The following is a 71,821-nucleotide window of genomic DNA, read 5'->3' on the forward strand; positions in this document are numbered from 1 at the left end:
AAGTGCAGGTTCCTCGAGTCTGAACATGTTCCCAGGTGTGGGGTGGGAAGACCAGTTGAGAAAACCACCTGCTACCCTTCATCAAGCGACTGCCTATCCTTTTCTCTCATGCTGTGCACCCATGGGGACCAGGGACGGGATATGGGACTGGAGAGCCGTCACAGGGCTGGCTTCTCCGCCTTCCCACACAGGTGTCGACAAAACCACGCACACGTTTTCAAATCACATATGGCTTCTTTGACCCCATCAAATAACTTTATTCACACAAACGTCCCTTAATTTACAAAGCCTCAGTCATTCATACACATTGGGGCTCCACAGTGTTCAAGGAACTTAAATATCATGTATCATACCAACCCAAGTAAACCAAGTACAAAAAATACTCATATAAAGTTGTTCACACGTAGGTCCTAGATTACCAGCTTCTGTGCAAAAAAAGAAAATAAGGAAAATAGGCTTATTAACTAGTATTTGAAACAAACTTTGAGCCTGGGTTAAATCTTCCCTCACTGAAATGGCCCCACACAACTGTTAAATCATCGCAACATACTCCCCTGCTCTGATGGAGAGGCCCTGGGGCATGAACGCGGCCTTTAAAATGTCCCTAAATAAACTCCCTTCCTCCTGTGGCCTCCCTCCGGTGACCCCTGCAATCCTAGGGGCGCTCCGGGCAGCCAGTGACAGTCCACACCTCCTGCTTCCCCTCCCGAGGCACCTCTCCATGCTCAGGTGGACAGGATCAGAGACGGGCCTGTGTTATCCCGAAGGCTGTGGCTCAGCCCAGTGTGGGACGACGGCCGAGGCAGTGTCTCTGGGCCTCAGCCCCAAGCCCGGCGGCCAGAACTGAATAGTTCAAGTTTGGCTATTGTCCTCCTAGGAGACTCAGCAGCTGCCTATCTGGGGGCCACCAGACAGACCTAGAAGGGGAAAGGGCCATGGGAGGCAATAAGCCAAGAGCCCCCTTAGAGTGAGGCCACCAGTGCCCCAGATGTGTGTGGGGCACCAGCAGGATCAAGGGCGGGAGGCGCCCTGGGAGGGAGGGGCTGGAAGCCCAGGTGGCGTGGAGCGTGGTGAGGGCAGAGTCAGGATCCCCTTCTTAGGGGCAAAAGCCTGACTTCCTTTTCCAGGCTTCCAAGGTACCCCAAAGTCAGAACCCAGATGTCCATCCGTCTTCTAAGAAGGCAAACAGTCAACAGCAAAAAGAGGAGAGTCCCACAATGTCAACTCTTTTCCTTTTCTTATAAAAAGACTCAAGCAAAAAAAAAAAAAAAAAATCTTATTGCTCCACACTGGTTCTCTAGGAGGCAACTGGTATGTTAGGGAGCTGAGGACCTTGGAGGAAGGAATGCAGGTGGGGAAGGTCTGGGGCCAGGAGGCTGAGGAAGGTGGCCAGTGGTTGTAGCACCGCAGGGTCGGGGAGTAGAGGGAGTGCAGGGAGCGCCCCAGCCCCTGGCACCTCTGCCTTCGTTCACGCTGGGGCCACCGCCCGCAGTGCCATAGAGGCCAGGCTGTCCCGAGTCCCTCTCCACCTAGTGTTGGGCACCGTTCTCCTCTGGCTGTAAACAGGGTATTTCTCAAGTAAACATATACACGCCCTCAGAGAGGCAGCCATGAGGGGCAGCCACATCCGGGCGGGAGGAGAGGTCCCGTCCTCCCAGTGCCTCCGGAGGAGATGAGGCCGAGGCCTGCGGCTTAGTCCCCAGGGCCCAGAGGGGGTCAGATGGAGCCGGTCTTGTTTGAACAATCGTGGCATCCTCCTGGCTAGAGGTAAGAGGCAGGCACTGCTGGGTAGTAAGAGGCAGAGCGCACCTGCCTAAAGCATTTTCCATCCTCAGCTAAAGCTGCTAGAGATCGCCCTGGTGTGGGCGGGAGGTGTGTACCTGGCTGCAGCCCCCAGGAAGGGATGGGGGACGGAGGGGGGGAAGAGGGCAGAGGGGAACCCCATGCGGCTGTGGGTGAATGGGAGGGAGAGTGTAAGAGACAGATGGACACAAACGAGCAGGAAGAAGACACAGACTCCAGGGGAGCGGGGTCTGGCCAGGGAAGACAATGGAATAAGGCACTATGCATGATCTGTCTGCTGACTCCTCTCATTTAGGGGGCACCAGGCCCAGACTCTCCCTCCAACAGGCTCTCCTTTCAGACTGGAGAAGCGAGTAACGGACTGCTATTTTAAGGTTTGGAAACTTCTGGAACTTGGACAAACTTAAACTTGGTGGCACTGAGGTGATGCACCACAGAGCTGCTGCCAGGCCTGAGACGGGTGGAGAGGGTGAAAAGGCAGGAAGAGGCGAGGAAGCCGGCCACGGTGGGAACAGGTGGCAAGTGGCTGAGAAGGAGGACAGGGGCCACCCACCTCACCCCAGGCTAGTCCACAGACTGGACTGACTTAGGGCCAACGCCCAGCTTCAGGTGGACAAAGTGGAGAGAGCAGGGGAAGGAGAGAGGGGAGACAGGCACTTGGGCTAACGAGCTGGCCCTCAAGAGCTAGGGAAGGAGGTCCCACCACCAAGCCAGGAGGGCTGGGAGCCCTACAAGGAAGGGTACATGGAAGCTGGCTACCCAGGCTGCCCACCTTACCCAAAAGTTATGGACATCCCATTGTCTATAGGGGATACCCTGGCGCCAGGAAAAATAACAAAGGGGGGTGCATTGCAGCTCCAGGACCTACTCAGAGCTAAGAGGCTGGGGAGGGCAGAAGAAAAAGACACGCAAAAGGCAAATAACTTGTTGGGCTTGAGCCCTCACTGGGGACTTCAGAACCCCAGCTGCAGCAGGGAGAGGGGGCTGCTGAGTTTGGGGACTGTTGTTCTCATTCGCTCATGAGCAGAGACAGCTGGCTGCAGGGAAGGCAGGGGGTGGGGCAGGAGTGTGCACTGCAATAGGGGATGCTGGGCTCCCAACCTTCCAGGTGCAGCCTAGAGCACACACAGGGCACCAGAGAAGTGATGAGACAGGCGATCACAAAGGATTTCAGCCAAGGAATGGAAGGGCCTGGTTACCACCTGCAGCCCTGCTGGTCCTGCTAACCACAGCCAGCTGTCTGCCCAGGAGGAAGGAGCCTTGGTATCCGAGGAGCTTGAGAAAAGGCAGAAAGAATGTGAGCAAACATATTGTCAAGCTTGGGCTGACACCGCACTAGCCTCTCCCAAACGCCCAGAGCTGCAGGACCAGGGCTGCTGTGGGGAAGGCCCCCTGGGTCACACAGAACTGAAAGGCCCTCCAGTGATCTCCCCTCCTGATCCTATGCTGGCTGAGAGAAGACAAAAACCAAAAATAAACACAAAAGAGGAATTCCTTCCCCCTCCCCAAAGGCCCTTTCCTGCTTGGCTGTCACAGGGTGAAGAGCTTCTGGAGTAGCTAAAGCAGCGCCCAGGTGACACAGGGGGCCAGCACAGGAGGGTTCCTCTGTCCTGCCAGGAGCTGGGGAGGGAAAGGGGGATGCGGGGACAATGCCAGGTTCAGAAGCCTGTGGAGAGGGGCTGTGAGTGCTGTGGAGAGCGGAAGAGCAGCTACACTGACCCTGCTGGTGGGCTCCACAGCCGGGGAATCTCTAAGTGGCAAACCCACAATCAGGCACCTAAAGGCTGCAGGGGTCTGCCAGTCACCTGCCTCCTCTGCCTGCTCCAACCTTTTCCAGTCAGACACATTTACAAGTAACAGTGTGCCCCTGGGGTGAGGGAGATGGCACGACACTGTTACCATAAGTGATACCAGGGGTCCCGGCACACAGGGCACACCCTTCAGTGCAGCGACAGCCAGTCCAGGGCACCCTGTTCTATGGCAATGCTCACGGCAGGATCGCAGGGACTCAGGCGGTCTCCGTGACAACCTGGGCAGAGGTTTGGCATGACCGTTTCTTCCTGGGGATCTTCTGCTGGGAGGAAGAACACTAACAGAAACATAGGCGTGTAGAGTTGGGGTGGGCTGACCGCACAGCCGCCAGGAAGTGGGAGATGATCACTTCTGTCCCGTCCCCGCCGCTTCAGAGATCTCGGTCACCGAGGGCAGTGGGGGGAATGGAGTCCCACCACCGTCAGTCCTGGTGTGGCCGGGGCTTCCACAGCTTAAAGAGCACACACCCCCGGGTGGGAGCTGCTTTCGTGAGTTCTCCCGGGCAAACGCTGGTCTTCCTCCTCCAGGCGGATCTTTACCCAAGGCCAAGAGCTGGCCGGGAGCAGCTCGGGGTCGGCAGTTCCGGCGCCGGGTGGGAAGGTGGCCCAGGGCCTCCTCCTGTCTCCATTCTGTTCCAGGAGAAATGCCCCCATCGCCACGGAGAGGGGCCTCCTCTGGGGGAAGTGAGGTGTTATAAGCAGAACTGAGAAATGGGTAAAAGAAAGACAGGGAAAAGCAAGAACAAAAATGAAATAGTGCCCTAACCCCTTATAAAAATTAAAGATGAAATTTACACAAATGCTTTGTCCATTTTAAATTTCTTTAAAGAAACTGGTGCCTGTCCACAGCAGAGCTTCTGCTCTTTTGAAGTCTTAAATCGTTTAAATTAAAAAAAAAAAAAAAATTTAAACAAACTGAAGGGAGAAAATGCAAACAAAGCTTCACATTGCTGGAGCTCCAGCTGTCGGGAGATGGCCGCTGGCCGGGCACCTGTACCCTCTGCCGTCCTCTGTGAGACTTGACGAGACTGTGGGTCCCGGGGATCAACCTGGAAGACAGAAGGCAGGGCGCGAGTGGACACTGGTCAGTGGGCTTGGGGTGCCTCCAAGCTCCAGATCTCCCACTAGGTGCCAGCACCCAACCGATGACCTCAGGAGCTGTGCTGTGCTGGGGCCAGGGAGGTTTCTAAATAATTTATCTGACGTGAATGCAGCTTCATTATTGCCACCCTGCCCCAGACACACATTCTTACTATTCAGCCCGAGCTCACATGGCCTGAGGGGCAGACCCTGGCTGGGAGCCCAGGCACACAAATCCGGTCGATTGTGAATCCTGTGCCATATAACGGCTTTCTTCAGTGTTTACAAAAACGCCGGTGGACCCTAGGTACCCGTCCCTGCAGGTCTTGGCAGCCCTGGTTCCCCTCATATTTCCTTCCTCACTTCTCTAATCGTGCTGCCCTGAAATGTCAAAGCAACTCTCGAGTTTACTGATTCCATTTTAAGAGAATGAAAGAGACTCAGGCCTCTGAGAACAGAAACTAACTACTAGGTCAGTGATGGCGAACCTATGACACGCGTGTCAGAGGTGACACGTGAACTCATTTTTTTGGTTGATTTTTCTTTGTTAAATGGCATTTAAATATATAAAATAAATATCAACAATATAAGTCTTTGTTTTACTATGGTTGCAAATATCAAAAAATTTCTATATGTGACACGGCACCAGAGTTAAGTTAGGGTTTTTCAAAATGCTGACACGCCGAGCTCAAAAGGTCCGCCATCACTGTGCTAGGTAGCCAAGGTTGTCCTGTCTTAGGAGAGGCCAGAATCCCACAGCCGGGCCGTGGGGCCCCCGAGCCAGGTGCTGGGTCCTGCGCAGTTGTGCACTGCAGGGGTCAGGAACCAAGTTCTGGAGCCAGAGCCTGTGGCAGACTCAACAGGCCCTACCACTTCCCTGTGGACAAATTTAACCCTTTGCGGTCGTATTAAATTTGGACATGGGTGTCGTACTGGTCGGAATTAATTTCCATTGAAAGAGCAGTGATACATAACATGCAAGATTATGAAGGATAAACAAGATTTACTAATTCTTTTTTGGAACTACGTCACTACTAGTAGAATCACTACAAACGTTATCACTTTCTAGGTCAGAGTCAGTATTCAAGGTGCCAAAATAAACTCTTCATCATTACTTTCAGATTCGCAGTACTCTTCTTTCGGTAACTTTCTTTTTGCCATTTTGGAGTATTATTTTGAAATATCTTAACAAGCGAGAATGCCTAATTACAGTTAAACGTAATTTGTAAAGCTTTATTTGAAATTCTGCGAAGTATCTCCGAAGCTTGTCGATTTCTTCACTCTCTGCATGGCGAGTGCGGAACGACCGCGTTTGTTTATATTGAGTTTCGGTATCTCCGATTTGTCGGGGCAATGTTTTGGTTCGTGACAAGGTCGCTTAGACACTTAAGAGCTTTCAGAGAAATTTTGAACTGATACATGAATGAACAGAGTTAAGATTCATACGGTTCCTTGCTGTGGTGGCTGAGAGCAAACATACAACCGGAACAGTAAAAAAGCTTTGGTGGCTGAGAGTAGACAAACGACCGCAAAGGGTTAAGTCCTTGGTTCCTTGGTCTCGTCACCTGTACCTAAATCACAGGTTATTCTGAGGACCAAATGAACTAACACACTTAAAACTTACAACATTGCCTAGCCCCACTATTAGCTATTATCTGAGAATCAGTCGCCTTAGGGCTGGGCCTCAGGAACAAGACAAGCCACCTGCCCTCCAGGGACGTGTTCTAGTGGAGCCTCCAATACAAGCACCTACAGAGGTCAGTCAGCCTTGGGCCCGCCCTCACCCAGCCCAGCTCTCCCAGCTCGAGCCTGATCAGAGTTAAGTGCAGCCCTAATCTAGGCAGGGCGGCATCCAGGGCAGCAACGCTGCAGCCTGAACCGCTGAATCAGACAAATGTTTCACCGTGTGCTTGAAATCCCCCCACTGGCTTCAGTACTCTGCAAGCTCCGTGTGGCCTGAGAGCTGCCTTCCCACATTACTTGCCCTGAGCAGTCTGACAACACTGGCCGTCGTCCTCAGGTCACGGGGAGATGCCTGGCTAGTCCTCAAGAGAGGCAGTGGGGTGCAGTGATAAGGAATGGTTTACTTCCTGTCAGCCTCAGTGTCCTCCTCTGAGAAATGGGGAGGGCTCTATTTTGAGGTCTGAGGGGAATAACCATTAAGTACCTGGCCACAGCAGGCACTGGCATACTCGATGAGCCCATTCTCTCCCAGCCATCTGTCCCCACCAGAAATGACGAATGTATGAGATTTAAACACCGTGGTCCTCAGCCACTGAGCCAGAACCCTGCTCGGAGCTGGCCGAGGGTGCCACGAGAAGGACACACACCGTGGGAGGAGGGAGCACAGCCTTGCGGAGAGCAACATGGCACTGTGTTTTCAGAGCTTCCGCCGTGGCTGGACCTGTAGATCCTATAGTTCCACTGCTGCAAATGTATCTTAACTGATAACCCTAAACATGAAAAGGGCTTGATGAATAAAGATGTTCACTGAAGTATATTTAATTTATGAGGCAACAATCCACAACAGAAGAGATTTAAGCAAATGATGCATCCACGCAATGGTATCTGCAGAGGAAATGAGGAGGCTGTGTGGCATTTCGAACAATATCACAGCAGAAGCACTGCCCTGGGTTACGTGGGGAGAAGCAGGCTACAAGTTCTGCAGCAGAGACTTCCAAACGTAGGAAAATCTGCAAAAAATACGCCACAATGTTGTACTTGTCACGGGTGTGCCTTCTTCCACTTTTCCTGTATTTTTAGTACTGAGTGCCATCACCCTGTCACGCTCTGCGCTGTAATGGAAATAGTGGACTCTAATCAACAGGAAAAGCTGGCAGCTCCGACGCGGAGGTCCATGGAGCAGCGAGCAGCCCAAGAAACCAGACCCGCGCCTTTCTGGACTCTTCCGCATACAGTGGACATGGAGAATTCCCCACACCTGTCAGACCTGAGAGGTGAGACGGATTCCCTTCTCTGCCTCCCAGGTGAGGGGACCCAAGCGTCTGCAGGTGGAGTACAATAGGAATGGATGATGAAGGCACTGGAAAGCTATCTGATGCGGAAAGAAAATACTGGATTCCCAGGCCCAACCCTTTCCTCTGCTGCTTCTGTCTCCCTGCCTGTTAAGTCCTTTCAACAAAAACCCAGTGATGGGCCTTGCATCTCAGTCTTTGGTTTGTAAAAATAAAACCATCATACGCATGCCCTGTGATGATCCAGCAGCCCCTCATATCCAGCATTAGTCAGCATGCCTACTGCCTTCAGCAGACAAAGCAGAGCAATCAGGAGACGGGGAGAGGGAGAGCTTGGGGAGGACGTCATCAACAGAGACACGCTAAATCCTCGTGAAGTAGGACAAGAAAAGCCTGATAAATTGTATGGTCATGTGTCATCTGCTAAAACAATCTCTGGGACCAGTTATGACCTTTTCAACACCGCTTTCCTTCCTCCCTGGCAGGGCCCAAGCGAAGACAACTTCCTCAAAAGGATGATCATCAGCAGCAGCTGGCCCCCAGCAGCTGAAAATCAGTGTGGTCGAGGAGGCAGAGGTTCTGGAGCCAGAGTCCCTTTTCCATAACTGGTGGAACAGACTGTGGCTGCAGAAGGTCGAACCACTTGTCCGGTGCTCTGCAAGAGCTCCTGCGACACCAGCACGCAATGACCGCTGGAATCACTGGGTCCCTTGCCAGGAACCAAGGCTGGCATTTCCCACAGGCTCCTCCGCCCTCCCTCCCTTGGACTGGCTTTGGCCCTCCTGGTAGGTCTGCTGGCTTCACCCTGTGGCAGGACAGGAAAATGAGAAGGTACTCTCTTCTGTGGAGAGGACCTGGACTTTGAGTCTCTCTCCCCTTAGAGAAGGTAAAGCTTTCCAGGGAGCCAATGGCAGAAACTGCACTGGAAGACAGTCCTTTCTTGAGGACTGGAAGGAGTCCTTTCTTGAGCCATGGACAGGGAGGCTCAGGTTGATGCCCAGCCACACAGTTCCGGGCGGAAACAGCAGCAGACCCTCCCAGGCACTTCATCCAGAGGCGCCAGGCCTCAGCTCCCCGACTACCCAGGCTGGGCTTAACTGCTCAGTTACCAGCTTCAATCAGAGCGCGCCTTGTCCCTTTCAGTGGAACCCCTACCTCTGATCAGAGCCCTCCCTAGAGGGCAAAGCCACACCCACTGAGCAAACATGGTGTGATAAACCAGTAGATGACACCTGCTGCACACTCCGGCTTTCACTGTCCCCATCTTGTGAGGATGGATTGGCCCATTTTAAGAAAGGGGTAGGCCCAGAGAGATGGAGCACGTTGGCCCCTATCACAGGGCTGCTGAGCAGTAGAACCAGCACTCAATCCCAATTTTGCAGCCCCTTCCCCGCCCAGTCTCTCCACTATGACAGTCCTCAAGTGTTTTACACCTACCGCCTGCCTCACTGCACTCCACAACCAAGGTAGGAGCTGTGGTCACTCCAGGTTTAGAGATGAGGAAACGGGAACTCAGAGAGATATGCTCCTACTTTTAGCCTAGAAATTTATGATGTCAAGTCCCCGCCTACAGAGACGGGCTTAAGAGCTTAAGCAGAGTTTCAAACCCATTTAAGCCTTTCATTTGGAAACAGATTCAGGCAGAAAAAGGAGCATGGAAGGCTTGGCTTAGGTATCTCTGCACAGGTCTGATGTCCAGAGCACAAACGGGGATGTGATGCCAACCAGGCAGTGAGAAGCTTCCGGCAAGTGCCTCCGCCAGCCAAGCACTGGTCTCTGCAAGGACACCAGAGAACCAAACTGTTCCCACAAGGCCACTGGTAGTGTGGAGACTTTCACAAGTTGGGAGAGCTGCAGTGGGAGCAAGCGATGATGGGGCTGGGACTAGGGATGGAATGGGCTCACACACCGAAAAGAAAGCCATCTGGTTGGCGTGCTCATAGACCACAGCACAGTATAAACTCAAATTGCGGTGCTACTGGGTGGTGGCCAAGAACTCACTCTTACCTAAGTTCTCCCTGTAGTCCTGTGTGGTGATATCACTGTAGCTAATGACACGTTTGATATGCTAGATACCATGCAAGATTAAGATGCAATGCTTCCTTTGTCCAAACAAAGGCCCACGTAGGAATTCTCCCATTTCACAGATGAGCAAACTGAGGCTCGGGTGTTAATTTTCAGCACATCATGCTGTGGAGGCACAGAGGCAAGGTAATCTCTGGGTCACAGAGGGCAGGCCTCTCCTTCTAAATAGGATTAGCTTCAAAATGAGTCATTCTTCACCTATTTAATACACCAAACAAAGCAGCTGGCTTTCATACTCAGTTTCATGCCAGCCCTTGGGGGTTCAGTGGCCCCAGACACCACTGTCAATTCTAACCTGTTAAAGCCAAGCTTTCCGATGCATCATTACCCTAAGGCTTGGCTAGCAACAGTGGTGCTAGAAGTAGGGCAAAAAACAGAGATGCCTGTGCCGTGGGCAGCCCCTGGCACAGTACATGGGGGTCCTGTTGTCAGGGTAAGAAAAATGGGGGTGAGATGACAAAAGTGGTAACAGTGTTTTCTGTCTTCAGGTCTACAGAAGGGAATAGGGAACAAAAGCTTAGAGATTATCAAAGCATACCCACCAGGAGCTTCATGGTCTCTGAGCCCTGACCAAGAGACCAAAACCAGGTAGAAATCTAGGAGCAGGTCCCAAAGGGAGAGCATCTTTCAGAGAGCATGTTAAAATGGCAAAGAATGATTGGTGCTCTGCCAAGCGCATGAACTTTGGAGTAGGAAGACCTAAAATTCCTATCTCAGCCCCACCAATCACTAGCGTGGACCTTTACCAAGTCAAGGCCCCCCCAAGTCTATTTTCTCAACTACAAATATGGAAATGTTGACTTTGCAGGGTGTGAAGTCCAGTGACAGCATTTGTAATAGGCACCCAGAAGGTACTTAATAGTTGTGATGGCAGCACAAAATCACACCCAAAAACACCAAAACAAAACCTCACAGTCGTCACCGGCTCACGCAAAAATTCCAGACAAGACGACTCAGCCCAAGTCGGTCTTCTCTCGAGGTGACAACCTTTCTGCTTTTGGCCTCAGGCTGAATGAATGATTCTGTGCAGTCTGTAAATTAATTTTTTATTGCCAGGTACCCACACCCAGTTCCTGTCCATCATCCAGTATTTGAGTTCCTGTGCTTGGCAACCTGAAGCCTCCTGAGAGAAGCAAGAGACTGTCCCTGCTGGTCTGGTTGCACACCCCAAGCGTCCCAGGCCCTAAACCTGTCCCTTCATATCCACTCAGGTGGCACCCACCCTTTGAGACACCCTCACACCTCCTCCCAGGAAGCAGTCCCAGAGGAGCCAGTCTCCAGTGAGCAGGCACAGAATGACCACAGACCCCACCCCCACCCCACCCAACCATGCTGTGGGTGCCACTCTTACCAGCCTAACTACAAGCCTCCTTAAGCACAGGGACAGTCTCCTGCTTCTCTCAGGCTCCAGGTTGCAAAGCACAGGAGCCTAAATACTGGGTAATCGATAGAAACTGTGTGCGCGTACACGGCAATAAAAAATTAATTTACAGACTATACAGAATCATTCATTAAGCGTGACAGGATTTTAATATAAAACTATGGTGACGAAAATCCCTGCTTTTGCTCGAGTTCCCAAGGAACTTCCCAACCAGCTGGGGCAGAGAGGGCTGGGCCTTTCTCAGGCTCAGCAGCTGGGAGGGAGGAGCTGGAATTTTGCCTGTGCTACTCTTCTCCTGCCCAACAGCATGCCACTCCCCTCCAACACCTTCAGAGCTGGGTGGGAGAAATGAGGCACACAAGGGTGACAAAGCCCACCAGTTAGAGAACCAGGAAGCTCCTGTCTCCATTCCGGCTCTCTCCGCTACTCCTTTCCTCGCAGAGCTGTCTGCCTAATCTAGAGACGGAGCCTGAAATACTGGTGTGGCTAGTTGAAGCTGGCCTGGCTTCAGAGTATGACCCTGAGTCTGTCAGTCAGGGTAAGAGGTTCAAGGAAAGGGCAGTTAGGACTGGAAGACATGGGTTTGGCCTCAACCCTGTGGACTTGCCCAGATCTTAAAGACCCACCATGGTTGCCCTAGCTGGTTTGGCTCAGTGGATAGAGCATCGGCTTGCGGACTGAAGGGTTCCGGGTTCGATTCCAGTCAGGGGCACATACCAGGGTTTCGGGCTCAATCCCTAGTATGGGGTGTGCAGGAGGCGGCCAATCAATGATTCTCTCTCATCATTGATGTTTCTCTCTCTCTCCTCCTTCTTTCCTCTCTGAAATCAATAAAAATATATTAAAAAAAAAAAGACCCACCATGGTGGCCTGCCAGGCCCAACCACCTCCCAATGACTCTCCTTAGCTCAGCAGGCTGGGGTGGAGACCTGGCTGGGGTGCTGTCAGGTATGGCGGACTCCCCTACTCCATATTCAAAACACAAAGGTTGTGGAAATAGGCACTGGGGGCAGGGCAGGCCTATGCAGCCAGAGGTCCACCCTTTGCCTAAGAAGCCACCCCTCCCACCTTCCACACCCTCTTCACCTACTTAGGTGTATGCAGAGGAAGCAGCCCTGTGGGTTCTCAGAAAGGTGGACTGTCACCCAGGGTGTGATAGAACAAATACAGGGGTAGAAATGTTCTCCTCGGTGTCAACCTACAGGAGACACTGAAGTAAAATGCAGGTAAATGATAAAGGATCTTGCCTGGTGGTAACAGCAGGAGTGGGAAACCAGGCTTCTGGTCTCATCGTCTGAACTTCTCTATGGGACATCATTTCTCCATGTGCCAATAAGAGGCTTAGGACCAGGGCAGAGGTTCTCAACCTGGGGTCCTACTGACTTCAAGGATGCACAGGTCTGCAAACCCCCTAAAGGCACATGAAGTACCAGAGTGTATGTCACGTGCATTTTGCTGAGAGAATATCCCCAACATTCAGATTCTGAGAAGGGTTCATGACATAAGGAATACTAAGAACTAAGGATCTTTGTCGGCTCCTTATCTAAGGCAAGAACTCCAACCAGAAACAGCACAGGAAGGCAACATGGGCTTCCCACAGCAAAGGCGGTGGTGCTACCTGTGTGCCGGGCCAGGGTGCGAGGGGAGTGCTGTGGGGAGGGGAGGCGGACTTCAGCTCATTGCACCAGAGCCCTTCCTAACAGCGGGAGGGTGACATTCCTCTCCCTGAGGCTCCCTTACAGCAGACAAATGCCACTGAGAGGAGATGGCTCTGTGCCGTGTGTCAGCTGAGCTTGATCCACTTACCACAATGAGGACACACACTCTTGTAGAAACAACTGGCAGGCCCAGTGGACAGCAATGACTAGCTTACTGAGAGAAAGGGAATGAGCAGAGCTCAAAGCCACGCAAACAGATGTCAGCTTTATCTCAAGTGTGCCAGAAAGTTCGGCCAGGGCAGTGAATGGTTCTGCTTGAACTGTAGCAAGCAGTTACTGTGGAAGCTTAGACACGGAGACTTGGTCATGTTAGGGCAGTGATCATGTTGTCACCACTGTTGACTTGCTTAATATTGTTTTCAACTTTTTGATTCCTTGGAGTGTGCTGCTGCCCAAATGCTAGTATTTAAAAGTTTGCCAAACGCACAAAAATAAGAATCACTGGGCAAGACCTAAGACTCTGAGATCTGCAGGTCTCTCTGGTGACCAGCAATAAGCAGGATGCACACGGAGTCCTCATACTTATCAGAGACAGTTTAAATCTGGGAAGTCACACATGGAAGCCCTTAGGGCCCTGGGGTTGGTGAGCTCCCCTAGCACCTAGGCTGGTAAACAGGTCCTGGGTGGAACTCACTCAAAACAAACTAAGGGGGAACTTTTTGTCTCCAGAAACAGCACTAGTAATTAGCAGTAGGTTACGGGGATACCTTACCTAATTCCCTTCCTCAACTTATTAAGTGTGGGGATGAAATGAAAGCTAAAAACTGCCTCAATTGGTCCCCAAAGAGGTTGAGGTTCAGCTGTGGCTGCTGTGATTAGCAGAGAAAGGGCTCAAGGGAGAGAGGCTGGGCTGCTGAGAGAGTTCTCCTGTGCGCCCTTTGCCAGGAGCAAAATGTCTAAGGTGCAGTAACAGCTAAAGGAGAGCGGTCACTTCCATATGGGGCAGGACAATTTGTGGTTACAAAAGGAAAAACTCAAACAAGGTCATGCCCAGAGTGGTCTGGGTGAAAGGAGACCATATGGACTTCTGGTGACAACACCAGCCCAAGCCCCCTGTGCCACGGGGAACTCACTGGGGGCACTTGCTAAGGGGTTTGGAGCTCTCTTAGAGAAAACAAGGGCACAGCACTTTGTTCATGAGAACTGAAGTGAAAACGATGATTAGCCTACGAGGATTTGGCAGACAAACAGCATGAGGGCCGCACACAGAGCCGCCACCACTGAACTCGCTGTCTGGAGGAACTGCAGTGGAGCTTTGCATTTCTTGTATACTCCGTCTTTTACAACAGGTACAGCGAGCACCAGCATTAAATGAGTATCATTTAACGGACAAGGAAATGGGGCCCCAGAAGTCAGGGGACTTGTCCAAAGTTACCAGCTAGTAAGTGGGAGAGCTGTGATTTAAACCTAGGTTTACCAGCAAATGAGGCTCAAAAGCACCGTATGGAAGCATAGGGCTTCTCACTGCCCTGGTCAGTCGTTGCCCTTTCTCCCTCACGTGCTCGGAAAGGCGGCTCTGCGGCCTCACACCTACTAAAGGCTGGTACTGTCAGGTGCAGCATCTCAGCCGCCCAGCGGGCTGACAGTTCTCCCCTCACAGTGACTGACTCATCTGCCAAAACTCCGGCTTTACACACCACCCCCACCTTTTTTACAGAATGAAGTTCTCCCCCTTAGGTTCTTGGCAACCTTGCTATGTCGCACTCCCTCTTTCGAACCAACCCAAAGATGGGCTCTTTCCACAAATTCCCAGTGTCTGCCTTTGCTCACACTGTGTCCCCTGCTGAGATTCTCCTCATTTGCCCTCCTTTCTTCAGGGCCATCGCAAACCACACATCCTACATGCTTCCACCACTTATTTCTTCAACAAAAAGCCTGCACTCCCTCCTCTGAGCTCCCAGAGCGCTGAGACAGTCCTGTGGCACCACAGACTTGCTACTGTGACCTAGCCTCAGAAGCTCATGGAAAAGGCCACGGCGCCAGAGAGCTCCAGCCACGTGACCAGTGGGGCAAACCACTTCCTCTCTGGGGTGGGGAGGACACCGTACCCAGGACACACGTGAGGATTTCACAATAAACACGGGAGAGTATGAAGTCTGAAAAACAGCATGAACTCAGTAACTTCAGGTGAGAGAGAGGTGTCCGTCCCTCCCCACCCAACATGCCTTATGATAAAACTCCAGGCTGCACAAGCTTATTCCTGTCCTGAAGCAAACAGAATGAATACAGGACTACCAGCAAGCCACAGAAACTCGCAGTAAGCATCTGCTACCCCAGGGCAAAAAGACCTGGACTCTCCTGGGTCCAGGGAAGATGTGGTGAACAGTCAGGGATGCCAGCCTCCACCCTATTCCCCACATATAATGCAACCTAAGGGTGCAGGGTTAGCTGAAGGACTGACTTTGAAATCCCTACTCAACTAGCTGGATGTCAAGCTATGGCTATAGGGCCACCCTTGGTACTTGCACTTAGAAATCTGAAGGTAAATGAAACCAGGTCTGCTCCCTCACCCCCTTTCCTTAATCCAAAATAGAAAGTATTTCTCAATTTACAAGTTAAAGTGGCTCTCAAAATTAATATTATAATCAGCAATTATGGTTCTGTTACAGAACTATTAAAAAACAACAACAGTGAGATGCGGGTGCTAGAAAGCTGCTCTGTGGCAGAACTCCAGCCTATCCACGTGTTGGACACTGCAGACTTTCAGCTCTAAAAAGCAAGAGTAAATACCCAAACAACAAAATGCTATGTTCTTGGACGTAATTATAGCACATGCAAATGAAGACACAGAGGAGCTAGACACATCAGAGTCACCTAATGAGAAGCTGATTACAAGGGGAAGCACAGAACAGAAAGATTCAGCATCAAATGAAGGCTGTGAAGGCAGCCCTGGGTCTCAAGGTCACCCTGTGCCCGTGAAGATACCCTACGTTTGGCAACAAATCTCAGACTCAACAGCCTTCCAAGAAGACACAGACAAACACAGCTCACCAACTCACAACTCACCAACTACCCACTGGAGGAGAGCAGATGAGTTGATATCCATAGATCCAAGACATTTGTGTATCCCTTACCCCCTTCAAGACCCTCTCCTGCAGCGTTCACGGTCTCTTAAATGGCTCTGCCCCCTACTTGGTGACCCACGGATAATGGATTTACCCCTTCCTTAACCTTAATACAATCTACTTGTGAGCCCTTTAGAAACCTCCAAAACATACCCTGAATTCTCCTTGCCCTTCTCCATAAGCTGTACCCGTCACCCAACCTGGAAAACTGCAGCTTGCTAACTGGGCCCCAGCTTCCATGCTTGCCTCTCTAATCCTGCTGGCCACAGAGCTGGAGTGATCTTGTAAACATGGAGAGCAGATGGAGAAAGCCACCGTTCAATGACTTCCCATAATCTACAAAGCTTGGCACTGTCGGCTCCTGTGCTCCTGCCAGTTCCTAGTCCCTCTACCTGGCAGAGGCCTCATCCTTCAGGTCTTAGCTTCTAGGTCACCTCCTCAGAAAGACTTACTCTGTCTTGGGCAGGTCCCTACTTCCTATTTCCTTCATCCATATACACACCTGCAACTGTCCCTGTAGTGTCCCTCTATGATGTGAACAAAGGTACAAATGCCTCAAGGACAGGGACCATGCCTGCTGTGTCACCGAAGCACTGCTTCGCACCTACCACAGGGCCTGTAACACACACAGTCAATCAGTAACTTACAGGCCCCTCTAGGGGGGGTGTTTTCTTTTTATCGGTGGGGGCTGGGGTAGGAAGCACATGAACCTGCGCCCACTCTGAGGTGCTCCTTCTAGCTCTGTTAACAGCATGGCCAAGACCTGGTATAAAAGGACAGTGGACTCAACAGCTGTGGAGAGCCTACTGCATGCCCTAGCTAGCTTTACATTCATTCTCCACTGAACCTTCATGAAAATCCTATTGGTAAGTGTCAGCAACCCATCTGAGAAATGAGGACTCCAAGGCGCAGAGAGATGCCTAAGGTTTAAATGGAGTGAGGTCATAATCTCATCTCATGGCCTATGCCAGGCACACAGCGGGTGTTCAATACATGCCATTGGAACGAACAAGTGAAGTTCTCTAGTCTGGCTCAAAGCCATGTCTAAGTCTCCGCGTGGAGATCTAAGTCCTCTCTGCATCTCACAAACTTCCATTTCTCTACGGGTGATCTCCTGTCCTACTGTAAAGACCTCACAGGGACCTGTTATTTCCGATGGCATTCGCCTGAGAGCACACCAAGTTGCTCGCCGTTACTATGGCTCAGAAGTCCACTGCCCCAGGACCAGGGAAGTCCAGGAGAAGTTCAATGGTTTTCCTCCTCCTTTTTTCAGGAGCTGGCGGCCGCAGGGCCTCACCTCATCCTCACTAAGGAAGAAACTAGGTAAGAGCCCAGAGTCCGTGGTCCTAGAACCACATCCACTGTGGAACTGTGATTGTGCCAGGGCTAAGGGAGTAGGGAAGAGGGCCAAGAGTGGTCCTTTGGGTAGTCTGGTTTCCTGGATGAGGAAGCTACGGCCATTAGGAGTGACTTGCCCAAAGTCCCAGTGCAAGGTAATTAGAGAAGACAGAGCCAGGGTTAGACCCTGGCAGGCCCTCCCAGCTCTTAGGCCTAGATCCAAGCTTTTTGAGGGCAAAGGGGTAAGAGGCAGGCAGTTGGCTCCGTGTTTAACAGATAAGATGGTGGATGATGGCTTTACCTTCTCTGCCAGTTTCAGACCAAGTGTGCAGCAGCAATCCTGGAGTCTGCAGGTCTGAGGTGAGGCGGGAAATAAGCCTTTCTAACAAGTTCCCCTGGCATGCTGCCAGTCCGGGACCACCATTTGAGAACCACTGTGCTAAGGTTTGTCACTGGCACTGTGTGTTGAGGGGTCGGAGAAAGCGGGGAGTGTGGCAATAGCTTGTCGGTATCTTCAAGTTCACAGGATAGAATCTCGATCTATTAAGTAGAACACCTCTTACCCATAACACCCTCAGTTCCTTCCACTGATAAAAGGGCAACAGTCTTTCTAACCATGGTTAAGCCCATGTAATTAGGCTGCAGATCCTGAAGAGTCACCTCTGGGTCTGCCTATGGCATCACTATGTTATGCCCAACTCAATAAAATCCTAAGAGTAGGTGGGAAACTGGAGTGCTAGGGACAGCGGTGCCCCTGCCATAGGACTCCCAAAACACTGGCTGGAGGGACTGCTCTCAGTGCTATACCTGCCTGATGCCCAGGCCCTGAGGTGTTCAAGGCAGGCGAGGGAGGAAGATCTCCGGATAGTGTCAGTGACGACATCTGGATTTCAGTTTAGGCAACTGGCCTAAACTCCCAAATAATTTTTTTTAAAGGTAAAAGTCACCCTGTTGTTTGTCTGGGGTGTGGTATAGTCACACCCATTTCTGCTGCTCTATGCAGTTCCTTCCAAACATTCATCAAACCCAAGCCGGCAAATCTGGTTACTAACAACAAATGAGTTTTTACTGTGACTTCCAGCTCTCCCATGTCTGGTACAAGGCTGGGCGGTGCTCAAAAGGCCCGTGCACTCTGCCAAGATCTGCCAGCACTACTTCCCAGTCCCTGCCTTAGATTTGCCCCACACTGGAGCTTTCTGGGAAGACATGTCTTAGGCATGTCTAAACAAGCAGAAAGGAAAAAATAAGAGGGTGCTGTATGTGACATTTCCGGGGTTCCTTTTTCCAAAGGGATGGATGTAAATACAGAATGAATCCACTGGCTCACATCATGTGACTTTCCCACTGGAACAGATGATCAATACTGAAACCCAATATGATACACCCAAGCCAGCCTGCCTTCCATTCCTGCTACAGCGCATGCCTCGTAATTATGAAAAATCAAGATCACCATTTACATTACCTGCCCAGGCCCACATTAGCGCCTCTGTGCAGCCAGGGGACACAGAGGCATTTTCAGCTTCCTCACAATGCACTATGATGTGTTTAGGTGGCTCTAATCCATTCCTCCTGAGTCCCTAGATATCACTTTCTTTTACAAAGAAACAAAATACTGAATTCTGACCTGTGTACAATGCAGGCTGAGTTATAGCTTCCCCCTGGCACCTCTAACAGAAAGTGAAATCCCTTTACATTGGGAAATTCATTGCAGTACTTTATGGTATTGATTTATTTGAAACTTGGCTGGCAGTTTCAAGGCCTGAATCCTAGAAATGCTGCAGGAGGTCTCCATTTCCTCTGATTCTGTAATACCACCGAGGACTCACTAGGGGAAATGAAACGAGGGGCTGGGAGCTTATCGACTGCTGCCCTCATTTATCAAGACAGAACCTTGGGGAGTCTCCCCAGGTTCTGGGTCTAGAATGCATCTCTGGTTAGGACTTTCACTAGAACAGTACCCTTTCCCCCTGCCAGCTCAGTCCTGCACCCAGCAAAGCCTCACTATGCCAAGGAGAGTTTCTGACAAACCCTGAGATGTGACCTCTTCTCCTATCATCTGGCTGACAAGGTGCCCCTAAACCTACCTTCCAGAACCAGCCCAGGGCACCACCTCCTCCCGAAAGCTTTCCCTCCACTCTCTCCAAGCTTCCTGTAGGTTTCCCAAGTCACGCCTACTACAAACAAGTGTCCATATGGTATCCCCACTGCTAACCCGAGCTCCAAGAGGGCAACACTGCGGTCAACACCTCCACTGGGCAAGTGCCTGTCAGAGCCAGGAGGGCTCTTGCTCATTAAATCTTCCTTGGCCACAATCTTTCAACACAGGGCTGCAGGCAGCAACACCAATGACAGGCACACATGACAAAATCCCTTGCTTTAGTCAAGATTCAATGAGCTAAGTGTGTCAGGAGAACCCAGCAACCCTGCCATTTTGCTTTGAGTCCTCATCAACCTCCAATGCCCAGGCTAAGTTCACTCGGAAAGGACTTTGGCGAGGGCACTAGGGAACAGAGACAACGGGTCCTTGTACAAACGCCACACTGTCCTGCCAGCGCTCCCTCAGTGTGTGCTCTCCCTCAGTGTGGCTGCCATCGCGTGGGTGTGCTTTGGGTCTCCCACTTCCCAATCTTTTTGGTAATTTTGATGTCTCCTTTCTTACGTGACTTCTGCCTACTGTTGCCGGACCCTTGGTTATCCCAGCCATCCTCACCTAACCATGTTTGAGGCTGTATCAGTGTGACATAAGAGGAACCCACACACAGGTGACCTCGCCTGAAGGATGAGATGGTGGCCCTGTTGCAGTGTGCTCAGATACTTGTCAGACTCTGAAGGATGCACGAGGCGGCACTGCCCACTAACACCTAAAGGACCCCTGTGATGCTGTTTAAAGGGGAAATCGTACTCTGCCTCAAAATATAAACCCATCAAAAGCTACTTTTAAAGAGGCTGTAAGAGACAGAATAAAACAGTGGAATTTCCAGTCAGGTACCTTGTTTCAAATCCTGACTCCCAAAACCATAGGACAGTGATTCTCAGCCTGCTCATCAGCAGAAAGATGGCAGAAAACAGAACACTTATGTAGATGCTGTATGATAATACATGTAAAGTACTTAATTGAGGGTCAGACATAAAAGGGCAGTAAAGTCAGGTGGCCCCTCAAAGCAGGTTTTTATACCCAGAGCTGTTATTGTTTGTAGAGTTTCTGTGTGTCCCTGGGGTAAGAGAAAATGGGAGTTGGAAGGACCCCAATGATCAAGGCAGCTTTACTCACAGATGGATGATTATAAGAGCAATTCTGATTTGCCCAGAGGGACGCTGTCTAGGAGGAGCCAAGGATGCCAGGGAGGAGGAGAATGTGAGCAGCAACAGCCTGGGCAGGGCTGTCCCTTTCACAGATTCTCTGATGTCCTGCTGAGCTTCAAGGGACAGATTATCCCTGGGGGCCACCAGCCACATTACATAACCAACAGCTCAGCTTCCTCCTGTTCATAGGCAGGAGCAGGCAAGGGATGGCAACAGCAGGCACAAAAGCTGCTCAGGGGAGCTGACTGACCTTGCAAACACCAGCCTTCCCCATGTGGGGGAACACTCAGAAAACACCAGTAGACAGACCAGGCCCCAGATGTCTCGGATACTAGTTCCTAGGAATGTCAGGTCTTCACAGTGAAGGTTCAGCTTTCAAACCCTCTGGATCTTCACTCACAACCCCTCCACTCATGCACAGCATCATGAAGTCTAGTGAGAAAGGCAGGGCTGGGACTTCCACTTAACAGACGGGGGCTCAAGAAGGTCAGAGGTTTCAGGTCTGCTTGGATAAAAGAATTTGTAATCACTGGTTAAATACACCCCCCACCCCAATGTGCTCTCTACTTTAACTAAAACCCCCATTGTTTAATGACCTAATCACCCATTCTAGGGTGAGGGTGGCGTTTCCCTCCTCTTACCCTCCCTTTGTTCAAGGCTCCACCAGCGACTAAGTGGGCGAGCCTCTGGAGTATAAGAATCAAACCTCTAATTTTGGCCCCTTGGGCAGTTTCGCCTTTCCCATAAAGCCGTCCTGGCTTACATTCTCCTTTGGTCTACCTACCTCGTTGTTCACCAGCACAACTGAGCTTCTTCAGAGAAGAGATGACCTCCCAACTGGAAACCTACTCAGTGCCAGACACCTCCCACCCACTTTAGTCCTCTTAAAATGAGCAGGTGCTAGGAGGGCTTTACTCATCTCAGAATGAGCGGGCACTTGGTGCTCAGTTGTTAGTTGAAGTCGGTTATAAAAACATGAGTTTTAAAGATGGTTCAATGAGGTAACATACCATATTGGGTAAAGTCACCCATGGCTTTACTCCTTATTAGCTCTGTGACCTTCGGGAAGTTAATGAAATAATGGGCATAAAGCACTTAGCCCAGGGATGACCAATAATTACCATCATCTCTGGTCATCTTCAGCACTGTCGCCTTCTCCTTCGGAGCCTAACCCCTCAACCCTCCACACTCACTCCTTCCCTGGGGGCCTGACCCCTCAGCCGCCACCTCCCCAGGGAGGGCAGTCCTGAGGGAAGTGGGCATGTCTTAGGTGCTCCTGGGTTAGTTCATGGCTGTCCTGATGGCTGGGCCAGGAAGTCACAGTCAACACAGAAGGGACCTGGAGGCCTATCTAGTCCTGGGTTCCCAATTTCTCACCTAAAACTCCCTTTTAAAATTTATCCCCCAGCGATTCTGTTTTGAAGACTATGCTGTTTAAAACAAAATACATCAGTTGTTACAGAATGATTAGAAACCCTAAAAAAAAAAACCCCGCAGAAACCACATCAGTTAAGCATTTCTTGTCCGTTTTTAGTGTCACTTCTGATTAACTTGATACCTATAACGTGACACGGTTTGGGGTATAATTCCAGACAAAAGGAAGTAGATCTGACTGGCTTCCACAGCTTCAATGTGAGCAAACTTGCTTTGCCTGTTCTCAGATGAGCTGAAAAGGTTGGGAATGCCCCAGAAAGACCATTAGGGGCCCAAGTAGAGGTTTGGGGACCTCACGTTAAAAGCACCTCAACTCTTGTAATACAGGGGCAAAATGTGAAGCCAGGTCAAGGGGCCAACCTAGGTCACCAGCTTGTTAGCCCCAGAACCATATCTTTGAGCCCAGGCCAAGGATTAATATATCACTTATCACTTCAATAAGAAATTGGGCCGAAACCGGTTTGGCTCAGTGGATAGAGCGTCGGCCTGCGGACTGAAGGGTCCCAGGTTCGATTCCGGTCAAGGGCATGTGCCTGGGTTGCGGGCATATCCTCAGTGGGAGATGTGCAGGAGGCAGCTGATCGATGTTTCTCTCTCATCGATGTTTCTAACTCTCTGTCTCTCTCCCTTCCTCTCTGTAAAAAATCAATAAAATATATTAAAAAAAAAAAAAAAGAAATTGGGCCTGATTTCTTTCTCTGATGGTAGCTGCTTAACATCAGAGAAAGAAATCAGGCCCAATTTCTTGCTGAAGTGATAGCAGCTACCAAAATCACATGCAGCAAAGAATATTTTCTATGATCCCTCAGGTCACACCAACATCTGATTTCCTTCAGCAGGCTTGAGCTGCCTGCTCCAAATAAACAGCATTCAAAGGCCCTGGCTTTGAAAGGCCCTAGTAACCAAGATTTGTATATTAGACAGCAAACTTGGCCATGAATGCAGATTCCCTCATCCATAACTTCCCTGGTAACAAGTGGGTGGTGGCACCTCGAACATGAATTTGGCTGGCTCTCACTTTGGATAAGGCTTGTGGCTGGCTGGTAGGAACCATTAGGAATTATTAAGCATTGTCAAAAAATGACAAATAAAAGAAAGATATAATCCATCATTAAGCAATCTTTAAAAATAGGTAATTTTTCTGAAACAAGTCATTGAACAGTTGCTGAGAACAGCTTTGTTTAGGAAAAAAATCTATTTGGTAATCATCAGAGGCAAGGCAACCACTCAAGACCACTGCCTTAAAAAAATAAAATAAAATAAAATAAAAATAAAAAAAAGAACACTTCTACCTCAAGTTGAAGTGTACATATCTAAAATTCTACCATTTAACATTTCATTTAGGCAGTTTTTATAAGGCACTTTCACAACTTCTTGTGATTCCCAACAACCTCAATAAGATAAATATGATCCACTCTATTTTATGGATAATAAAACCCAGAGAGATAAAATAACTTGCCTCAGGTCACATAGCCAGTAAACCACAGAAATGGGACTCAATCCTAGATAACCCACTAGGCAACATACCTTTCAGAGGAAACCTTTGTTTCCAACTCAAAGTACATTTCCATTCATTGTTGCAAAACACTAAAATCATGTAACCCTGATTTAAATATTACTCTGAAATCTACAATCCTAGATTGGTGCGGGTACTGGGGATAAGTATGTGTCCTATATGCAGTAGAGTCAGAGCCACAACAACAGGTCTAATAGAAAAACAGGCCAGGAATCCAGACACAAACTCCGTGCCTTCATTGGTCTCCAGCTGCCCCCTACTTCTCAGCTCCCCTTCCAGTAAAATTCCTCAGGAACGACTGAGGAATACCACCATTGGTTCTCAAAGTGTGGTGTGCAGTTTGGGAATCCATGAAACTAATAAACTTTTTCATAACATTCAGACTTTATTTCCCTTTTCCCTTTCATTCTCTCCTAAGTGGATAGTGGAGTTTTCTAGAAGTTTCATGATGAGAGACATGGCACCAGGTATAATACAGAAGCATATATGAGAATCCAGCTGACTATTAAGGCAGATACTAAAGAGATTTGCAAAACTATAAAACAGTGCCATTCTACTGTTTCACTGAAAATAGTTTTTTTCAAAAATTATAGTACTTATGTTAACATGTAGTCAATCTAGCTAGTATTTATATTCACTTGAAAGGAACATTTAAAACATCTGTTTTAATTTCTAATATCACAAATATCCATAGATAAAACCTAAAACAAAAGCTCTCTGGCGTCCTCGGTATCAAGTGTAACAGACCAAAAACTCAGAGACATTGCTCTATTCTCTCACTGTCTCCAATTATTCTTTCATTCCCTCTCAAACCTATTCTAGTTAATGGTTTTCCCCATTATGTGCCACCAAAATTGTTCATGAACACTACGGCCTTCCCAGGTGTTAAGTCCAATGGTCCATCCGCAGTCCTCATCTCACTCAATCGACCAGCATGTATGCCATGGCTGATTACTTCTTCCTCCTGAGGTATTTTCCTCACCTGGCTTCCAAGAGACCATATCCAGGTCTCCAATCCGTGGTTTCTTTTCTCCCCAATCTCAACGTTGGATGGCCCAGACTCAGTTGAATCTTCTCTATATTCACTGTAGTACCTTGGCCATCTCTAAATTTTATCTCTAGACCAGACCTCCTCTCTGAACTCCACATTCATCCAACTGTCCATTCTACCTCTGTAGTTGGCTTCAAAATAGGAATTCCAAACTTTCAGGTGACTAAAACCTAACTCTCCAGCCAGACCTGTTCCTCCTAATGTCTTCCCAATTTCATCTGATGGTAACTTTATCCTTCCAATGGCTTCCAAGGCCAAAACCTTGAAGTCATCCTTAATTCCTTTCTTATATTCAATCCAGCAGGAAATCCTGTTGGCTGACTTCAAAAACTCAAATCCAATCACCACCTCCCCCGCTCCCTTTCACCTGGGTTATTCCAGTAGCCTCCCATCTCATCCCCTCACTTGCTCAACCCTATAGCTTACTTATAGCACAGAAGTCGTAGTGACCCTTTTAAAAGATTACATAGCAGGTACCTGAATACACACCAATGTGTTTCTATCTTATCCAAGAATAAGAGCCAAAATCCTTACTAACTGACTATTAAGCAATGTCAAAAAACGACAAATAAAAGAAAGATATAATCCATCATTATAAGGCCTATTCTAATTGACTCCTAGTTGCCTCTCTAGGCTTTCTTCTTACACTCCTCTCGGTTTACTGTATCACCCTTAAGCCTTTATGCTGGCTGTTTCCTCTGGAATGCTCTTTTGCCAGAAATCCTCATGACTCACTCCCTAAACTCCTAGCCTTTAATGCTCAAATGTCACCGTCTCAAGGAGACCCACCCCATCTCCTCTACTTCAAAACACACCTCCAGCCCCACCTGTCCTCCCAGCATTCTGATCTCCCTTATCCTGTCTACACCCCTCCCCCGCAGCACTTAGTACTTTCTAACAGATCACCTATGTTATCTGTCTCCCTACGAGAATGTCTCCACAATTGCAAGAATTTGTTTTGTTCACTAATGTATCTTCTGTGCCTAAAATCATCCCTGCCAAATAGTTTCCCAATAAGTCAATATATGGAATCAGCTTCTCCATCTATAAAGCCTAGTGGGAGAAAAAGGTATTTGGACTCAATAGACCTTCCCAATTTTAGCCAGACAGATAGAGCTCAAGTCATAATTGATTTGAACCTTTTGGTTAATCCTCACCTGAGGATATTTTCCCCCCACTGATTTTTCGAGATTGGAAGGGAGAGCGGGTAAGAAAGAGAAACATCAATGCAAGAGACACATTGATGGGTTTCCTCTTGCACACACACCCCCTCCCCGATCCAGGTCAATATCAGGCCTGCAACCAGGTACATGCCCTTGACTGGGAATCAAACCCAGACCACCCTTCATTCTGTGGGCCAACGTTCTAACCACTGAGCCAAACCGGCCAGGGCATAACTGACCTGAAACTTTTAACACAAGGCTCAGCACCTGGTCACACAGACGTGGGCCCAGGCCCATAATTCTAAGTGCCCAGCTAGGGCAGGATAGGCTACACTCAAACAGGAACCAAAAGATCAAGTACTGTGCTGTCTTTATTAGCTGTCAGCCTGGGACACCATGTACCTAACTTTTTCTCCTCTCAAGGTCACCTATTTCTCTTACTTGCAGGCATCACTCCTATTTAGCTACACTTTGCCCTGTGAAACAGCACAGATCTCAAGTGTGGATGTCCAAATGGAAGTCATGATCTCAATTAGTTGTGACAACCCCATAATCCTAACCCAAATTCAGGTCCCTCTTCCAATGACAACTTTCTTCCTATTCCAGGGCAAACTTGAATTCTAAGGGGTTTTTTAAAGTGGAAAAAGATGAGATGGAAATGGGAAGTGACAGCATGAAATACAATTAAAACACTCTCTAGCCAACCCTTTTGGGGGTTTTAACGTGGTATTAGGCCAAATCTAGCTTTAGGGAACATGCTTCTCTTCCTCATTGGGCAGGACTGGCCTGGCATCTGGAAGGTACTCATAAATGTTCATGGAATGGAACAATTAAAGCAAGTGACTCACTCTAGAAATAAATTTAGTGAGAGCACTACAGATGCAATCAGCTCAACACAGTATTCACCAAGTCCAACTAGAAATCTGAGGGTGAGGAAAAGAAAGGAGGGTGACTAAAAACCCACCCAGATGATGGAAAGCTCTGTGTCTCATGTGCTAAGGCCCCCCCCCTCCTTCTGACCAACCACCAGGTTCAGCCCCATCTCCATCACCTCATCTCAAGGCTTCAGCAAAATGTAAGAGTAGCTTACTTCCAGCTTGCCATATTAATATTAAGAAAAAGGGCGAAAGAAAGGAGTGGCATGAGTAAGATATACTGCCTTTAATTTAGAGGGATATAGAGTTGCAAAGGAGAAACAAAATGGTACATGTGAAAATACCTAGCAAATATGGGTCAGTGTTCTTTTATTCCCTTCCCACAAAGAGATTTCTGTTAAGGAAAAGAATTCAAATCTGACCAGAACACTAGCTAGCATTTGTATATTCTGCCGTTAATCTCCCACATCTAGTACTTTCTTCTGCTTCCACATCTGGCCAGTTGTCTAGCTAATTCTCTGCCCTGAAGATCAAGGCACTCCTTTATCCACAGTGCCACGCAAATGCAGGTTCAACAACATTCCTTACTAGTGTGAATAAAGCTGACCCAATGGTCTCCACTCACCCAAATTGGTGGAGTCTCTCAAATGTGCTAAGGTCCCTCTGGCCTCAGGTCCTTTGCAGAGGCTAGATCGTCTACCTGGAATGCTCCTCCTTGCCTCCAATTTCCTACTCTTGCCTCTGGCCACCATCCCCCAAAAGGTCAGTTTTCCTTAACTCTTCTCATTTGTTGCAAAGAGACTCTAATAAATATTGAGTAATGTTTGTCTCCCCAACTAGGCTGCAAATTTCATGAGGATGGGGTAAATTTCTGGTGTTGCTTACCACTGTTGCCCCAGAGCCTAGCACAGTACTTGACAAGGGAGAGCTCATAATAAATGTGGGCAATAATGTACATAAGCAAAGCCTTCCAGGTAAGAATCCTCACTCACAGGCTTTATAGTGTATAAGAATGGAGAAACCCTCTGGTATCTAGAGTAGGAAAATGGCTATATTATGGTACATATAATGAAAGCCATACTTTCAAAGTATGACATGGGGAAATGCTCAGATTAGCATGGAGTGAAAGAGCAGGAAACAAAGCTGTAACTCACCACAGCATGATCTGAACTGTGTAGAACTGGATGTGCAAGTACAAGGGATACAATCAGGGATGGCATTTATCCTCTGAAAAAAAACTGCCCGTACCCTTTTGTACATTTTCTACAGTAAGCCTTTATTAATTAATGAGAAAACATGGAAATGTAAGAACTCAACTCCAATGCAACTCCACTCAGAAAACTTCTAGACATTCCAACTCATACTCAAATAATCCCATATATCTCCTCATCAAGACTTGGGGGATCTTTGATAACAAGCACTTACTAGTAGATCTCTTCAATCCTGCGTTTCCCAATTCCCTAAGGGCCCGCCCCAGAGCCCAGGGTGACCAATCCAGTCCAGGAAGACTGCATGCACAACAAAAAGAGTACACTCACCTAGTTTAAAAACAACCAAGATGCTTTGCCCTGAATTTTAAGCAGCACATGTGACCTGGTCCATTCTGGTTTCAAGTTCAAAGGCATCAGGCCGGTCCTGTGGGTTAGCAGCTAACATATCTTTCAAGAGCTGCTTGATCCCCTCAGACATGGAAGTCCTGCGTTTCTGGGGGATGTGCAACTCCATCTTTGGATTTTCTAGCAGCGCCTCACCAACAGGGACGATCTCGGTCCCCTGTTTGATATAGGTCCCCAGGAGCTCCTTCTTGGTCTCAGAGTCAATGAAAGTGATTCTTTCTATCATTGCCCAGATGATAATGCCCAGGGCAAAGATGTCAGCCTTGGCTGTGTAGTGTCCCTCCCAGACTTCAGGGGCCATGTAGAAGTCTGAGCCGCAGGCTGAGGACAGCCAGTACTTATTCACATTCACATTTTTGTTGTTCTGATTACCCTCTTTGCCTCGGGGGGCTAGCCCAGCACAGACCTTGCTTAGTCCAAAGTCTGCCACCTTGAGGATGGGGGTGCCAGACCTCTCCGTGATAAGGATGTTGTCTGGCTTTAGGTCCCTGTGCACGATGTGGTTTTTGTGCAGGAAGGCAATGGCGCTTGTGAGCTGTAGCATGAAGCTTTTGTTGGTGGCTGGGTCCGGCCTCCGGGACAGGACGTACTGATTCAGGTCTCCACCTTCACAGAACTCCATGACAAACCAGAGATAACAGGGCTCCTCAGCATAACCCAGGATCCTTTCTCCTAAATCAAAGGAAGACCGGAAAGAGCTTGAGTGAGATGGGCACATTCACACCACCTTGAGGCTATAGGAATGCAGTCTATTAAAGTTAAAAGTGACAGTGGTGACAACTGCTCCAATCCAGGAGGACCAGTAAAATTGGCATGAGCCAACTCTACACAGCCAGCCCATCTCTACTCACACAGGATGAGTGAAGGGACAAAACATGGTATGACACAGGCTGCAGGGACTGGCATCAAGCACCTGGATTTGGAGTTAAGGGTGCCTGGGCTGTAACTCTGGTTTACTGCTGACTGGGTGAACAGCCAGGAGGCAATGCAGTTTACCTTTCCAAGTTTCTACTCCTGCTTCTTCACCTGTAAATGGCCACATGTAACCACTTACAGAGGCCTGCACTGGCATTTGACATTCAACTTAATGTTTACCACTACCTAAGGAGGTAGAAGGAGACAGCTCCATCTTATAAAATGAAGAACCTGTGGCTCATAGAGACTCAGAATTCACAGACTCAAATCCATTTGACTGCGAAACCACTGCATTTCTTTTCTTTTTTTTAAATATATTTTATTGATTTTTTACAGAGAGGAAGGGAGAGGGATAGAGAGCTAGAAACATTGATCAGAGAGAAACATTGATCAGCTGCCTCCTGCACACCACCAACTGGGGATGTGCCCACAACCAAGGTACATGCCCTTGGCCGGAGTCGAACCTGGGACCCTTGAGTCCGCAGGCTGACGCTCTATCCACTGAGCCAAACTGGTCAGGGCAACCATTGCATTTCTTTATACTGTTTCCAAAGAGGCAGCATCATATCACCCATACCTCCCAGGGCTGCTGATGAGACAAGGCAAAGCATGTGAGAAGACTGTTAAATGTTTGTTATTCCAGGCCAAGCAAATGACCTTCCCTCCCTTCTTTGTAACTTGTATATTGATTCTTGTCAATACATCTACAACTGAACTACAATTTTGTTTATTCCAGAGGCACACTCCAATTCATCCGTTTTCTGCTAGCCCACCATATGCCTATCACAGTGAGTACACAACACCCCCATCTCTAATGAAGCTTGAATTAAAGGAGGTTACCACTATTTCAAAGGTAGGTAGGAGTTGCCAGATCTAAAGAAATGAGAAGGGACAAGACTTAAGTTACCCCTAAAGGACAGGCTGTACATCAGCAGGGAGAAGAAAGAAGGGAATTCTAGGCTGAGAGATGGAATGGATTAACAGAACAAAGAACAAATGGACTAGAGGTATAAATAGAAGTCTGGTGGGAACAGTGGAGTCTGAAGTAGATGTATAGGTGGAATCACATTGTATTGGCTTGAAACTCTAGCTCTTATCTTTCTGTCTTTCCTTTTGAACCATAGAAGCTCCAGAAAAGCTGGTGACTGGCATCTCCACACAAATCCCAATATTCTTTTTTTTTTAGTTATTATTATTTTATTTTTTCCACCACCATTTACCCTCTCTATGCCATCTTCCACCTCCACCACGGTGCCCTTATGTGAAGTTATTTGATAACGACCAGTGCCCCAGAAGCTAAGCCTAAAGTAGACAGATGTCTTAACTAGCTGATGAGGCTGGGCCTGCCCAAGATTGTCACATGGATCATTCATGACTATGCCAGGGCCTAAAGACAAGTCCTATGATCCCCAGTATGGTGTCTCCATTCTACTAAAAAGGAGGGCTATATACAGCCTCTCCTGGAAGGTTTCTTTTTACTAGTTATTTACTCTACTTCATTATAAAGAGAAATAGTGATCCAGGATATCCCGCCCCTTTCCAACCCAAATGGCCCCCAAATTACCAGAGCACAGTCTACCAAAGCCAGTGGTTTAGGAGTTCTAGGTTAAAGCAATAAAATTGACAAGGCAAAACCCTTAGGTTTCTAACCATGATCTGACAGGCCTTATTTCCCTTGTAATTATATAATTTGTTTGTTTAATCACTCACAATCAAAGTAATACAGGAAGAACCAGTTTAGGGCAGATGGGTTTCTTTCTTTCTTTTAAAATCAATTGTTTCCCATCTCATAATCCTCTTTCTAGGTCATCGGCTCTAGTGGGCTGAGGTTCTTTATCTAAAAACACTATAAAATGAAGTGGTGATCTGAATCCTGAATCAATCTAGACTCTAGAATAAAAACTCATAAACAGGAGCAAGACATGTCTGCTGGCGGTAGAGCCAGAAAGGAAAAGATTAAAAAAACATCAAATCCCTTCTGCAAAGGCCACATCAGAAAACAGGGCAACTTTTTCAATGAAACAGTGGGGAAAGAAAGGGTGGGGAGTGGTGATTATTTTATATACAAAGTTGGGAACTATGGCAACTAAAGTAAAAAGAAAACAAGTCTGCAAAACAGACTACTATGTAAGTCCAGGTTATGAGAATCCAGGGAAAGAAAAAAATACCCTAAGTGAGTGAGTGGGTGGGGCAGATGGGACCCAGGACTGAAGAGCCTGGGAAGTGAGCGAAGCTTAGGAGATGGTTCGGGGGTGGGGGTAGGGAGCTGTTTATTGAGAGGAAAGCACTGGAGAGGAAACATTCTTAGAATCAGACACAGCATCCATGAGCGTGACAGAATGGAAAACTGGGGAAAGCAGCTACTTGTCCTAGCGACAAAAGGTACTTCTTTGCACAGGCTCATTTCACCAGAAGCTGACGCATGTTTTCACGTGGAGTCCCCACGAGCCCACTAAAACAAAAAAACAAAAAAACACACAAAAAAAACCACAAAGAGGCTGGTCAGACTCCCAGTCCTTTCCTTCAGGCAGACTGCCTACCTGGGCCTCTCAGCTACCTCACAGCAAGGTGGAGGGAGGGGAGGTGGCGCTCCATGCATTTCTCTCAAGAAGCAGGCCGAACTGAAGTAACAGGAGAGCACCGACCAGAAGGCAAGGAGTCCCACGGGTTTACCAGTGGTTTCTTCGTTCAAAGGAAAACATGGAGAGACTGAGGCATGATGACTAGAACTCTGGGCAAGACCCTGAACCTCTCTGAGCCTCAGCCTTGTAATCTACCAAATGGGAACGACACCTACTCCACAGATTACTGTGAGTTAAGTCACAGGCACAAAATACATTTTACCAAGTGTCAGATACTTTGGAGCATCACATCCTGCCTACCACTAACATCACTATTCCTACCAGATCTCAGCCTAGTCCTAGGAAGTCACTGATTTCAACAATCCTGGTGCTGCAGGCCATGTGTTGTTAGGCAAGAGATGAAACAGATCAGAAAATGAAAGTCCATGATTCCATATCACATTTCACAGGCCGTTAGCCAAAACCCATAGCTAGACCAGACCACATTTTTTTTAGGTGACCTCTATCTAAAAAGCATCCTCTCCCTCAATCTGTGTGTACCCTATGGAACCAGCTTGAATGCCAACCTACTAACACTTGCCTGATCCCCCAGTGAACTTGCCTCTTCTGAGCAGCCAAGGCCCTAGTCTTATAATTTACCAACGTGACTGAATTGGAGAAGGGAAACTGGTCAAACTTCTGTGGAATTACCAAACACGTGTCCTGAAACGACACTAATTCCTGGGCCCCAAAATGTCACTGGGGTTCGCCAGTCGGAGTAGGGGCTTACAGAGGTCAGGTGATCCATGGAGCTTTAGCACAGGTCCATCTCACAGTGGTCCAGGTGGGTCCCCGAGCCAGCCTGTGATGACTTCCCCAGTTTCAGAATGTATAACTGGAATAGACTCATGCAGCAACTAGCAGAATCCCCAAACGAAATTTATAGGTTTTATTTTTAACAGATAGAAAAAAAATGAACTTTACTTAAGTTTATAATTCCCTATTTTGGTATAATCGGACAGTTTCTATAAGATTAATGAGAGTTAAAAATTTAGCTTCCCAGAAGGGAAGAAAATAGCAAGACTGTTATTTGGAGGTTGTAAGGATTTGAGGTAAATTAACCTGGGAGAGTCCACTGGGTTCCAGGCACAATTTTAAAGGCTCATTATGTAAGCTGTCTCATCTCACTGGACACTGTTTTAGAGGTGGTAAACCTGAGAACAAGAAATAGGGTGTCATTCTGCCTGAGGAGCAGGGAAAGGTGGAGAGGAGAGAGGCAGGCTGAGAATCATTGCAAGCAGGGTCCTTGAGCTGTGTCTCCTAGGATGAAGGGAGGAGCAGAGCACAGTGGGGTGCGAGTTTGCAGCGAAGGACCCCAGTAATCTGGGGTAATCAGAAGAGAGCTGCAGTAGGAGATAGTCACAAATGAGGCTGGAGATGGAGCTGGAGTCGGGTCATGAGAAATGGTATCTGGCAGACAAAAGGATTTGAAGTTCAACTGGAAGACATGGGAAATAACTAAAAGTTCTTGATCTATTTTAGAAAAGATACTGCTTATTGAATCTAAGAAATCATTGATTTTAAGACATACCATTTAAGTAAGATCGACAGGCTGCTGACAACACCATGCTAGGCTATTGACTAAGCCGAGTTCTGACTTCAGAGATGTTAACATGTGAAAGAGCATGTCTGAGAATTGATGAAACAGTTCCCTCTGGAAGCATAAGGAGTTAGAGATGGAATACTCATCAGGAGGTTTTGAAAGCCCAAGAAGTGATGGCTGGCAAGGGAGGGGTGAAAAGAGGATGGGAGAAAGAGGTCTTGGAGGTTTAGAATCAATAGAACTTAGTGACTTATCACATGTTACGAGATGGACAGGAAGAATTCAGAGAGGACTCTAGCCAATTCTCTTCTTACTCCAAACCCCTACCTACTTAGATGATAATTATATCCCCTGTCACAGGTGAGGAAATTAAGCCTCAAAAGATTAAATAACTTGCCTACGGTCTCAAAGCCAGTGAGCTTGGATTCTAATTGTGAGCTCCACTATTGCCTCTTAGTGCCAGCAGCAGAATTTAACACCTACATGTTTTATTTCCACTTCGACCCAAGCTCCTTGTTAAGTAGACTCTTATGTATAGGATGTTGCCAAGGAGTTTAATGTTCATCCAGTCTGATTCAGGTTCATTTTTCAATATAGAACTAATTATGATTTGGACTTAAATATGCTGAGATGCTAGATCAGCATATGTGTCACAGATCTTAAAAATGCTCAATCCATTTGACATAATAATCCCATTCAAGCAATTTATTCTAAGTGAAGAGTACCAAAAAGACAAAAAACAAAAACAAATCCCCTACCACCACTAGCAACAAAAAAGATACACCAACACCAAAAACAACCGGAACTGGTATTCCATACAGCACAGTAAAAGGGAAGCGTTGGAGACAACTATCCAAGAGTAGTTGACAGTTAATTTATGATTACCACTTAGTTTAAAGGCCAGTTATGCTTCAACAAAATTTACTTAAATAAAAAAACATGTCATAAGCAAGTTTAATGACAAGTTAAAAAAAAATATAAAATTGTAATATTGGAGAAAAAGGATTAGAAAGGAAACTAGAAAAATGAAGTTTGAAATTTGTTGACTACTGCCATCCCTGTTCTTGATTAGTTAAGAATTATACATTAACATATTTTAAAGAAGTGGCACAGCTGAAGATCTCAGTTCTGAGAAGCTGCTAAAGACAAGGACCCAGCTTAGCATGTCTTCCCAAGGAAAAGAGGAGCATATAGACCAGGGGTTCTCAACCTTTCACAGGGGTCGCCTAAGACCATCCTGCATATCAGATATTTACATTAGGATTCATAACAGTAGCAACATTACAGTTATGAAGTAGCAACGGAAATAATGTTATGGTTGGGTCACAACATGAGGAACTGTATTTAAAGGGCCAGAAAGTTGAGAACCACTGATATAAACCAACCTCTTGTCCCAGTCTCAATGACCTTGGGCTGTTACTGTAAAACAGTGATGGCGAACCTATGACACTCATTCTTTTGGTTGATTTTTCTTTGTTAAATGGCATTTACATATATAAAATAAATATCAAAAATATAAATCTTTGTTTCATTATGGTTGCAAATATCAAAAAATTTCTATATGTGACACGGCACCAGAATTAAATTAGGGTTTTTCAAAATGCTGACACGCAGAGCTCAAAAGGTTCGCCATCACTGCTGTAAGATGTTGGGGGTAGGGAGGTCCAGTGTCAACACAGCAGGGTGTGTTCAAAGTACTTCTTAAGATTAGTCAATGTCACTGTGCGCTAGAGAATGGACCCCTTAGGGTGGCTGCCAGAGAAACACAGTGTTTCACAGAAGCCAAGAGGCCAATTATGAACCCATAGGCCTAGAGCAGCCGTGGGCAAACTACGGCCTGCGGGCCAGATCCGGCCCGTTTGAAATGAATAAAACTAAAAAAAAAAAAAAGACTGTACCCTTTTATGTAATGATGTTTACTTTGAATTTATATTAGTTCACACAAACACTCCATCCATGCTTTTGTTCCGGCCCTCCGGTCCAGTTTAAGAACCCAATGTGGCCCTCCAGTCAAAAAGTTTGCCCACCCCTGGCCTAGAAGAAAGGACAAGGAGACAGCCAGGTCTGCGGTCAACATCATCCCCACTCTTGCACCTCCATGGCCATGTGACCCTGGGCAAATGTCTAAGAGGCTATGAATAGGGCATGCAGCCATGTAAATTAAAGACATCCAGAATTTGAGTCACTAAATAGGGCTTCTGGCCATAAGGACCCCAAAGGCCATATTGGAGGTAAAAATAAACAGATGTTCTATTAGGAAGCTAAGCTCGCCTAGAATTTTTACATACTATAAAAAGCCCTACCCAACACAAGCCCAATTAACCAAAGCTCTCAAGGAAGGGTTGTTTCTATCTCCTGGGGCTGGGGTCTAAAATCCCCAGTGCACACAGAAGGAAGGCAGTTGGATGGAGCAAGAGAGAAGTCTGCCTGGTTGTCCCAAGACATTCAAGAACAGAACAGAAAGGAGGTAAAGGGTGCCTGGCAGCTGAGACATTTAGAGAAGCACCGACAGAAATCAGCAGTGCCACAAATACTGAGCATACAGACCAGTGGTTCTCAACCTTGGCTGCACGTTAGAATCACCTGGGAATCTTTTTAAAATCCTGATTTCTGGGCCTCATCCTCTGGAAATTCTGTTTCTTTGTTATGGGGTGGGGCCACAACATTAGTAACAAACAGAATTTCCGGAGGATGAGGCCCAGAAATCAGGATTTTAAAAAGATTCATTACTAATGTTGTGGCCCCACCCCATAACAAACAGAATTTCCAGAGGATGGGGCCCAGAAATCAGGATTTTAAAAAGATTCCCAGGTGATTCTAACCCCATAGACAAACCTCTAGTCCAGGGGTGGGCAAACTTTTTGACTCGAGGGCCACAATGGGTTCTTAAACTGGACCCGAGGGCCGGAACAAAAGCATGGATGGAGTGTTTGTGTGAACTAATATAAATTCAAAGTAAACATCATTACATAAACGGGTACGGTCTTTTTTTTTTTTAGTTTTATTCATTTCAAACGGGTCGGATTCGGCCTGTGGGCCATAGTTTGCCCACGGCTGCTCTAGTCCAAGTCTCAATGACCTTGGGCTGTTACTGTAAGATGTTGGGGGTGATTACAGATCTTAAAAATGGTTTCACACAGAAACCAATGGCTACTAAAAAAGGTTTCCCAAGGCAATATATAATTAAAATTAAATAATAGCCATTGGTTTCTGTGTGAAATATGCTTCTGCCCGCTTAACAATCCAGAAGAACAGAACCACTCAGAACTTAAGCCACCTGTCCCAAGAGTGCAGCACAGCTGTTAGTGCCTCAGTTGTCTCACCTGTAGAATAGGGATAATTATAGTATTGACTTCCAAGGGTGGTTGTGGGGACTGAATCAGTTAACAGGTGTAAAACCTTCAGAACCTGGCACACTGCAATCTGTAAGTTTTAGCTCTTATTAATAGTGTGAAACTGGAACCAACACCTCCGGACTCCAAGTCAATACCAGTGTTCTACTGTATCCCATTAATTTCCAAGGCCCCTAATGCTGCCTTTTACCTATGTCACTGTCATGAAAGCCAAAGACCACCACTCAGCTCTCTGCCTTCACTAGGGGACTCCCTAAACTCTGAGACCCCAAGAACAGCAGAGAACTCAGAGTTGCTTTCTAGAGCAGCGGTCACCAACCGGTGGTCCGCAGACCACTGGTGGTCCTTGATGTCCGAAAGGTTGGCAACTGCTGTTCTAGAGGCCTGGCACTGATGACCTGGTACTGAGCCCAAGGTTTCCTGAGGCAATCAACACGCTGGGGGGAGTTTTCAGGCTGACAACCAATCCACTGCTAAGACCCTGGTCTCCCTCCCCTCACTATACTCCCCCTCATCCCCCACCCCCCAGCTTACTAAAGTCTACTTCCTTCCCTCTATACTCCCTCAGGGAACCTCTACTGTTTTCTGGGATACCCATCACTCCTGACCTTCCGCTGGGATCATTTGGGCATATGTCTTCTGCCCAAATGAGGAAACTTTGTGTTGCCTCTTGTAATACAGTGCCTGGCTCACAGTCATCACTGGGCATCGGTGCACAGACACCACTGCCTCCCAAGGGCTGAGACTCCCACCCATGTCAAGCCCCTAAAGGTACCCCAAGAGCATCAAATAACTGGTAAAGCAGAGCTACTGTTTACCAAGTTTGGACAAGCTAGGTTCCTAGCTTTCTAATTTGGTTTTATGAGCCTGGAGAGTTTGTCCTGGTTTTTTTGGTTTGTTTTGTTTTGTCCTTAGGATCAATGTGCACTTTAAGAGAAAGCACCAGAATTTCTGAGTTTTACACTGACCTCAAGGCTTGCCTGCTGTCTTCTAAGTGGTAGTAATCATGAATTTAGTTTTAGGTGCTTTAGCAAAGGAAACAAGGAGATAAAAATGAACTGTTGCCCTAACCGGTTTGGTTCAGTGGATAGAGCGTCGGCCTGTGGACTCAAGGGTCCCAGGTTCGATTCCGGTCAGGTGATGTACCTTGGCTGCGGGCACATCCCCAGTAGGGGGCGTGCAGGAGGCAGCTGATTGATGTTTCTCATCGATGTTTCTAACTCTCTATCCCTCTCCCTTCCTCTCTGTAAAAAATCAATAACATATATTAAAAAAAAAAAAGAACTGTTGATGCCTTAGCATTTAAAAGTTAAATAAAGACACTAATTCATTAACCAAATAATTTACAGGATTGCTAATCTGGTGTTTAAACGCCTGGAGGCTCTCCTGAATGCCACCACTAACTCCTTTGGGGCAAGTCCTGTGCTTTTCTGGGCTTCAGTTTCCTTCCCTGTGAAACAGAAAGCCAGATCGACACCTAAGACCGCTATGGACTCTGCAGCTTCTGTTATCTACATCATGATCTGGGTAGGACTTGTTCCATGTATGTTCAGAGAGAAAAGGACAGACACAGAAGTCTATTAAACAAGGTTAGAGAAGACCAAGAACTGAATTTAAAAGCTGCCCTCTTCTTTTAGATATTGGATTATTTATGTGTCAAAATAATTTGTTAAGACTATAGAAATGCCTCTGAGTGTTCACTAGAGAGCTGATACTAATGTTGGGAAAACACTATTTTCCATTTGGCCCAACTGTGAAATAAATGATTCCACCTTCTCTCTTCACTACCTACCCACATGTCCTAGGCTCCCTTCTTTCAGGCCCACCTTCTCTGCCCACTTCTGATTCTCATTCCTGTTAATTCTTTACAATATTCTGTAGGAAGCCCTTGTTAATGAGCCAACCTGCTTTTTCCTCCTGTGACCCGATTAGAATTTAAGTCTTCTACAGGTCCTCAAACTTTCCAAATTAAGTTCTTTTAGGACAAGTCCAGACCATTCATTAACCATAGTGAAGGAGGAGACAGTCTGAGAATGAAGAGCCTGTAAAATACAGTGAACTAAATAACACTACAGGGACTCAGTAAAAGTATAGAGTACAGGCATACCTCGTTTATTGTGCTTCCCTTTTTTATTTTTTAAACCAACTGAAGACCCTCCACCAGCAAAAAGATTCCGACTGGCTCCATTGTGATGATGTGGACCACACCTACTGGAGGAGGTGTGCCTGTACGTAGAGTTGGTTCAACTGAGACCTTATGGCAGATGAACCCTTTTGTTCTGTTTCAAAATTACCCTAAACTGCTGAAGACCGGAAAAGGTGGCTACAAAGGATTTTCTCCTTAAATGACAGCTGAGCCAGATTATCTCTAAGATACCTTCCAGCTCTAACATTCCTGAATATCAGTATGTTGTAAAGTCAGCACCACACCGCAGAGTAAGACTGCTAAACTTTGGAAGCTGAAGCCGGGAAAATGGAATAATTTGGGTATGTGTTCTCCACTTTAAATATTTATAGCAAAAAAGTGTTCTCCACTTTAATATTAATAGCAAAGGACAAATAAACAAAAAACCCTGGATGCCTATTTACTGCTTTCTAAATTAACACTTGACGTGTAAATTTCAATGTGAGTTTCATAAGTGGAGGCAATGTCACTTCAGTGCTCCATCTCTGAGTCAAGAACATTACCTGGCCCATAATAGAAGCTCATATATTAACACTCCAAACTACTGAAAGGAACATATTAAGTGACCTAAAGCAACATACTTCATTTCTATAGCTGTTTTAGTTCACAAAGGAAGAAAATACCAATGTTCCTGTCAACTAGGTGTTCCTAGGAAATGGGATGTGTTCCATGGTCAAACAAGTTTGGGAGACTTAACAAGAACACTGCCCATCTCAAAGGGGATGATGGCAGAAGATTCAAAATACAGCCTAAACTTACCGAGGCCATGAGATCCTCCTTATCTGGGCACTGACTGACACGCCCAGGCTGCACGGCAACCCGATGTCATCTTAGGGATAAAGGAATGCTCCCCACAGCCTTGAAACAACTTGTCCCCAGTCCCATGCAATCGGTTCCGACAAGCCATGATAAAAGTGAGTTTAACTCCAAAGCCCATGGTATCAACCACTGTTTACTGTGGAGTTGTGACAAATTCTCCAGGTGGGGGAAGTTTTAATAGTGTACAGTTGACTCTTGAACAAGGACTTGAACTGTATATGCTGATTTTTTCAATAAATACTATAAATTTATTTTTTCTTATGATTTTCTTAATAACATTTTCTTTTTTTTTTCTAGTTTACTCTAGTGTAAGCACTCTATACAATAAAGATATAGTATGCAAATTGTCCCCTGTCTGGGCGTTTGACCAGGGGGTGGGGCAGCAGCCTCTAGTACAGTGTATAAAATACATCAGTAAGGCTTCTGGTCAACAGGAGGCTAATGCCCAGACCACTCATTTCAGAGAAAGGGGTCGAGTCTCTCTTCAGAGAGTCAAGTGAAGAGCTTATAAGATACAGGTGAGCTAAAAGAATCTACTGGAAAATCTTTTCAAAACAAATACGTATATTCGCCCTGGGGGGAGCGTGTGCTTTTCGGGATGGATGGGGCAGGGATGGGCATATAAAGCGAAAGCCTAGTTTGAAAAAGGATCCCAGGTGATAGTCATCATGTCCCTCAACCCACGGTCAAACAAAGACTTGAAATGGGACAGGGAATTCTCTTGGGATGAGTTTGTAAGATCTTAAAGTCAGACAAAAGTTCCAAACAAAATGCCTTATCCAAACCCACCCCAAATCCTCTCCATTCTAAAAGGTTCATCCTGGGGTAGGGAGGGCACCATTACCAATTTGAAAGGATCTAGGCCTTGAAGCAAGACAAATCTGGATTCACAGCACTTGATTTATAAAAAAGTTTGTAAAGAAAGCAGCAATGCAACGTGACTTCCCTTACAAACTGATTAACCTTCATCATTGTTCATGTCTAATCATCAATTTCACCATTTATGGAAAGAGGAAGGACTTCTAAAATTATTACCTGAAGTCACTTCTGGAAGACCAGTAGGACCTAGTTGGGACTCAGATGAATAACCTCAGACCCTCGTAGCCCATGGCCCTCTCCTCTCTGAACACGAGCAAGATGTGAGTGCTGAGAACCCAGGATGGACTCACTCCCAACTGCAATGAAAGCTCGGAAGCTAGGGCTGCCTTCCCAAGGCAGGCGAAGCCCCCTGCCTCACTGAGCCTGTCTTTCCGGCAAATAAAACCACTTCCATGCCAGCCTCTGAGGATTAAGAAACCGTTCAAGAATGTAAAGTGGGCGAAAAAGACGTTAGGTATTGTGATGTGATGTGAGAGCTCTGGGCCCACCTGGGGGGTTAACTATTCCGGGGGCCCAGAGGACTCGGCCAGAAAGCCGGCAGCTTGCGGACTGCCCTGGGACGCCGGGCCGGCGGGAGGAGAAGGAAGAGTAGGAAGCAGGAGTTTGGGGGTGGAGCTGGGGGAGGGGGCCGTGAGGATGTCTGGAACCAGGCAGGAAGGGGAAAGAGGAGAGGCCCTGGAGAAGGAGGGGGCTTATGCAGTTCTTCCACCAACTCTGAACCCCACCCCTCCCCTCCCCTCCCGATCTTAAAAGTACTAGTCGTTCCTTAATGGCTCGCACGCACTGAGCACTTACTGAGACAATGATTAGAACTCAGCGAGCGCTTGTTATGAAAATACCAGTTAACGTCCGTCCCAGGGACCGTTCTAGGTCCCAGGCTGCGACGCGGGCCCCAACGCCAGGGCCCGGAGGGAGAGGAGGGTGTGTCTGGGCCCAGGGTGACAGGACCCAGTGGTCCCGAGGTCACTCTGGCCGAGCCGCCCCCAGCAGCGGGTCCCGGCCCCGCGCGGGCGGGCGGGCGGGCCGGTCCCGGTCCGCCGGGCTCCTACCTTTGAGCGAGGTCTCCACCAGGCGCAGGTAAAGCTGCGAGTTCTTGTTGCCATGGCTCATGCGCTGGGCTAGGCCGTTGCGCTGCAGGACACACTCCTCAAACTGCACCACGTTCTGGTGGCGCCGCTTGAGGCTGGTCAGGGCCCAGAACTCCGCCAGCGCCAGCTCCACGTTTTCCGGGGCGTCGCAGCGGATCTTCTTGACCGCCACCCGGGCCCCGCTGCGCCCGGCCACGGCCTCGTAAACCACGCCGTAGCTGCCGCGCCCGATCTCGGCCACCAGGCTGTAGCGCGGCTGCGCGGACCCGCCGCCACCCTCGGGCCGCCGCCGAGCCAGGTAGGCCTCGCCGGGGGCTTCGGCCGCCACCGGATCCATGGCCTGGGCCGCAGCCACTGGCCTCAGCTTCGCGCTGGGCGCCCGCGGCACTGGGCTTCGCCTTTTCCTCTCGGGGCTTTGTGTACCTCGGCGGGCGCCGTCCGCCTCCCCCGTTTCCATGGCTGCGGGCGGCGGGGGGAGCAGCAACGGCGCTGCCCGGCCCCCCCCTGCCTCATCCCTCCGTCCGGCCCCGGGACGCAGAGGAGCGGGTGCTTGGGTTGTGACCTGCGGGTGAAAGAATCGGTTAAACGACCAGGCCGAGGCGCGGAGGCAGGGAGCGCAGACCAGAGGGCGCCCCACCTCCTCCTCCTCCGGCCGCCGCGGCCCCTTTAAGACGGAAGCCACCGCGGCTGCTGGAACCTGGGAGGGGAGGGGAAAGCGGGAAAGACGAAACCACAGGCCGTGGCTCGGAGGGGAACTGGAGAGAACAGCAACACCCCCACCACCTTCCCAGTTAACTGATCGTCTAGGAGTAGGAAAAACAAGTTCTCGCAGACTTTACGAGTTATTACAATCGCCTTAAGAAGCCACTCAGACTGTGGAAATCTTGTTTCCTGCCCGCCTCCCTGTGGGGTCCCCCCTCCCCGCTTCCCGCCTAGTGTTCTCCAGCATGTAAACCGTCCATTGAATTAAGTCCGAGTGGAGCCGAGCAGACCGACCCACGTCTCCAGGGCGGCGGGTGGAGAGCGTCGGCTTAAACTTTCGGCGGCCCTGCATGCGCCCGGTCCGGGGCCCGGGGCCCTTCCTCGGGGCCCCAGGCGGTGGGGAGAGCTCCAGCCCGAGCACTTACTTTTCCTCCGCCGACCGCGCCCTTACCTGGCCGGAGCCCCTCCACTTCCGGACGGCGGGTTTCCCCCCAGGAGTCTCGGGCTGGGGATGGTGCGCTCCCGGCCGGGGCTGCCGTAGGTACCGAGCCGCGCGGGAGCCGATGGCCCGCGCCGGGCGTGCGCCGGAACCTGGTGCGGCCCCGGAGATTGCCGCGGCGCGCGCGGGGCAGAACCCGGCGTCCGGGCTCCCGCGGCTCTGCACGCGCTCGCGCCAGCTGAGCCCTTTACATAACCGCTTTACATAAGGCGCGCCTTCGGCGGGCGCTCGGGCCAGCGGGGGCTCCTGGTGGCCCATGCCCCGGAGGCCAGCCGAGCCCCGAGCCGAACGCTTTCTGCCGAGGTCGACGGAGCAGCCGCAGACGGGGCCCAATCACAGGCGAGAACAGCCCGACTCCAAACGTAGGCGCCAAATTCCCGCGATCCGCCGCGGCCCCGGATCTCCGCCGCCGCGCACGCACCGCAGCCTCCTCTCCGCCTGTATGAGCGAGGATGATCGGCACGCAGTAGGCGCGTAATAAATACGAATTGGTTGACAGGATTGGTCGGTTTGGTGGATTTAGAATAGCTTCTTCCTGGGAACCGCCGGGCTAGGTTGGAATCAACACCCCGCCTCCAATTAATCCCTTTATCTTCGGTAAATCATTTCTCAGATTGGAGCTTCATTTTCCTTTTTGCAAAATAAGACTGAGCCTTACCTCCAGGGTTGCAAGGATTTTTAAATATTTTGTTCACTGCTTTGTACCCCAGTGCCTAGTAAATGCCCAATGTTTGTTAACTGAATCTACAGGTACTTATTAAATTCCTGTAATGTGCTAGGCTCTCTTTTTAAGTCGCTAAAGAGCAGCGAACAACAGTTTCTATCTTAACTGAGGTTCTGTGCCAGGTGAGACAAATCAAGTAGGTCACCTTGGGCAAGTTAATCAACTTTCTTGTGTCTCCATTCCTCATCTGTAAGATAACAATAATTGTAGGATTCACTGAGCTTGTACTATTAAAGCACTTAGAACAGGACAGGGCCTTGCATACAGAAAAATAGGTATTATTATTAAAGACACGATATAGCTTTTTACAAGAAGTGTAGTGGAGAAAAAGAATGAGCTAAAGAGTTCCTGGGGGTTGGGGACAGGCCATTGTGATAGTGTGATCACTTGAAGACTCTTTTATATGTAAAATTTCAAAGTTATGTATAAATTGCAAGAATAGTAAAGAATTCTCATGCTTTTCAACCAGAATAACAAATTGTTATATTTTGCTGCATTCTCACTATCACGTTTCTCTTGTGTATATATGAGTGTAAAACATGAATTTTGGTTTTTTCCCTAAATCATTTTACAATAAGTTTCAGACATCATGTCCCTTTATCACCATATGCTCTGTGTGTATTTCCTGAGAACAAGGATGTTCTCATGCATAATCTCAGTACAGTTATCAAAATCAGCTATTTTAATAATATGATTCTTTTACTTAATATACCTTCCATATTTAAATTTTGCTAATTGTCCCAATAATGTCCTCTACGGTATTCGCAAGGATCCAGTTGAGGATCACTTGTTGCATTTAGTTGTCATGTCTCTTTACCTTCCTTTACTCTGGAAGGACGATTACTTAGCCCTTCATCTTTCATGCCCTTGGCTTTTTTAAGAGTGTTGGAGAGTTATTTTGTAGATGTCCCTAAATTTGGATTTGTCTGAAGTTTTCTCATGATTAGATTCAGGTTATGCATTTTGTCAGGAATACCACAGAAAGTTGGCTTCTCAATGAATCACAATGGGAGGCACATGATGTTGATTTGTTCCAATGCTGGTGATGTTTGATCATTTGATTAAGGTGGTGTCCGCCACGATACTCCACAGAAAAGTTAACTCTTTTTCCCTTTGTAGCTATTAAGCATCTTATGGGAAGATATTTTGAGACTATCCTATACTTCATCAGACTTTCAGCATTCATTGATGATTCTTACATGGATCAATTATTGTTGTTGTTGTTGCAAAATGGTGATTGAAAGGCCTCTGTATTGGTCTGTTAGGTCTGCCCATAATAAAATTCCACAGACTGGTGGCTGAACAGAAATTTGTTTTCTCACAGTTCTGGGGGCTAGCAGTTCAAGATCAAAGTGTTGGTAGGTTTTGTTCCTCCTGAGACCTCTACTTGGTTTACAGATGGCCTGCCTTCTGACTGTGTCGTCACAAAACCTTTCCTGGGATATCTTTTCCTCAAGGACACAAATTAGATCGGATTAGGAGCCCAATGGACCCTTTAACTTTATCTCCAAATATGTTACATGCTAAGGTACTGGGGGCTTGTGAATTCAGCAGGCAAATTTGGGTAGTGTTGAAGTTGGGCATGAGACACAATTCAATCTATGACAGTCTCCGTGAGATATGACATCGAGCTGAGACCTGAAGCCAGCCATGCTAAAACTAGTGGAAAGGCATTTAAGGAAGAGGGAACAAGTACAGAAGCCATGACACAGGAACAAAATTGATGTTAAACTTCAGCCAATTGGTGAGAGTGTAAAATTGTACAATCACTTTGGGGAAAATAATCTGGCAGTTTTTTATTCATCTACCTATGGCCCAGCGATTCTATGCTTTGGTATTTATCCAAGAGAAATGAAAACTTATGTTCACAAATACATTTGCATAAGAATGTTTACAGTGGCTTTTCCCATTAGAGTCCCAAATTGAACTCCGATGTTTATCAAGAAATGAATGGAGCCCTAGCCGGTTTGGCTCAATGTGGATAGTGTCAGCCTGTGGACTGAAGGTTCCTGGGTTCAATTCTTGTCAAGGGCACGTACCTAGGTTGCAGACTTGATGGTCCTAGTCAGGGCGCATGCGGGAGGCAACCAATGGATGTGTCTCTCTCACACCAATGTTTCTCTCTGTCTGGCTCCCCCCTCCCTTCCACCCTCTCTAAAAATCAATGGAAAAATACCCAGTGAAATGCTGCTTGGGGAAAAAAAGGAATGAAGTATTGATACAATAGCATGAATGAATCAAAATAATTACACTGAGTAAAAGAAGCCAGGCACAAAAGTGAACATACTGGATTATTCTAATAAACAATTCTTGAACATGCAAAACTAGTTTGTAGTGGCATAAAGCACATCAGTAGTTGGGGTGGGAAGGCAGGGATGGAATTCAGAGGTGTAGGAAACTTTTCAGGGTGATGGATTTGTTATCTCGAAATTCTCGTGTGCGAATAGTTTCAAGGGACATGTGCTAAAACACTTCAATACTTTCAATAGGTGCTGTTTATGTACATTAATTTTACAGCTTCACCTCAATAAAGCTATAAAAAATGGAGGAAAAAGTATATATGATTCCATTATAAAGTCAAGCAACACTGAACCATGGTGGCAGGAATTATACCAGTGGTTATCTTTGGGGTGAGAATTGAGAACTAAGGGACACAAGGCAATTTTCTGGGTGGGAGCATTTTATTGTATGCATATTATACTGCAATAAAGTTGATGTAAAAGGTGAAAAAACAGAATCCTGCCACCAGAACACCCATATCTTTACTTAGAGCTTCTAAGGGCCAAAGGCTGCCTGGTACTCAGCAGGGCTGGCCATTCCTGCAGTCACTGGCCCTAGAGGCTGAGCAGGGCCCGTGGAGTCTCTCTTCTGCTTAGTTTCCTGACCTGAGTTTTAAGAGACGGGGTCTGAAGGTCTTGGACAGGGGTCCTCAAACTTTTTAAACAGGGGGCCAGTTCACTGTCCCTCAGACCGTTGGAAGGCCGGACTATAGTTTAAAAAAAAACTATGAACAAATTCCTGTGCACATTGCACATATCTTATTTTGAAGTAAAAAAACAAAACGGGAACAAATACAATATTTGTATTTGCATGTGGCCCGCGGGCGGTAGTTTGAGGACCCCTGGTCTAGGATATCCACTTTTGTATGCTGTGAGAAGGACCAGCTACTTGCAAAATTGTTGCTGGCTTGAGCTTTTTTTCTTTATTTTTCTTGAGTTGCAGCAGGAATCTATTCTTGGTATGGCTAATAGCCAACTTTTACTAAAGTTTTCTATCTGTCAGGCACAGAAATGAACCAAGAATTCTCATGCCCATCCTGTGATGTAGTTACTATCATTAGCTCCATGTTACAGATGAAGAGACTGAGGGAGGAGGTCACAGAGCTGGATTGGAGCTGAGACCCCGCCTTTTCACACCACCTGACCCTGCTCAGCTCTCTCTGCTCAGCATTTTCAACCAACATGCCTACCTCCATATCCCTGGAGCCTCAGATGTGTCAGACACATGGCTGGAGCTCAATATTTAGTGACAGAAGAAATGGAGGAGAAAGGGAAGGGCAACAGTGAGGTGTTAGGCCCTTTCAGTGGGCCCCTCCCTGCCTCGCGGGACTGACAGAAAATAAGACATCATGGGATTATGTGACTCCAAACCACCTTAGTTTACAGAGGACAATAAAGCAGGGTGGGCGCTGCTTTCGAATGGATGGTTTGGGAAACCTCTCTGAGGAGGTGACCTTTTTTTTTTTTTTTAATATATGTTATTGATTTTTTACAGAGAGGAAGGGAGAGGGATAGAGAGTTAGAAACATCGATGAGAAACATCGATCAGCTGCCTCCTGCAAACCTCCCACTGGAGATGTGCCCGCAACCAAGGTACATGCCTCTGACCTGAATCCAACCTGGGACCCTTTGGTCTGCAGGCCGATGCTCTATCCACTGAGCCAGACCGGTCAGGGGTGAGGAGGTGACCTTTGGGCAGAGACCTGCCTGAAGTAAAGGCATCAGCCAGAGGCAGATTTACTAGAAGAGCATTCGGCGTCAGAGGAAGGAGTGCAGAGGCCCTAGGATGGGCGCTGGGAGGAGCTGTGGGAAATGAGAGGGGAGTGGAGGCTGTCATGGGGCAGAGACTGGAGGGCCATGGTGAAGACTGGATTTGTCAAGCATTCTCTGTATTTCAAGCACACCGTCAGCGGGGTAGCTGGAGAGAGCTGACACTCAGGTAGGACGTCATGCTAAGGACTGTCCCCCAAGTACTTGAGGGGGTGAGAACCAGCCTTGGGGGTGGTTCCATGGGAAAGCAGGGGGCTCTGGACTGGGAAGGGAGGGTTGGGTGGAAGGGAGGATTGTGGGAGGATGGAATCTGGGAGGGGGCTGAGACTGCTCTAATGGGCAGTGAAAGGTTAGCAGGAAATGAGGCAGGGCTGGGGGCTGGAGGTGGCATGGGGTTATGGCAGTTATAACAGGGAGGCAAGGGCGAGAGGGGGTTAAGGGAAGAGGAGCTGACACAGGGGTCTTAGAGGGGGCCTTCGGAGGGCCTTGGAGGTACTGAAGGACGGAAGCTTGAGCTGGCTGCCTGGAGGGCCATCTCCAAGAAAAACTGGAGCTTGTCATGCTGCCTAGCACCATGCAGCTTGCAACTATGTGGGAGAGATGGCTTGTCCCCATTTTATGAATGGCAAGATTGAGCCACAGAAACTTACATCACAAGTGAGTGGAATGGCTGGGACTTGAATCCTGGCAGCCTTAGGGTTTTGTATCCAAGCTCTTAACCATTATACAGATGTTCGCAAGCTTGAGAGCCCATCAGCATCACGTGAAAGGCTGGTTAAAGCCCAGATTGCTGGGCCCCACCCTCAGAGCGGCTCATCAGTGAGGATCATCAGTGAGGCACGGGTAGAGCTTGGTAATCCAGTTCTAACAAGGTCCCAGGTGGTGCTGATGGGATGTTGCTGGCCCAGGGACCACACTTTGACAATATTACATTACACTACACTACACTGTCCTTAGAGGGAGCACAAAGCTGAGGTGACTGTAGAGAATTTAGGGAGGAAGTGGAGCTATTACATAGAAAACTGAGCAAATAAGACACGAGGTGATAATTAAAGGCAACACAATAAAAATTATAAGAAAAACAATCATCATAAACTATAATGCTCAGCTGGAAATAATATATTGTCATTACAATGTAAAATCAACACGCTGTTTTAACCAAAAATTATGGTATAATTATTTGTGGAAACTTGGAGTGTGTGTGTGTGTAGAGAATAAAGGAAGGAAAACAATTCTTTTTTTCTATAGCTGTAGTTAATGGAAAGGTGTATAATTAGAATATCTTGAGGTGACACCTGTAATCAGGATTGAAGAGGCAATCACAGATTTAGGTATTGCTTCATGGGATGAGACTTGGGGGTGGGATAGGATTTTTGTTATCAGCCTTGTAGTAATATTTAACTTGAAGAGAAACTAATCTTAAACATTACGTATGTTTGTTACTAGGGTTAAAATGAAAAGTGGGCGTGGGCTTTAGCCACCACTGAGCCAGCCTGTCAGCTTGGTGGCGCTGTTCAGCTTCTGGCCATGACGTTCACCTGTTGTCCTGCATCACCTAAAAGCATCTGGAGGGTTACAAGCAGCCAGCGCCCGAATCACACCCTGGAAACACTGCACTAGAGATGCTGATTCCAGCAGGACGCAACAGAGAGGTCCTCTTGTCTACTAAACAAGGGTCCGAGTTGCAGAACCAACGATGGAAGCAAATACAGCCACCCTGCTTCACATTTCAAAGGTGCTTCCCCTGAAAGGGCTCAGCAATCCCAACACTTCTCCTCTCTCATCTGGAAATTGCATAAAAATTCTCTGTCAGGCTATATTTGCAGCAGAAAATTGGTTGCTAAGTTCCTAGCCGCTGTTTATGGCTTTTGGAAAGATAAAGGAATACATTACAGAGCTAGCGGGGCAAAGTCTTTAATTCTGTGATATTAGGATATTCAGAATAAATGATCATGGAATCTGGTTGAAATGTACACAACCATAAGGCAACAAAGTACACTCATTGATCAAAGTGTAAAGCAATAACAGCCTTTTAGGAAGGCAATTTGATCATTCATTGTTTATTAATATATTTTAAAATTAATGGACTTTGGCCCAGCAATTTTATTCCTAGGGTTTATCCTATAGAATACTTACCCAAGTGTGGAACAATATATGTGCAGCAAGGATTTGGGTGGTCATTTGTAATAGTAAAATATTAGGAATACTCAAGTACCAGAGGCAGGGGATTAGTTACGTACCACCACACATTTGAATATAATGTAGGAAAGCAGGCATTAGCTCTGTATGTACTTCCAAAGAACAAATATTCGCTATATATTTGTACATAAAAAAGCAAATGTAAACTAGGATCTATAGCAGCCGTGGGCAAACTACGACCCGCGGGCATCCGGCTCGTTTGAAATGAATAAAACTAAAAAAAAAAAAAAAAAAGACCCTACCCTTTTATGTAATGATGTTTACTTTGAATTTATATTAGTTCACACAAACACTCCATCCATGCTTTGGTTCCGGCCCTCCGGTCCAGTTTAAGAACCCATTGTGGCCCTCGAGTCAAAAAGTTTGCCCACCCCTGATCTATAGTGTGACCTCATGTTTAAATATCCTATATAATAAAGAGGGAATATGCAAATCAACTGTCACTCCTCCACAAAGATGGCTGCACCCACAGTGGAGGCCGAGTTTCCATAACGAGTCTTAACGAGCAATCAGCAGGGACCTGAGGCTGGGCCACCCCCCCCCCCCATCTCCTACCCCCATGGGGCTTAACAGGGGACCTCAGGCCATGCCCCCCCCACCTTGGTGCCAGGCCAGGGGACCTCAGGCTGTGCCCTCCACCTGGTAGGGCTTGACGGGGGACCTCGGGCCATGTCCCCCACCTGGTAGGGCTTGACGGGGGACCTGAGTCTGTGCCCCCTGACCACAGGGCTTGATGGGGGACCTCAAGGTGCTCCCCTCACCCCGGTGCTGGGCTGGGAGTATGTGTGGGAGTGTGGGGACCTCAGGCGGCTCCCCCTGTCCCGGCACCAGGCCAGGGGACCTCAAGCTGCGCCCCCCACCCCGACACCAGGCCTGGGGACCTCAGGCTGCTCCCCTCGCCCCAGGCCGGGGTACCTCATGCCGTGCCCCCCCCAGTGGGGCTTGACAGGGGACCTGAGGCTACTCCCCCCTCCTAGCACCGGGCCGGGGGACCTGAGGCTGCACTCCCTGCCCGGTGGGGCTTGCCAGAGGGTCTCAGGCCGCATCCTCCACCCAGCGGGGCTTGACAGGGGACCTCAAGGCGTGCCCCCTGCCCTGGCCCAGGCTGGGGGACCTCAGGCCGTGCCCCGCATCCTGGTGCCAGGCCAGGGGTCCTGAGGCTGCGCACCTCCACCTGGCAGGGCTTGACGGGGGACCTCAAGGTGCACCCCCCTGCCCCAGTGCTGGGCGGGGAGACCTCAGGCTGCTCCCCTCGCCCCAGGCTGGGGGACCTCAGGCCGTGCCCCAGTGGGGCTTGACAGGGGGCCTGAGGCTGCGCCCCCCTCTTAGCACCAGGCCGGGGGACCTGAGGCTGCACTCTCTGCCCGGTGGGGCTTGACGGGGGACCTCAAGGCACGCCCCCCACCCTGGTCTAGGCTGGGGGACCTCAGGCCGTGCCCCGCATCCTGATGCCGGGCCAGGGGACCTGAGGCTGCCCCCCCCCCAACCCCCCAACCCAGCAGGGCTTGACAAGGGTGAGACTGGCAAGGTCTGGATCTAGCCCAATAGTGGGGGGGGGGGGGCAGCCAGGTCTGGATCTCGTGCAATTTTGAGACACATGTGGGCAGGCAGGGACTTGACTCTGGGTCCTGTGGTGCGCCCCAGACTCTGACAGGAGGAAGATTTTCATATACATTTTACTAATTTTCTTTCATCTCTGACACTTCTGTTATAGAGAAAGGGCAAATAGCAGTTAAAATATTTCCTCTAGTTAATCCCCGTTTAGTGTGCACAAATTTCGTGCACCAGGCCACTAGTGTATACATAATTGCTAACCTTACTTGAGTTGTGTCTCTGTATTTGGAGCTGTCCTAAGTGCTCTATAAAGACTAAATTTATTATTTCAATAAGCCTATAGTGTAGGTCTTATGATTATCTCCATTTTTTTTTTTTTTTTTGTAGAAATTGAGGCACAGACAGGTTCTGTGACTTTCTCAAGGCCATGCCACTTAGAAGGTGGAGCTTGGATTCAAACCCAGGCATATCTATTACGGCCAAAGGGCCTGCTCGGGCGCCACTTGTTACGGCCAAAGGTGATCCTGAGGGGGGGGGGGGGTGAAAGGATTGAGAAAAGACAGACAAGAGAATGAAAGCTGGGTCTCGGTGGGACGCTGCCTCCCTGATGAGGAGACTGCGCCAGCATCCACAAGCCGTGTCTTTATTTTATAGCAGATGCCACGAGGCAAAGTAGGGGCATGATCACGTTGTTTACAGCATTCTCGTGAGTTTCATCCCCACTCAACTACATGCACCTGAACTCTAGCACAAGGCACGTGGGGCCACGAGTTCGGACCATAGGTTCAAGCTTACAACCATAGCTGTTGGCTATGATTGAGCTGGGAGGGCCCTGCCCTCCAGCTGGAACTTGCACGTGGCAATGAGAGGACCCTGTCCTTTCATTAGTCCAAGGCTTGGACCTGGCCAAAACACTGTAGCCGCGCCCCACACATATCCAATTCCAAAGCTTGTGATCTTAAACCATCACACAATACAGCCACTCTGCTTATGCACTTGTGTGTCGTTGTGCAGACATAAAGGGAACATTTGGATAAATAATACTCTAGATGGCAAGAAAACTTCTCTTTAGGTGGTTCTTTCAACGTTTCATATGCTTTGACCTTTTTATGTATCTCTTTTAAAAAATAGTTTTATTGATTTCAGAGAGAAAGGGAGAAGAGAGAAACATCAGGGATGAGAGAGAATCATTGATCGGCTGCCTCCTACATGCCCCCTACTGGGGATTGAGCCTGAAAATGCCCTTGACCAGGAATCGAGCCGTGACCTCCTGTTTCATAGGTCAATGCTCAACCACTGAGCCACACTGACTGGTCTTTATGTTTTTGGTGTTAATTTTAAATACTTTTTTGCAGATATGAAAAAGAATTAAATTCAATTAAAAAAATAACATACCATAATGCAGACTGTATCCTATCACTCATTTGCTCAGTGAGTGCTAAGTTCCTACTGTTTGCCAGCGTGGAGGCTGAGATAAATAAAACCCAGTGCATGCCAGGAGGGACTCACAGTCCAGTGAGAACACCAAGAAAGCAGTACCCACTCCCCAGTCCTTCCTGACTCTACTGCACGGTGATTTTCCTTTAGATTGTGGTCGGCCAGTGAAAAATGAGGCTGCACCATAGATGTCAATACTGTAAGTGTTGCCTCTTTCAGCTAATGGGAGCCAGGTGGTGTGCTGGGCCCTGAGCAGTATACACTGCCTTGCTTTCTCTATAAAACGTATTGCTGCAACCAACATTTACTGGGCGTGAGGCCCTTTGTGTGAGCTGGGGATACGGAGATGACTAAGACAAGTTCCCTGCTGGCAAAACCTGGTATTGTGAGGAAACCTGCCATGTTTCTAAGTAGTTACAGTTCCCTGTCGGAGAAAAAAAATAACATTTAAAAGGCACTTACCAAGGACTGGTTCATACACTTCTGATATATACTAATTTATTGGATTCTTACCCCTGTGATATGCTATTACTGTATTCTCTCTTTTACAGATGAGGACACTGGGGCACAAGGAGGTTAGGCAACTTGCCCAAGATCACGCAGCCAGGAAGCAGAAGATCGGGGAATTTCAACCCAGGTTAGGTTGTTGGAAGAGCACAGCTGAAGAGACCAGCTTGTGGTAGAACAATCATAATAAACACTATATTAGCAACCGTGACAGCACCAGTTGCAATCGCACGGGCTTTGGGAGTTTTAAGTGCTTGCACAGACTTGTCTCTGTATTAGGTGGTCCCAGATATAAAATGACCCTCTCTTTTTTTCACAATGAGAAACTTACCAAACAGAAAATGTTTGGGGAACCGACTTGAATATATACATTCTTAAGGCTGGAGATGAAATAATCAAATGTCTATGTAGAATATTTAATTTATTATGTTAGGTATGCACATACTCTCAAGATTATTAATACATTATTTAAAAATATATTTTACAAAGATATTATGTGTTAATAATACATTACTTTAGAAATACTGTTCCCCCTCCCAGGCTTGTATTTAACAAAACAATTTTATCCTCTCTCTTCTTTTTTTTTTTTTTTTTTTTTTTTTTTTTTAAATATATTTTATTGATTTTTGACAGAGAGGAAGGGAGAGAGATAGAGAGTTAGAAACATCGATGAGAGAGAAACATCGGTCAGCTGCCTCCTGCACATCTCCCACTGGGGATGTGCCCGCAACCCAGGCACATGCCCTTGACCGGAATCGAACCCGGAACCCTTCAGTCCGCAGGCCGACGCTCTATCCACTGAGCCAAACCGGTTTCGGCTCCTCTCTCTTCTTGTTGTGTACCTTTGATCTCAGTATTTTTATTATCACTGGGGATGGTTTCTGAATCACCCCGCTCACCTTCTAGATCACATAGATTTCGATTCTAACTTGTTTGTGAGCCATCACTTTCTGAGCCTTTATACAATGCTGTCACTGAAATATTTTATCCTCAAAGTCCCAGTTCACTCAAGCTTAGGACACTATTGTTTTTCTTTTTGTCCTATTGATTTATATTTGTGATCACAACACCTTAACATTTTAATGTGTTGCATTTAAAAGTCCTCGTTATAAGAAGCATGAGGCCAACCCCTCGGAATTATGACTACATCTGTGTCAAAAATTGTTTGCTCCTTTTTTTAAAAAAAAACATCAATTCTATCGTTTGCTTTTTTTTTTTTTTTTAAATCATCAATTCTATTAGTTGGTCTTCCACAAACAGTACTTTGTTGTTTAAAATAATTGAGAGAGTCTAGGGAATATGAGAGATGCTGTGAGCTTTCCTGAGAACTTAAAAATAAGGCAACCCTCTTTTTCTTCTTAGGGATACCTTTTGGGGGAAAAACACCCTGCCTTGTGTCCAGATGTAGACCACATGTTAGCCTCACCTATTAGGCATGGCAGGCCTGCCTGTAATCTGTGAGGTGGGCAGCACCCTCACTTCACACACGAGACAGCTGAGACTCAGAATGAGGAGTGACTGCTAGAGGCGTCTAGCAGGTGACAGTCTGGAATACAGCTCGCATCCAAGGCGGTGGTCTGACCCTCTCCCCCCCACGGTTCTCATTAAATCACCGGCAAAGTTTCTAAACCACTCTCCTAACTTAGCTTGCTGGCCCTGGTTAGCACGCAGGACTGGGTTGTCAGAATGCTCACGCTAATATATTCTTCTTCTATTACCGTATACATGTATAGCCATGCGCAATATTTCATAAAGAGAATGGCAAAGCAATTTGCACAAATAAAACCAAGATGCTTAATTTTAATTTCTGGTTTTTGTTGCAAATCCATGGAAAAACAGGCAGGTTGTTTACACCATAACTAGACCCGGTGTCTATCTATAAGGATGCCCGGAAGGTCCTTAAGTGGTGTATCTGCTTACATTTGCTTTATTCGTGGGAAGCAAGCCTCTCACGTATGAAGGGGAAAGAGTCAGGTGCCTTCCTCGGGAGTGCAAGGCCCCTTCCGGGCTGTGCTGCCCTGCTTCCTGCGGCTCAGGAGAGCTCATCGTGAGCATCTCTTCCCGGCTCTGCTCAGTGACTTCACTCTACAGCTTGAAACCGGCCATGGTGGGAATATCGGAACATTGGAAATCGGCAAACCCTGCAAGTCAAGGCTCCTTCCATTCCCCCTGCCCCCCCCTCCTTCCCCCAAAGGACTTCACCTCCCTGTGCTGTGTGAATAGTCAGAATAGTCAGGTGATTCTGAAGATTTAGTGAGATAGAGCATGTAAAGCACATGGCAATGCTTCCATGTTTTTTGTTTAAATAAAGCATGCATATGCAGGGTTGAAAAAATACAACAAAAACGGTTACAGTGAAATGTAAGTTTCCTTCTCAGCCTGGACCTCCATTCTAATTCCTGTCCTGAAGGGCAGCCTGTCCCTCTGAACCTCCTGGAGATGTGCTCTGCAGAGATAAGCATGTGTACATGCATGCACATGTATGTGTATTAATAGCAGCATATCACAACAAGTGTCCACCCTTTCATATGTATATATTAGAGAGGTACATACACATGTTGATCTATATCTATCTCATTCTATCTATCCATCTATCATTATTCTAAACTGGCTCTGTTGTTGTTAATCCTTACTTGAGGATATTTTTCCATTGATTTTTAAAGAGAGTGGAAGGGAGAGAGACAGAGAGGAACATCGACCTGAGAGAGACACGTCGATTGGTTGCCTTCGCACATGCCCCGACCAGGGCTGGGGGATCAAGCCTGCACCTGAGATACATGCTCATGACTGGAGTCGAACCTGGGACCCTGCAGTTCACAGGCCAATGTTCTTTCAAGTGAGCCAAACCCAGCTAGGGCTAACTTGTTATTTTAAGGACTTCTCATTATTCCATCTCTGGGATGCAACCAGCCCCCTGTGGGTGATATTTATGTTGTTTCCCATCTCTTGCTAGTACAAACAGTGGGCACTGAATACCCTATCTATTACACATAAACATGAATATATCTGTAGGCTCACTTCCTGGATATGGAACCATTGGGTCAAAGGGTATGGGCATTTACCTTTCTGGTTTGTCAAACTGCCTTCCAAGGGGTTGTGCCAATTTGCTCTCCAACCCATGGTGTAGGTGAGTCATGAATCCCCACAGCCTTGGGACATTGCCCAACTTTTTGATCTGTGCCTTCTGAAAGTCCTTGGCTCCCAGGTAGACAAATGGTCCCCGTCTGTATCACTGATGGAGAAATTCTGGCACAGGGAGGAAGGGCATTTGCCCACCACCACCACCCCTGTCCAGGCTTCTGCACACAAAACCAAGAGCTGGTGGGTCCAGACTGAGACGGACGCCGTCAGCGTGGACCCTGCCTTGCAGACTCTCTGTCAGCCCTGTTTTCCTTGACTGGAATTTCTCAGGAGCATTAAGGGTCAAGAGGGTGAGAAACTCCAGTGCACGGGGAAGCTTCAGGACAACGGTTCCCTATTACTCAACAGAATCGGCTTTCTGAAACCCAGGCCTGTCATCTCACTCTTTCTTTACAACTTTCTGTGTAAGAGAAGCATCGAACCTCAGAGGGAAGGCGAGGGGAGGAGGGGGAGTAAGAGACCAACCAAAGGACTTGTATGCATGCATATAAGCATAACCAATGGTCACAGACACTGGGGCGGGGAGGGGGGGAGGAGAGCATGTGCTGGGGGTGGGGGTGGCTGGGGAGAGGTAAAGTGGGAGTGGGGGGAAGGAGACCTATGTAATACTATATCTAATACTTTAAACAATAAAGAATTAAAATAAATTTTAAAAAAGCTTTCTGTGTATTGACCTGTTTTATAGGTGCCTTTTTATTAGAAAGAGAAAATGTAAAATCCAATAAAACAAAAAAAAACAGAAAGCCTTTCTGTGGCTCCAGGATCACCTGGGAACTGGTTGAAAATGCACATTTCCGGGCCTCTCCGCAGACCCACTGAGTCAGATACCCTGGAGGCGGAGCTCAGTAATTGGGGTTCAACAAACCCTCAGATGATGCCATGTGCCCAAACCTGAGAACCATCGATTTACAGAACAAAGTGGCCCTTCCACCCGGTGGCCCCAGCCCACCTTCCCTATCTTTTTCCTTCCCCGCTCACAACTTCTAGACACACCTAGCTTCTGGCTTCTTCTCTAACCTCCCTCTGCGTTTTCACCTCTGTGCTCAGGGCAGGAACTTAGAGTTGTCTCCCAACTTCTTATAGAGCAATAGAAACTCAAATATTTCAGCTGCATTTCCCAGCCTCCTTTGCAGCCACGTTCTGGACAGTGGGATGTGAGCAGAGTAAGGCGTGCAGCTCCTGAGCTGGGCCTTTGAAGGAAGCAGCATGCCCAGTCTTCTGCTTGCCCACATCCACTGGCTGGGGTGCAGACGTGATGGTTTCGGACCATGTAAACAGATGAGGGCAGGAGGAGGGAAGGGGTCTGGGCCACGGTAGGAGCTTAGACCATTTAAGCTTAGACCATGATAAGAGAAAGAAATACACTTCCGTTTTATGTTGCCCACTGTTGCTTGTTGCTGTGTGAGTACAATTGCCTCTCTCTCTCCTAGCACAATAACCTCTGGCGTGCTGGGCCTCTGCCTGCCTGGCAATGGCCTTCTCCTGCTCCCAGGGCCGTAATCGAATGCACCTCCTCTCCCTGATCCAAGGAGAGGTGATTTCTCTCACCCAGTGCTCATTTCACTCAGAGTCCTTGTTGCGCCCGCGTGGAATCATCTCCCCACTTAGCGCGGGAGCTCCGTGGGGCAGGGACTGAGCTTTGTCACTTCAGAATGTTCCACAGGTCTGGCTCAGGGTCTGACGCAGAGTCGATACCCACATTTTTCAGTGGTGATTTTAGGTGAGCCTGTGCATTTTCCTATGCTCCCTGCTAAACTGTGCTGTGATGAATACCTCAGATGAGAACTGAGAACCAATTTGTAACCTGGAAGGTGGCTAGAGACTGCGTTCCTCCTCCCAGAGCCACAGTGGACGCCGTGGGCTGAGACTGGCCACTAATGGCTGCTTTGGCGACCACCTCGGGAGTTCGGAGCACAGGGTAATAAATCAGGAGAGAATTCAGTAGGTCACTGCACAGTCCACGGAGCCCCTTCCTCCCCATGCTTGGTCTGGATGGTGTGGAGAGGCCTCAAAGTCAAAATTTGTGAGGGCCCAGCCGGTGTGGCTCAGTGATTGGGCATCAACCTATGCACCAGGAGGTCATGGTGTGATTCCTGGTTGGGGCACATGCCTGGGTTATAGGCTCAATCCCCAGTAGGGGGCGTGCAGGAGGCAGCCATCAATGATTCTCATCATTGCTGTTTCTCCCTTTCCCTTCCTCTCTGAAGTCAAAAAGAAAAAGAAAAAACTTGCGAGGAATTGTGACACAGCGAGACCTTTCTCAAAAGGCTACTCAGTCATTCCTGTTTCATGCCCCAGGAGCCTTCCGGTTTTTTAGAACGATGTTTGTTCCGTGGGATCAAGCTATACCAGAACACTCTGACCTTTATTCGGACTCAGAACTAAAAGTCTAAAGCAATATACTGTCAACCAGATTTCTCTCTCTCTCTCTCTCTCTCTCTCTCTCTCTTTCTCTCTCTTTCTCCCCCCCCCCCCCCACACCTCTCTCTTTCAGCTAACAAGTCATCAATATTCCATTGGTTCATCAAACATTTACTGGGCATCAGCTTTATGCCAGGCATTGCACATGCTCTTGGAACGGAGATGAAACCAGTGCTGCCCCGACCTCATTCGCTAAGTGCACGACCAGAGGTGTGGCTGAATGATGGCGATCACACAGGAGTTTCCGGAGTGTGGTCTCAGGCTGCCTGGGGGATCTCTGAGACCCTTTGTATTATTTTCAGACTAATACTAAGACAGTGCTTGCCTTTTTCTCCCGATTTTTCATGTGTGTACCGTGGAATTTTCCAGAGGCAGCATGATGTGTGATAGCACAACATTCTATAATGTAGGAGCAGATCTGACATCCAGTTGTCTATGAAGCCCGACATTAAAGAGATTTGTAAATTTGTAAAACTCTGTCCCTCTTCTCACTTTTTTTTTTTGAAAATGCACTTATTATTTTTTGTAAAATGTTTTGTTTATGGGTTGATTATCATTTTAAAAATAAGTTAATAAATACTTTAGAACTGTCTCCATTTTAATTTCTAACATAGTAAATACTGATTGATATTAAACACAAACAAAATCTCTTTGCAGTCCTCAATACTTTCTTTTAACTTTTCATTTTGAGACCCTTGTAGGTTCACATGCAGTTGTAAGAAATCATACAGAGAAACCCTGGATACCCTTCATCCAGTTTTCCCCAGTGGTGACATCTTGCACAACTGTAGTATAATATCACAACCAGGAAATTGCCAGTGATACAATTCACCCTTCTTGTCCAGATTTCACCAATTTTACGTGCACTTGTGCGCGTGTGCGTGCGTGTGTGTGCGTGTGCGCGCACGCGTGTGTGTAATTCTATGGAACTTTATCACTTATGTAGATTTGTGTGACTACCACCAAGGTCAAAATACAGAACAGTTTCATCACAGGGACTCTCATGCTACCCTTTTGTAGCCACAGCCACCTCCTCCTCTCTCCCCTCCTGAACCCGTTTTCCCCTCAATAATTTTGTCATTTCAAGAACGTCACATTAAATGGAATAGTCGATTATGTAACCTTTTGAGATGGGCTTTTTTCATTCAGCATCATTCCCTTGAGATCCAGCCACATTTGGTGCATGTAACAGTCATGCTATGGCTGAGCACTGTTCCGCGGTATAGACGCCTCACATTTTGCTTCATCTCATTTCTGATTTCTGGCTATTATGAGTAAAGTTGCTATAAACATTAATGTACAGGTTTCTGTGTCAATGTATGTTTTCACTTCTCTGGGTCAAATGCTGCAAGTCCAATTGCTGGGTAGTATGCTAAGCACGTGTTTAATTTTGGAAGAAGTTGCCGCACCTTTTCCCTGAGTGGCTGTACCATTTTACTTTCCTACCACCAATGTACGAGGGGTCTGGTATCTCTGCATCCTCACCAGCATTTGGTGTTATCACTATTTTTTTTTTTTAATTTTTAGACATTCAAATAATCGTAGTGATATCTCACTGTGATTTTAACTTGCCTTTTCGGATGGCTAATGATGTTGAAAATATTTCCATACACCGATTTGCCAGCTTTATGTGCTGTTCAGTGCAATGTCTGTTCATGTCTTTTGGCCATTTTGTAATTGGACTGTTTGTTTTCACTCTTGAGTTTTGGGAGTTCTTTAATGTATTCTAGAATGTCCTTTGTTAGAAGTAGTTGGCAAATATTTTCTCCCAGTGTTTTTGTCCTCTTCACAGGGTCTTTTAGAGCAAAAGGTTTTCATTTTGAATGATTCAACTTGTCTCTTTTTTCTTTCTTTTATGGATTCTGCGTTTGGTGTCTTCCCACAGCCCCAGGATCTGAAGAATTGCTCCTATTATTTTTTCCCCCTAAAAGCCTTATAGTGCTACATTTTTACATATAATCCTTACTCCATTTTGAATTAACTTTTTGTATAGTTCGTGAAGTTTAGATCAAGGTTCATTTGCCTGTGAATGCCAGTAATTTCTAAGGGATCCTGGAACCAAAGATTTGAAAACTCCAATGAGGTGTATGAGGGGCACTCCAAGATAGGTGTGTGCGAAGTGCCGTGGGAAGGTTGACTTTGAGAAAGGCAGTCCTAGAAGACTTCCCAGAGGAGGTGACGTTTGCGTTCTGCTTTGGAGAATGATCAGAATTTTACCAAGCAGAGGAGAAACCTTGTTTACTTGTCTCAGTCTTCCATGGCCGGTGATATTCTCAGTGAGGAGGTTCATTTTGAAAGAGGGAAGTGTGGAAGATAAAGAGAAGGACCTAGGACTCAGGCAGACCTTGGTTGAAATTCTTCTTAAATAGCTCAGTTACTTACCTTTTTAAAGCCTCAGTTTTCCAATCTGTAAAATGGGGGAAATAATTCTTTCTTTTTGAGAAAACTATGCAAACTGGCAGGCATGGTAGCTGACACATGGTAGGCACTCAAAGAATGACCTTCTCTCCCCTCTCATGGTTTCCTTGACCTTTTCTCCATGTTATGAGGACCCACCCTTCGATGTTCAGCCATTATTTGATTTCATTCTTTTCCCCCATATCGCTCTAGATCAGCGGTTCTCAACCTGTGGGTCGCGACCCCTTTGGGGGTTGAACGACCCTTTCACAGGGGTCGCCTAAGACCATCGGAAAACACATATATAATTACATATCGTTTTTGTGATTAATCACTATGCTTTAATTATGTTCAATTTGTAACAATGAAATTGGGGGTCACCACAAGATGAGGAACTGTATTAAACGGTCGCGGCATCAGGAAGGTTGAGAACCACTGCTCTAGATGAGTGGTTCTTGATGTATCAACCACCACAAATTTCCAGATACTCAATATTTAGTTGTGGAGGGCTCCTTGAAATACAGATTGCAGAACTTTTGATTTAGTGGGTCTGGTTTAAGACCCAGAATGTGTGTTTAACCAATTTCCAGGGGGATGCTGACGCGTTTGGTCTGCAGACCACACTGAGAACCACTCACTGCTCTCCCTATTTCCAATAACTGTCTCAATAGACCTTATGGAAGTCAAGATATTCACTTTCCACATGTCATAGATTCTCAAGGAAAGGGCTTATTGTGTTTGTGTTTCAAAATTCACAGAAAACCCCAATGGGAAGACTTCTGGTTTTAAGATGGCTGGGTTTCGTTTTGTTTTTAATTGCAGTAAAAGAACACATACCATGGAATTGACCTTCTTAACCACTTTTAAGTGTATGGTTTCGTGGTGGTAAGGGTACTCAAGGGTGGCTGAGTTTGTTTCTATCCTGTTCTCTCTCCATTAAATCCACTCCAAACAATAAGGAGAATATGCAATACCCTCTCCATCTTCGGTGAAACCAGGAGGACAGCTCTGACCCTGAAGCAATAAATGAAGACAGGAACTGGGCCGGGAATGACAAACAATTGGGCAGCGTGGAGGAGGGCCGACTCTCCTGACTAAGGAGGCGCATATATTGAGGAACAGCTGAGTCACCCCAGAATCCCAGAAGGCTGAGGAATGGGCAGAACCGGCATTGCAGGAGGTGGCGGTAAAGCAGGCTCCCGAACAGTAGGATTGACTGAGGTCCTTGTCATGGCGAATTTCGCCATGTAGTCAGGCACTTCTCTCCTCAGAGGACACCAAGTGCTTAATCTCTGGAGAATTTGAACCAGAGAGCCTCCAGATTTAGCAATCACAGTCCCAGCACAGGGGGGAGGTGGGGGTGTGGTGGGGGCTGAACTAGACACTAAAAAGCTGCCCCCTAAATGATGACACCCCAGGCTATTCCTAGCAGAATCCAGAATATCTACACGTAGGCTCATTAAGCAGCATTCTCCCCACCCCCAGCAGTGGACTGGAGCTTCGTTTCATGAAGAAACCCAATAGCCCCAGAGAAAAGGCCTGCAGTCATGACATGTGGGGCTTCGTGTGAAGTCAGGTGCAGTACAGTGAAACCCTCGTCAATCCCATTCCCGCTGGCAAAGCTCACAGTCAGCTTGTACCGGTGGAGTTCATTCCTAATCTACTTTCCAGGCTCGTCCGAAAGAAAAGGTTTTCCAGAAAACTCCTGACCCACCAACCTCCATTTGGGTTGGGTGACTCCTTGGCACCTCCCCAGACCTGTGCACACCTCCCTCATCTCCTTCAGAGGGATGTGTCTGCTGCCTCCGTATGCAAAAGCCCCTCTCCTCCCAACAGCCTGGCTGGAGAGCCCGGTGATCATTTGTGGCAGCACCTGCTTGCCCAGTCTCGGGATAAAGTGCTTGTTAATGGGGCTGAGAGCTGGGCTGGTAGGTAGTTGGGAGTAAATCAGCTTAGGCCTTTGAATTATACTTCAAAGCTCAGCAGAAGGCAGAGCGAGCTGTCTGAAAAAAGAAAAAGGGGGAATACAGGGCAATTACTAAAACTCTTTTTGGCTCTGTTTTTAGGTTACCCAGTAGGGCTGAGCTTATTGATGGAGGCCCTTCGGAATACTATGCACTTGAACTTGAACTTGGTCAAGGGAATTGGAGGTCAAGGCAACATCCTGACTCTTTGATTCAGCACCAGATGCTGGCACCTGTCAGGAGAAGTGTGTCAGGTGTGTCAGTCAGTTCAGCCCTAGTCTACATGCTAAGTGGAATACACATTATTATTTGAGGAACCCCTTTGCTTTCTTTGGAGAATTCTTCATTTTGTGAGTCTTCATGAGAGGAAAAGACTACTTCATTTCTGTTAACGGGTTGTAAGCTCTAACATTTAAAAAGAAATTCTTAGGATTTCCATCTTTCTTCTTATATTACCTCTCTGTTTATGCATATTGTTTACTTTTCCCATCAGAGCTCTTAGCATATTAATCATAGTTATTTTAAATTTTCAATCCGATAATTCCAACATCCCTGCTATATCAGAGCGTGGTTCTGATATTTTCTCTGTCTCTTCAAGCTGTGTTGGCCTTTTAGTATGCCTTGTAATTTTTTGTTGAAAACCATACTGCATAAAAGGAACTCCGCCCCGGCCAGTGTGGCTCAGTGGTTGAGTGTCAGTCCATAAACCAGGAGATCACAGTTCGATTCCCATTCAGGGCACATGCCCGGGTTTCGGGCTCGATCCCCAGTAGGGAGCATGCAGAGGGCAGTCTATTGATGATTCTCTCTCATCGTTGATGTTTCTATCTCTCTCTCTCCCTTTCTCTCTCTGAAATTAAAAAAAAAAGAAAAGGAACTCTGGTAAATGGGACGGTAGTGCTGCAATGGTAAGGTGTAGGGGGAGGGGAAGCGTTCTGTCCTCTGACTAAGTCTGTCTTTCAGGGACCCTGTGTCCTCTGGGCCGTGAACGTCACAGCACCTCCCATTTTTCCCTCCCTTGGAGGGACAGGGTGGCTATCCAGGGCGGGAGGTGGGTGTATTCCCCCCCCCCCCCCCCCCGCAGCTGGGCTCTGATACAGCCCCATTAGGTAAATAGTTCCTCCTGAGGGCAGGACACAGTGCTTTGGTGTTATTTCAATGTAGAGTGTATTTCCTCTCCCCCTACCAGAAGCATGAAAAGATTTTTTTCCCATTTTCAATGAAATTCCAACATTTATTGTGAGAACCTAGTTAAACTCCTGGAGGTAAAACTCACAAAAGTACAAGGGCTTCCAGTGTCCCCATGGGCAAACTTTTTGACTCAAGGGCCACAATGGGTTCTTAAACTGGACCGGAGGGCCGGAGCAAAAGCATGGATGGAGTGTTTGTGTGAACTAATATAAATTCAAAGTAAACATCATTACGTAAAAGGGTACGGTCTTTTTTTTTTTTTTAGTTTTACTCATTTCAAACGGGCGGATCCGGCTGGCGGGCCATAGTTTGCCCACGGCTGCCCTAGAGTGTCTATCTCTTGGTCTTACTTGCAGAGAGCCTCCAGGAACTCAACAGTTACAACGCAGGCTTTCCTACCCTGGCACTGGTTCCGGTGGGGGTCTCCGCTGCAGTCCTTTGTGAATCTCTATGTCCACCTGTCAGTCTCTCTGATTTTGGAGGCAGCAGTTTGCCCCATGGCCTCACTCCTACAGATCTAAGAAGAGTTGTTGATTTTTCAGTTGACTCAGCTTCTTACTTGTTAGGACAGAGTGACAACTTCCAAGTTGAACTATACTACTGTAAAATATACGTAACATAGATTTATCATTTTAAGCATTCCTGAGTGTTCAATTCAGACATTAAGTACATTCACATTGTTGTGCAACCATCACCCCCATCCATCTTCAGAACTTTCTCATCACCCCAAACTGAAACTCCGTACCCATTAAACAATAAACCCCCGTTATGTACATGCTAACGTTTATATTACTGATTGTTGATGCTGTCATTATTATTATTATGTAGTGAACAACAGTAATTGTTCTATTAGGACATCGGGCATGATTCTCAAGGACATGCATGGGATGGGGCACCATGACGTACTTTTAAGAAAGAGGCTGGTGGAATCAACAGGCATGTTTAGGGAGGGCCCCTGATGGGGAAAAACTGGGGCTGAGTGCGGTGTTGATGTTCATTCAAGTCAGAGCCATGCAAGCTGCCCAGAAAATCCGTTCTGAATGGGCACATTGATCAGGGTAAATGTCCTGCGTCCACATTGACTTCGTTTCACTGGTTTTGTTTTATTGTTTCATTCTGCCCAGGAACCTTGGAGCTCTCAGAGATGGATGGGAAGATTCCATGTGCTAATCTCATTTCCAAATGTAATTGGCACCTGAATTACGAAGCCCTGCTTCCAAAGGCTGCACTCACAGAGCCATCCATCCTCCCTCCATCGAGGTGGGCCAGCGTGGCCCTGTGATGCATGTTCACTGCTCCAGCCACGGAGAAGTAGTGGAGCTGCTACAACCTTTTGGAGGGCAACGTGGCAGTAGGTGTCAAAATTTTATATTTGCAGAGCCATCAGCCCCAAGATTTCATTTCACGGATTTAATTCCTCTCAAAGAAGTAATTGGACAAGTGGGTAAGGCTGTTTGTACAGAGATGTTCGATGCAGCTTTGTTTATAATTGTGAAAAACTGGAAGCATTTTAACTGTCCAACGATATAGGACAGTTTCCATTAAGTATGGCACACGGAAGGGCTTATTTACTGTGTTGCCAGAGACGAGGTAGAGTTGTATGTAAGGAAAAACCTCCACAGTATCCAGGCAGGGCCTGTTTCCCAGTAGAGTGACTGTCAGATGATCATACCCAAACCTGACAGTGTACAGTATATGTGTCTCTCAACAACAATGCTTTGGGGGCAACTGTTTATATTAAATTATATCTATACGCCTAAAATTCAATAGGACAGTTCAAACAAAATTACTTGGGGAACAAAGTTTCACATTAGATCCCAAATAAAGTTGGTAGGTCAGAGGTACGTGTAGAAGTGTGGAAAAATCAGTCGCGTGACCCAGACCATCTAGTACCAGCCAGTCGGGCTGATGAATGCGGTGGAAGTCACGGGTGACACATCCAGGAAAGCTTTTACAGAAGGAACAGAGCCCATTTTCTTGCCTCCTTTGGCCTTTTCTGCCCCTTCCTGCCTGGAATATTGATGTGTTGCCTGGAGGCGCAGCAAACACCATGCAACTATGAGGCTGCAGAAGCCGGAGATGAGAGTCTCTGCTCTCTGGCAGAGAGTTAAGGAGGCAAGAGGAGGCGTGCCCAGGATGCCTTGTTACACGAGACATACAAGCCTTTCATGGTTTACATCTCTTTTCTCATGTCTTCTGCCATATGCTTCCAAACACTCTCCTGATACAGCTGTTGTTTTCATTTTCCCTTCTTAAAAGCAAATGATAAAAATATTCCACATATTAATCAATATAACTGGATGAAACAAATAAAAAGATACAACAAAAAGTCAACTGTGCTAACAAAAGGTTGTGCACCTCACTGTTGCCAGCAGCAAGAGAGGCCAGTAAGCAAGCATTTAACAACCAATTTAACTGCCGATGATGTGGAAGTAATGCTAAGCATCTTACATCGCAACATGATAGTTTTAAAAAAACATACACATACACACAGTTTACCGAGTTTTAGTAAAAATTCAGGAAATTGGTTTAGGGTTTTGAGCTAATGTGTATATAATAGTCCCTATTTAATATAATGGAAATAGGCTTCCTTTTGGCATTTTTGTTAAGAACTTCTTAATGAAAATTTTAGGGCCCACTTAGTGATATTAAGTGGAATATGCCAGGTCTGGGAGGGGATCCTACTGCCCTAAGACCAATCCCTATCTCCACTGGTCTCCAGGTGCAATTCCACCCTTTCCCTCCCCCAGAGCCCAGGATCCGTCCACCTGCGATCCTTGCAGCCCGCCCCCCCACCCCAACTCGACCCTGACCACATTGGGCACAGCCCCTGGATCCCTCCTTCCCTTTTCTAGTGTCTCCTCCTTCTGCCCCCCAGCACTCCCAGTCTGTGAAGTGTAGGTACATTTTAGGTTCCCAGCTGGAGCCCCTCAGCTGCCTCATCAGTTCCGAGTCCTCCCCCTACAGATGATCTCCCTCAGCAACCATATGGAGGGCTGGGAGCAAACCAGCCATAAATGTATGATTGCGATAGAAGTGAAAAACAAAACAACACACACACACAAACCCCACTAAGTTGAAAAGCACGTGATAAACACACATGCTGCTGTCCTGTAAGGAGGCCGAAAGGCCTTAAGCATGTTCCTCTTGGAGGGAAACTGTACCAGAATCTCATCAGATTTCCCCTCCTTGCACATAGCAGGAGTTGGGTCATGTGAGTTGTACTTCTCTTCTCTTCTCTTCCCTCCCCTCCCCTCCCCTCCCCTCCCCTCCCCTCCCCTCCCCTCCCCTCCCTTCCTTTCCTTTCCCTTCCCTTCCCTTCTCTTCTTTCCTTTCCTTGCCCCCACCCCCTTTTTTTGGCTTAATCCCTTTATGTTTTCACCCAGCCCTACAACCCCCTCCCCTCTGACAACTGTCAGTCTGTTCTCTGTATCTATGAGTCTGCTTCTATTTTGTTTGTTAGTTTATTTTGGTCATTAGATTCCACATGTAAGTGAAATCATATGGTATTTGTCTTTCTCTGACTGGCTTATTTCACTTAGCACAATACTATCTAGGTCCATCCATGCTGTCACAAAAGGTAAGATTTCCCTCTTTTTTTACAGCCTAGTGGTATTCCATTGTGCAAATGTACCACAGCTTATCTATCCACTCATGTACTGATGAACACTTGGGCTATTTCCAAAAATTGTCTATTTATATGTAATAAAAGGCTAAGTGACTGACCATACATCTGTCCAACCATCTAACCGAACGGCCGGCCGGTACATATGATGCGCACTGGCAATTTAAAAATAAACGTTGACTCCCACAGGTACGATACATATAAAGATCTCACTGGCACATGTAAAAGGCTAAGTGACCAACCGTATGTACCTCTGACCATCCATCTGACCATCTGACCAGTCGGCCGGCCAGTACATATGACGTGCACTGGCAATTTAAAAATAAACATTCATTCGAGCATGCACAGCACATATAAAGCTCTCGCTGGCGCCGATCGTATGCATGTGTTTCAATCTGTCATTGTCGAGTGTGAATTTGGTTGTTTTTGTTGACATTCTTTTTTTTTTTTTTTTTTAAATATATTTTATTGATTTTTCACAGAGAGGAAGGGAGAGAGATAGAGAGTCAGAAACATCGATGAGAGAGAAACATCGATCAGCCGCCTCCTGCACATCCCCCATTGGGGATGTGCCCGCAACCCAGGTACATGCCCTTGACCGGAATCGAACCTGGGACCCTTCAGTCCGCAGGCCGACGCTCTATCCACTGAGCCAAACCGGTTTTGGCTTTGTTGACATTCTTAAGCTGAAAGAAAGCAGCAATTTTCACACCTATTTGAGTGATGATTCCATCGATTCAACAGTTGATGCCTAAAAGGGAAATTTTCCCATTGAGTTTCTTAAGAGTATTACTCCTTTGGGAATGCTATGTCATAAATTAAAATTGAAAGTAGGTGCAATCATCATGCTACTGAGAAATCGTAATAGTAAATGGGGTGTTTGCAATGGTACTAGATTTATTATCACAAGATTGCAACCTAACATAATTGAAGCTGAAGTATTAACAGGATCTGCGGAAGGAGAAGTTGTTCTGATTCCAGGAATTGATTTGTCCCTGTCTGACATTGGCCTCCCATTTAAATTAATTCGAAGACAGTTTCCAGTGATGCCAGCATTTGCGATAACTATTAATAAATCACAAGGACAAACTCTAGACAGAGTAGGAATATTCCTACCTGAACCCATTTCAGACATGGTCAGTTATATGTTGCTTTCTCTCGAGTTCAAAGAGCGTGTGATGTTAAAGTTAAAGCTGTAAATACTTTATCACAAGGGAAATTAGTCAAGCACTCTGAAAGTGTCTTTACTCTTAATGTGTTATACAGGGAGATATTAGAATAAGTTTAATCAATTTATCAGTCATTGTTTTTATCAATGTTGTTTTTGTATCATGTTTTTGTTGTTTTTACATCATGTTTTTATTGTTTTCATATCATGTCTTTGTTGTTATTGTATCCTGTTGTTATTATTTATTTATTAGTCAATTTATATATTATTTTCATATACATTTTACTAATTTTCTTTTATCTCTGACACTTCTATTAGAGAGAAAGGGTGAATAGCGATATTAAAATTTTTCTTCTAATTAATTTCCTTTCAATGTGCACGGATCCATGCATCAGGCCACTAGTTGTAAATAGCACCGCAATGAACATAGGGGACATATATTCTTTTGAATTAGTGTTTGGGGCTTCTTTGGATAGATTCCCAGAAGTAGTGGTATCTTATTGTAGTTTTAGTTTGCTTTCTTCAGATAACCTTTTCAAGTGATTTTTGGTCATTTCCTGTTCTAACAGGTGCCTGTTCAAGTCTTTTTCCCTTTTTAAACATGGATTGTTTTGTCTTTTACTTATTCACTTGTAGGAGTTCCTTTATGTTCTGGATATAAGTCCATTGTCAGATATATGAAATGCAAATATCTTCTCCCAGTCTGTAGATTGCTTCTTCATTTGCTTAGTAATGTCTTCTGAGGAGCCTAAGTTCTTATATTTAAGAAAGTCCAAATTATCAATTCTTTCAGTGTAGTGTTTTTTGCACTCAATTTGAGATATTGATCATGAAGATACTTTTCTATGATTTTTAGTAGACAGATTCTTTTTAACTTTTGCATCAGGTCTATAATTCATATTACATTAATTTTTATTAATGTAATATGAAGTAAAAATTCATCTTTCCCCATACAGATTATCCTCTGTATGGATATCCAGTTTCTCCAGCACAACTGAATTGCAGTAGCACCCTTTTTGTAAATCAGATGAACATACATGTTTGGGTCAATTTCTGGACTCTACTCTGTTCCATTGGTCTTTGTCTTGTGTCAATAGTACTTTGGCTTAATTATTATAGCTTTACATTAAACACTGGTATCTGGTAGTGTGTGTTCTTCTCCAAGATTGTCTAGGCTGCTCTAAGATTTTGTATTTCCATGTACATTTTAGAATTAGCTAGATAATTCCCACACATAAACCTTGTAAGAAGTTGATTGCAATTGCATTAAATCTATAAGTCAATTTGAGGAGGATTGACAACAATACTGAGTCTTTCAATTCATAGTTTAGTTCTCCATTTATTTAGATCTTCTTCTTGATGACTTTGTTGAATATCTGATTTAATTTAATCAACCCTGGAGTTGCCTGACCATAGTCTTGATATTAAATTACAACATTACATACAATCATTATGTAATACATTTTCCTTACTGCTTAAACAATTTTTTTTTCTGGTTACTTGCAGCCAAAAGCATCTGAACTGACAAACTTTCCTTGTAGTGTGATGGAGTAAGCAGAAGGCTTGAATCTATGCTACTCCCTGTGTGGCCATGGGTAAGTCACCTAACCTCTTTGGGCCTATTTCCTTATCTATGGAAAACTCACAGGGTTAGAAACTTGTTCTCTTTTTCACAAACAGGGGGAACGCTGACTCATCTTTTTTTATTTTATTTTAATTGTTTTATTGCTTAAAGTATTAGAAAGAGTATTACATATTGACTCATCTTTCTTGTCCAATTTAAGTGTCACTTTCTTTGGGAAGGCTTTCCTGACTCTTTCAAAAAAACCTAGTGCCCGGCCGGCATGGCTCAATTGAGCGTTGACCTGTGAATCAGGAGGCCACAGTCAGGGCACATGCCTCGGTGTGGGCTCAGTCCCTAATGTGAGTGTGCAGGAGGCAGCTGATCAATGATTCTCTCTCCTCATTGATGTTTCTAGTTCTCTCTTCCCCTCCCTTCCTCTCTGAAGTCAATAGAAAAATTATATATTTTTATAAAACACACACATAAAACCTAACTATTCTTTTCCTATACATGCCTCTTAAAGCAATCAGCACACTGTAATGTCATTGTTTGCATGTCTGTCTGCATCAGTGCCTTCCTGGATCATTCAGGGACTTGGTAGGGAACAGAGGGCACACTTAAAGGGCTTAATTAAAGAAAGTGTAATGAAGAGACAATAACAGAGGAATAGACAGGATTAAGGGAACCCATAGGGGGATGATGAGGCACCCCAGGGAATAACCACAGAGGCATTGATACCACTCTTGAGTCTGAAGCGTAGAGATGAAGGAAGTGTTACTGGGACCCAGGGAGACCCATGGGCAGGTGGGGAAGGGAGAATAAACACCCCACCCTGCTTCTTCTCACTCTCTGATTTCCTTCAGCTCTCATTGGATCAACCCAACCAGAAGTCAGAGGGCAAAGGAGTCCAGGTGATACAGTTTGTAGAGTTCAGCTTCCAGAGGAACAAAGTAGAGCAGCAAGAAGCAGAAATGAATGAAGGAGAAGAAATAGGTAACGGACAGCATAACACCTTCAGCATAAGCTTCTTCAGAATGGATGCTAAATCTTTAAAAAATAATG

At 46.8% G+C, this 71,821-nt stretch overlaps 1 protein-coding gene across 2 annotated transcripts; it reads right to left on the reverse strand.

The window, feature by feature from the left end:
• Positions 1-4,420: 4,420 nt before the first annotated feature.
• Positions 4,421-43,210, reverse strand: STK35 (serine/threonine kinase 35). Of its 2 annotated transcripts, none has more exons than XM_081096747.1 (3): positions 41,579-42,020; positions 28,137-28,886; positions 4,421-4,663 (listed from the first exon to the last, which is right to left on the reverse strand). In XM_081096747.1, exons 1-2 carry the CDS (start codon positions 41,952-41,954, stop codon positions 28,174-28,176), a joined length of 1,089 nt encoding a protein of 362 aa, XP_080952873.1. In that variant the 5' UTR covers positions 41,955-42,020; the 3' UTR covers positions 4,421-4,663; positions 28,137-28,173. The 2 variants fall into 2 exon arrangements, with proteins under 2 accessions (XP_080952873.1, XP_080952874.1); XM_081096748.1 differs by lacking the exon at positions 4,421-4,663 and adding an exon at positions 42,771-43,210 and having other exon boundaries at positions 27,855-28,886; positions 41,579-42,179.
• Between the last annotated feature and the right edge of the window lie 28,611 nt (positions 43,211-71,821).

Source organism: Myotis nattereri, assembly GCF_964212035.1.
Source record: "Myotis nattereri genome assembly, chromosome: 8".
NCBI lineage: Eukaryota > Metazoa > Chordata > Mammalia > Chiroptera > Vespertilionidae > Myotis > Myotis nattereri.

What these genes read in the sequence shown, in the direction of transcription:
- STK35 (XM_081096748.1), bottom strand. Translation starts at nt 43,076, where the DNA reads ATGGGCCACCAGGAGCCCCCGCTGGCCCGAGCGCCCGCCGAAGGCGCG. An exon ending in AGTGGAGGGGCTCCGGCCAG is followed by an intron (nt 42,180 to 42,770) that starts GTAAGGGCGCGG and finishes TTTCACCCGCAG; the next exon opens with GTCACAACCCAAGCACCCGC. An exon ending in GGTGGAGACCTCGCTCAAAG is followed by an intron (nt 28,887 to 41,578) that starts GTAGGAGCCCGG and finishes CCTTTGATTTAG; the next exon opens with GAGAAAGGATCCTGGGTTAT.